The sequence below is a fragment of the Pinus tabuliformis genome, chromosome X (assembly GCF_031772625.1).
Source record: "Pinus tabuliformis cultivar Carrire ecotype Pingquan chromosome X, CPIR1, whole genome shotgun sequence".
NCBI classification, from domain to species: domain Eukaryota; kingdom Viridiplantae; phylum Streptophyta; class Pinopsida; order Pinales; family Pinaceae; genus Pinus; species Pinus tabuliformis.
In genome coordinates this window covers 1,670,481,582-1,670,553,670 of record NC_142308.1, presented here as the reverse complement: position 1 = coordinate 1,670,553,670, position 72,089 = coordinate 1,670,481,582, and positions in this window count along the sequence as shown.

The following is a 72,089-nucleotide window of genomic DNA, read 5'->3' as shown; positions in this document are numbered from 1 at the left end:
CAAATGGTGGTATAATACTAACTATCATGCCACCACCAAGATGACTCCATATGAAGCAGTTTATGGTCAACTCCCCCCTTCACCTACTTCTTATATCCCGGGATGCTCTAAGGTACAAGCAGTGGATCAACTCCTACAAAACTGTGCAACCATGCTTGCCCACCTCAAGGATAATCTCCATAAAGCTCAAAATCACATGAAGCAACAAGTAGACCAACATCGTTTAGAGCACACATTTCATGAAGGGGATCAGGTATTCTTGAGGCTACAACCATATAAGCAAATGTCACTCAAAGACAAGGGTTGTTAGAAATTATCTCCAAAATTCTATGGGCCGTATCAAATACTTCAGCGCATTGGAGAAGTAGCCTACAAGCTAGCCTTGCCACCCACTGCAAAAATCCATCCCGTCTTCCATGTCTCATGCCTCAAGAAAGTGTTTGGGAACAATTGCAGAATTCAAACCAGTCTACCAAAATTGGATGAAGAAGGTTCAATCTGGCTCCAACCTGAATAGGTTCTTGACATGTGAGAACGACACCTACACGGCCGCACGATCAAGGAAGTCCTCATTAAGTGGAAATACACCTCTCCAAAAGATGCGACCTGGGAACCAACCACTGTTCTTCAGCAGTTTCCACAGCTTCAGCCTTGAGGAGAAGGATATTTTTATGGGGGAGGGCATGTTAGGGTCCAACCCTAACACCCTTATTTATGTGGGTCAAGTCATAGTTATAGTTAGTTAAGGAGTCAATAAAGCCCATATTAATAATTGTAAGTGGTTGACCTGCATTTAAAGAAGGGACCACAATTAGTTGCAAATGGGCCATGGTATTAGATAGATGGTATTAATAAGAACCATGGTATTGACCCATGGTATTGCATGTATGAATCCTATATAAAGGATAGATACTCCCCATTGAGGAGCATCGTATCTTATTTTGTAATCGAGCCCTGCTCTATTGGAGGTTGCCCCCTCAATGAGGCAAGTGAACATTGCTTTCATTTCTAAATAATAAAATACATGTTGTTATTTCTCATTATTCTGTGTTCTGGGTTATATTTCTTCGCATATTTGGTATTCTAGTATCTTCTCGCAGGTCAAGAGCATAACAATAATCTTGGGTACTATCCAAACAGGTTTGCAAGAGCTACAGACCCGCGCATCACAGGCTGGTACAATGTCTACCAGCCTTGCTATCGACACTTCAGAAGCTGGTGAAATGCTGCGAGTGAAGGCCTCCAACACGATAGTGCTGCCTGATGGAGCACTGACCACTGAGAACGAAGCTGATAGGCCCATTGTCAAAACCCTAAAGGGAGCAGGGTTGAATCTGGCAATGCTCCCTGGTGAAGCATTCTGCCTCTTGTAGGATGGAGTGATTGCAAAGCTGAGGGCCCGTGAGCACTGTGTCCTCCAGGTGATTAGTGAGCAGTAGATTAACAATGAGCAGATGGCACTTTAGCGAGACTTTGCCATCGCCGCTGTGACTAAGGCAACTAATCAGAACAAGCATATAATATAGGTCATCGAGGAGGCATGCCGAATGATCCCAGAGTTGGCCATTCCTGAGACATAACAATTCGAGGTGCATGTCTGCAAGCTAGCCACGAGGGTGCACAACGCTCATACGAAAATGGTGAGGGTTCAGTTGGATTTGAACCTGCAGATCACAGAGTTATAGTTGAAGGCCCAACCTTCAACTCTACTAGAAGTAAAGGAGTCGTGGGTGACTGCTGTAATAGAAGCTATAGCAGTGGTTGGCAGTGCAATAGCAGACTGCACGCAACCCTTTGAGCAGTCGTTCGAGGTCCTGACAAGATTGCAGGAGGACCCTAATGTGAAAAAACTGGAGATAGAAGCGTGCAAGCTACAACAACACTATGATGAAGTCAAAGACACAATGAGAACAATCGCGCTCACACAGAGACTGGCAAAGCTGCAGGAGGCCAAGCAGCTGAAGGAGCAGGTGGATGTAGTTCTACACAAGGAAGCTGTGCTGAAGGAATGAAAGAAGCCCTGACTCGATGAGGCTTACATGGTGATAGGTGCTATTGAAGGAAATCTTTCGAATCTGCAAGCAACTCAGCAAAAGCTTCAGGTTGACAGTTCAAGAGTAGTGATCGAGTAGATGGTTGAAGACATGAAGCAGGCAACCACACAGTGCACTGCTGAGGTTACGATCATACGATTCGAGCTAGAAGGTCTTCACGCTAAGATCTCCGCACCTGCCAAATGAATCAAGGGCGAGTCATGATGTTTTTTTTGGGGGCCTGTTGGGAACGGGATCTCCCAAGGACAATTTTGGGCTAGAAGCCCATGTTTTTGGTTGAATTTTGTAATAAAATTGTAAAGTCTCTGCATTTTGTGGTTGTCGAGCGTGAGGGTGTCATGAGTCATAAAGGGTTGTCCACCCTTATTTTGTAAAGTAAAGTATGCTGTAAAAGATCTACCCATGGTCCGCGGACCATGGGATTGTATAAAAAAGAGCTAAGTAAGTAAGCCCTAAGTAGTTCTGGAGTCATGAGTTGTAGTAGTAGTCTTGAGCGATAAGTAAAAAAGTCTAAGTTTCAGTTTGTAGCGTAGGTAGAGGATCTATAGCTGAGTGTGCAGAGGAATACGGTAGAAGTCCATAGCTGAGTGCAAGGACCCCTACAGTTGTGTGCGTAGGCTGAATAGATTTTGTAAGCATCTGAAGATATCAATAAATAGAAGTGTTATACAAATTCTGTATCATTATTTCCTATTAAGGCATGTTGTCATATTATGTATGAATTTCATTTATAATGCTTATGTGATGCGCGAATGTATGTAATTACATTGGACGATTGAACACAATTAAGAATCTCTATGTACGTGGCCCTAATTGCGATTTTTTAGTAAGATAAGTAAACACTTAATATAACTTTGAAACCTACTCTATATGCTGCTTTAGTAGCATGAAAGTACCTAAACCGTGGGTTAGGGCTGCGCGAAGGTCAATCGTACCTTTTCATGGAGGTACTAAAGGGCAGAATAAAGGGCTAGTCTGGCAAAACCCTAGAACTAAGTCACTTGCGCGAAGCAGGAATAGAAGGAATAAACCGACATCACAAATACCTCAGGGTGCGAAAACTTGGTTCCAGCATCCCCCCATACTGCTTCGGGTGAGACTTTGGTCTGCACTCCATGGGCTAATGCCAAAATGGCTAGTATTGTAGGGATTTGATTGGCTAATTAACGCTGAACTTGGGTTAGGCCCCACCAAGCCAAAAGTGACAATTAATCTCAAGGTACTCTAGCACATTCTATTGAGTTTGAATAAATGATTTGAAGTCGAATACCCATAAAACCGTTTGATCAAATGTCAATTATGTAAATGTATCATCAAAAGCAAGGAGACTTGCAATTGAGGCATGCAAGTTCCCAGGTACTAAAATTTTTCTAAATTAAATTCCTAGATAATGTGTTGAAGTTGATAGGAAGTGATCTGTCAGAAGAGGGCCTTGATGTATCCCCCATCAATGACATGAAACATGTGTCAATATTTGAAGTATAACAAAATAGGAGTGATTCAGGACTAAAATCGGGGATGGTTGCCATGATAGAAGGCTTAAAGGACTAAAAAAAATTTAGTGTAAGTTGAACTTATCTTAAACATATTGATGACACATAAATTGAATTGAAAACACTTGATTCAAAATGGGACTGGAGACCAATATGAATAATTTCAATGGGGCATGATCAATCAAGAGACAAGTGGATTTCAAACCTTGATACTAATACAAATAGTGAAGGAGTGTCATGTTCAAGAGTGACTTGTTTTCTTTTCAAATACATAATTTATATATCTCTTTCTCAATTTCCCCACCATTTCTAGCAAGTACCCTTTCATTTTTGCAAAATCTTGAACAGGATAACGTATTCTTGAAATATAAGCCATCCTTCGGATGAGTTCTTCAAATTATTTTTAATCAACCTTAGGTAGTGGTTCAGTCTCATCATGATGGATGAGTCCTACATTGTTTACATTTTACGAGTCCAATGAAGGAATAACTCGATGTATTTTCATGTTTAGAGAGTCTGAAAAGAACTAAAAAGGAAACTCCAAAGTGACCTTTTTCATTTAATTTTAATAAGTTTGAAAAACATGATAGAAGATAACTCATTCAATTCTTTCAATGTAAAACTTTAATGATCCTTGAGAAAGTAAAGGTCATTGATATTTCATATTTATAGAGTCTAAAAAGAACATAAAGAAAACTCCAAGGGTATTCTTTTCATAAATTTAGTCTCTTATGGTTGAAAAAGGATAAAAGAATACAAATGAGAACTGATCTAGCCATGATTGACTAGAGTATAATTTTTTCATGATTAGTCTATCTGGTCCAAAAAAAGGGGTAAAATTACACCAAATAGATGCCCTTTCTAATCATTTTAACGAGCATGAAAGGAAACTAGTTCACTCAGAATTTTTTTTCATGTTTAGGGAGTTTGAAAAGAGCTTAAAGGAAACTCCACAAATTTTTTTGTATAGTTTTTACGAGCTTGAAAAAGTGATAAAAAGTATACCCAATAACTTATTCTCATGTATTTATGAACACGAGAAGGAACAAATACTAAGCTCAAGATAGGTTTTATTTTTACACAAGCTTGAACAGAGAGAAACTTGAGCTTGAGATAGTTATTATTTTTACACAAGCTTCAAACAGAGAAAAACCTATGCTTCAAGGTTGGTACCCTGCCCCTAGCATAAAAATAGAAGCTAGCAGCTTAATTCCAGCATGGTGACTAGAGGAACATGCCCTCCAAACTTTATGGAAGGAGATTTGTTTATTTTTTTAATAACCTTGACATAGGAAATGAAGTATGCTCATCCTACCTCTTTCATGTTTAACGAGCTGGACATAGAAAATAAACTATTCTCATGGGACTTGTTTCATTTTTAACGATCTTGACACAAAAAATGAACTATGATCATCCTACCTCTTTCATTTTTAATGAGCTAGACATAGAAAAGAAACTATGCTCATGGTATGTGTTTGATTTTTTAATGAGCTTGACACAAAAAATGAACTATGCTCATCCTCCCTATTTCATTTTTTAGTAGAATGACATAGAAAATGAACTAAGCTCATGGGACCTGTTTCATTTTTTAATGATATTGTCACAAAAAATGAACTATTCCCATCCTACCTATTACATTTTTTAATGAGTTTTACACAGAAAAGGAAATATGCTTGTAGCACCTTGTTTCATTTTTTAATGAGCTTAACATAGGAAAATAATTGTGCTCATGATGACCTTGATCATGGCTTCCAAGAGGACAAATCTTTGGAAGGAATACATGCCAAGGGACACACCTTGATCGTGGTTTCCAAGAAGGATTCATTGGAGGGAAGAGAAATTCTCTGGTAGGAATACATGTTAAGGGACATAATAAGGGTAGGAAGATTAGGCTCCAATGTCCACATTGAATGGTTCACCATGTTAGTTACCAGATCTAAGTAAAAAAAAAGACGAGCATACAATGAGAGGATCATTTTCATCGGTAAGTGAAGGCATGGGACACGTTTTCACATAATTAATTAGTGGTGGGAGATATGCCACTTGCATATAGGGAACATTTAGGGAGGTTGGATGTTTGGTAGTTAGATCAAGGCCAACAAATGAAAGATGGTCAACATTCACAATGTTTCCATCATGAGGGAAATACATAATGCGAAAGAGTTTGGGCACAATAAATTTTATGGCATAGACATACTCTTTCCCAAGGAGAAAAATGAAATCCAAGGGGCCCTAGACTACAATAACATAAATACAAACATTTTTTCCATTCAAGGTAATGGGAAGCTAAGGAACGATCCCTAAAGGTTCACTAGCTCTTTTGTTAAAATCCAATAGATTCTAAGTAATAGACACAAGATGATGGAAACCCAAAGCTTGCTAAGAGGTTGATGAATCATTCTAACAAGAGAACCTTCATCAACAATAGTGTGATGCACATTATTATCATAATAATTCACAATGATTTGGAAAGGGATGCAAGAAGGGATACAAGGCTTTTTTAGTCTATTCCAATCAAAGGAAATGACCTCAGTACTTGGAGGGGGTTCCATGGGAACGAGAGAAACACCCCCTTGTAGGGAAAGATCTAAATTGACAGCAAGAACATGAGTGGTATTAACTTCCCTCTCTAAATGGAGAGTGTGATCAAATAATAAGCAAATCAGTTTGACCACTTCATCTTCACTATTCAATGGAAGGGTGGGATCGACTGATGGTGAACTCGGATTGATAACTTCATCAACTAATGGTGGATTGGGAGAGATTACGATAACTAGTTGGAAGTTGTTACTAAAAAATAGTAAGGTTTTCCAACAATTTCAAGACTTCATCCATATGAGGGAAAATTTGATTTTGATGACTCCCTTCACATAACTTACATGGAAACCTAATTTTATCCTTTTCCCCCGGAACCTTATAATCATTGGTTGATGGAACAACAACAATTTTATTAGGATCATTAGACCATGCTTCTAAGACTTATGGAATACCAGGGAAATCCTTAAGAAGGTGGTAACCCTTACAAATCTTGTAAGAGTATTTGGGCTTGTGATGCATGTTGGAGGGTTCCTAAATAATATCAACACTTAGAACAATGGTTGGTTTTTTGTCCCCTTGCTTATTTTTCTTCTTCTTCTTCTTCCTTTTCCTCTTCTTCTTCTTCATTTTCCTCTTCTTCTTATCCTCCTAGTTACAAGATTTAAGACTTTCACTAGGTGAAGAAGAAGAAAGGGAAGAAGACATGATGGGTGAATAAGGTAAAGGATCAACATGAGGTTGGTGTTTTTAAGGAAGAGAACATGGTTTAGATGGAGTAGCTTGGGTATTTGGGAACAATGAATTTGAAAAAAACCATATCAATAAATCAATCGTGAATCTAGGAAGGGACAACGTATCAATATAAGGAGGACCAATATTTCCAAAGCAAGGAAAAGGAATAGGATCCCTGTTAAAAGGGGTTCCTTGATTATCAAACACTAGAACTATTTCTATCATATTCAACCTAAGGTCTACTAAAAATATTAACAAACAACACACGTTAATAAATCGAAGAAAGCTCCCCGGATGCGGGTGACACGATGGGCGGTAATGAGGAGCCACATGCTAGTCATGTGTTGCCTCAGGTTTAGAGCTGGCAATCAATGCAAGGATCGCCGCCAGGGAATAAAGGGCAGGGTGAACAGGGGAAAACATTCAATGCTCCGTCCAGGTTGTTGGATCAACTGCAGCGAGCAATTATGGCGATCGAAGCTCGAGGTAACGATGAAGTGGTTAAGAAAGGTGGCGGGATGGCTCGGCATGAGCTGGTTCATGCTCAGTATTTGGTATTTGGTGCTCAGGCTCTTGCCTGGTCTTTGGCTCTCCGGGAAACAGCTCTTGCCGTCCCTCTGTCTGTTGGGTGCCGTTTCAAGCCTGAAAGGCGGGGTGGATGCAATCTCAAGTTTGTTGGGTGCCGTTCGCTCGCCTCTGTTTCTATTCCGCCTCCCTATCACGCACTGTTCCTTTCCCTCGGTGCTCCTGCAAAAATGGTTAGGCCTCGACAGTGCCTGCTCAGCCGTCGAGGCTCTGCCTAGGGAGGGTCCTCTCGTCCTCCAGTTGAAGAACCCCACTCCCACTGTTGTCGTTGCCGATGCCATCATATTGCTGAAGCCAACCCCATCCAAGCTAGCCAATTCATGGACTCCGGCAGCCCAGATTCTGACCCAGCACCTACGCCTGCCTTTGGTTCTGCCATTTTTACCTTCAGTAGCTCTCTGGATAGACCCCATATCAATGCCCACGTTTCGGTACTTTTCCTTGAGGAATCTCAGGTTGATAGCGATGGACAACGCAGCAAGGGGAAGCACCCAAGCGAGAGTTCAGAAATCATCAAGGCGATGCCAGCGGAGGATGCAAAGCACATTCCCAACCTTCCTCAACCTCAGGAAGTGTCGACATCTAAGGGGGACAATGTCAACTTGGATCCCTACCCTTTCTCAGAGGAAATGGAAAAATATGGTTGGTGCAAGGTGGTTGAGGAGGAGCCGGACGAATAGCTGTCCATCCGCTCAATATCACATCCTCCAGCGATACTCAGGTTTTGTTTTGGCTTTCGGTTTTTGTCATGTTGTCTTAATGCCTGTTCTTGCTATGTCTTTTGTTGCCCCTGCGTGGGTAAATGCTGAAGGTTGTTTGCTGCCCCTGCGTGGGATGAACACTTATGGTCCAGAGCCCCTGCGCGGGATATCTAGTTTGAAATGGTCGCATTTTTGGAAGTCTAAGACCCCTGCGTGGGATGTTTTGTTCAGTCATGGAGCCCCTGCGAGGGCTGCCCTTTTGATTCCTCCCAATCCAGAGTGCCACAGGTTGGCCTCTGGTAAAAAGACTCTATGATTGTAAATGTCTTTTTGTTCCTGTAAATAATAGATTAGTCTTAACGAGAAAAAATAAATCGAAGAAAGCAAACCACACAAACAACCTTTTCATAGTGACCACACTAGTTGGTGATGGAATCCAACATTGTAGAGATCAATATGAAAAGTGGCTAGAGAGAGAAGTAAAACTAGATACGCTAATAAATTTCTTAACATTCACGTCCTAGTGCAAGTATATCCACATATAGTGAAGTACCTCTTGGGTAATTTAATTGTTGTTTAAATTACTTGCATTAAATTATCAATCCAGGGTTCGTATTCTTGTGAAGCATACTTTCACTATATATGTTAGGAAATTAAATTTCAATTAAAAATAAAACTATCCTATGGAAATGATTGCAAGATGCAAATGAAACATTTCATGAAAATATCTAAATGAGAACACACACATGTTATTTCTCAAATACTATATCTAATAAAGCATCAAATTCAAAACTTGAAAAGTAAAGTAATTCATAACAAGACTATTCTAATTCTGTACTATGAAAGATTTGAAATTATATTCTATTGAACATAAAATAAAATCCTATTCTATTGGCCTTGAAACTAAATCTATTCTTTTGAGTTTTAGAAATAAATTTGATCTATTGAACTTGGAAACAATTTTAATCTATTAGACTTGAAAACAAATTTAATCTATGAATCTCAAAAGAAGATCTAATCTATTAGACTTTTGAAAGTAAATCTATTCTATAAGAAATCCAATTAATCTAGAAAGCAATGAAACTTTACTCTAAAGTGAGAAGAAAATAACTGAAATTAAATTACATAAATCAAATTGAGATTATTGATGTATTTATACTAAATTAGAGCCAATCATAACTATTAACTATCTATAAATTTGAGACTAAGAAATTTAAAGAGCAATAAAATAAATGATTTTGGTTATTTTCATTTTTTCTCAAGCGCTTGACCTATGGAAGATAAAGGAAAACAAATGAGTAAAAATTAAGATAAGATCTAAACTAGTAAAATATAGCATTTAAATTTAAGTGAGGCAGAGAATTAATATAAGTGCATGAAAATAGAGCATAAACAAATCTAATGGAAAACTATACTATTGGTATCACACTTCTATAGGGGGGGCCTCCTAAGATGTACGAGGTACTGGAAACTCAAATCACAAAATTAAAACCACTAGTAAACATTATAAAAATGCCATAACAAAGATTTATATCATATGTAGTGCGTAAAACTAAGTTCTCTCCACAACAATAAGTCTAAAAATATATATCAACTTCTAAAATATCCTTTGCTTACAGATGAAGTGTTTATATAGAGTTTCAAATAAACAACTTTGAGAGTTTGCTCCGTAATAACTAGAATATGGATTAACATCTCAATTTCTCAATTGAAATAGGAATCTTTCTTCTTATGATTTGCTACTAGAGGAGTGAATTGTGAGAAGACACATCATCAGCTTCAATTTTATCTTTGAATCTCACTTGTTTGATTATAGAACTCTTTGAATTGATATTTTGCATGTTACAAGTGTGCCATAACTGCTTGACCATGGGTTTGACTTAAGATATATGTTGAACCTATGAACTTCCAGCTATGTCTAATAGGTGGATCTCCATATTGGGAACATTTGGAAGCCTCACATATACCTCAGCTGATTTCTAACACATGTGAACCTATACAATCTTCGATTCAGTTGTTGAATGTTAGAGTAGTTGTAGAATATGCATAATGCAGTGGCTTATGTCTAATCAAAGCAATTTCAGAAAGTCAAACATATAGACTTGAGATGATAATGGAAATTTACCTTATTAATATATTTTCATGGCATAGATGACTCTTAGCTCATGGTGGAGGTGTAATGATATAAGAATGGATGACAAAATGAGTGAAAATGAGAGAAAACTTTGTCAAAAAGAAGGCAATTTTGAAGGCTCAAAATTCCCGCACGCCTAGGGTTTTGCATGTCCTCATGTGCCTGTGGTTAGAAAAAATCCAAAATTGTAGTTATGTTCCTCAGAGAACTACCTCCGAAGCCCAAACAAAACATCCAAATTTTATTAACTCCTTTGAACAATGTAAACTTTGAAAAGAGAACTATACCGAGTACACTTGTTTTTGAGGTAGGAAAATATCACCCAATTTTGAAAAGTGTTGATTCATAATACACCATTTTTTTGGAGCATATTTTTGACACTTTAAAATTTCTTATGTATCAAGTATGAACATTTTTTTTTAAATGTTAGTGATTTTCATGTTGATTTTAAAAAGTGTTGATGCAACATCAACCACTTCTTTTATAGGGTTTACTTTTTACACTTTAATTTTTCTAATGTATTAAATGGATAAAAAAAAATTTAATGTTGGCAATTTTCATGCAAACTTTGAAAAATATCAACAATTGTGTTTTTAGGGCATATTTTTGACACTTCAAATTTTCTTATGTCCCAAGTATGCACAATTTTTTTTTAAATGTTGATTATTTAACCTTTTTTTAAATTGTCTCATTCCTCTTCTTGTTTTTCATTCTAACATGTTTGTTTTTTAGGGGTTTTCCAGACATGTGATTTTTGTTTTTCTTTGTAATGTTTTTTTATAATTAAATTTGTATTTTTTTTTTGCAAAATAATAACATTAATATTTTAAGGTTAGGATTTTTTGTAGATTTATATATCATTAATTAATACTTCAATACACAAAAAAATAATACTTTTAAACACTCAAACAGAAAATATACATTTTGCATATAGATATAATTAAAAAAATGCTCACTAAACCTGGCATGTTAAATATCTTTTTTATGAAAAACTGAATAAAAAATTTACAAAAATAAGAAATTCTATGAAATTTTTATGAATTTTATATCAGAAAATGATAGCATTTGAAGTTCTTTTTTCAAAAAAAAAATGTTTCAGATAAAATTTTAAGTAAAAAAAAAAAAAAAAAGGCTAAACGAAAACAAAACACACAATATAAAAAACAATAACAATAATAATAATAATAATAATAAAACACATGAACAAACAAACAAACATTAAAAATTAAAAATAATAAAAGCATTAAAAAAACATTAAAGCTGATTTTCTTTTTTAAATTAAAAAAAAAAAGGAAAAAGAAACATCAAAATAAAAATAAAAAACATATAAAATCAATAAAAAAATTAATTAAACAAATTAAATAAAGTAAAAAAACATTTAAAAAAAATAAAATAAAAATAAAAATTAAACAAAAAAACATTAAAATAAATATAAAATAATAAAAAAAACATTAGAAAAAAAATTAAAAACAATAAATAAACAGTTTAATTAAAAAATAAATAAAAACTATGGCCCCACGAGCAAGGGAGGTACAATTCTAGGCATCAGATCACCCCTGCTCAGGGCCGATTGATTCGTGGGCGTGGGCGGGGGAGGCCCATCTTGGTCCTGTTGGGCTGAGGAGGTGGGTGAGGGTGGTGGAGTTGCGATTTTTATTTTATTTTATATGGTTTTTATATGTATTTATTTATTTATTGTAATGTTGCTTATATGTTTTTTTTTTTTCTTAATACTTTTTAATTATTATTATTATTTCTTTTAATTTTTTGTTTTTCTTAATGTTTTTTTCCCGTTTTATTTTTATTTTAATTTTTTATTATTTTTTATATTTTTAATTTTATTTCAATGTATTATTGGTTTATTTTAATGTTTTTCTATTTTGTTTGCTTTTTTATTTTTTAAATTATCATATATGGTTTTTTATTTATTATTTGTTAATATTTTAATTTTTTTAAATTAAGTTTATATATATATAGATAGATATATGATTTTTTAATTTTTAATTTTTTATAATTATTATCTTTTATATAAGTTAATTTCTATTTTTTTTACATTTTTTTATATTTTTTACTTTCTATTATTATTATCTTTTTTATAAGTTAATTTCTTCTTCTTATTTTTTACATTTTTTATGTTTGATTTTTTTATATGCTTTTGTTTTTCCATATTTTGTAAAAAAAAAATTATGTTTTAATATATATTTTTATTTAGTTTTTATTATTTAAAAAAGAAAATTATGCATTTTTTGTTTTATTTTTTCAATGTTTTATTTTTTTTTGTCTTGTTTTTTAATTTTTTTATGTTTTAATATATTTTTTTATTTACTTATTATTATTTTTTAAACTTTTTGTGTTTTTGTTTTTTTTTTTCAAAATTTTAATTTTTGTTTTCTTTTGTTTTTTCTATTTTTTTTTGTAGGGTCTGTGTCGATCCTCGACTAGCAACCCATTCCTATTATGTGTCAATTGGATGGTTGATTTTTAACTTTTTGTTGCAATGTGTCAAGTTGCCTTAAACTAATATTTTAAATTCGTTATACTTTTATCATTTAAAACAGAAATTACTCTTGGTATAATGACTATTTGATTCAGGGGTTCATTTTTAAAGGTTTTTTAGTGATAAAATTTTTTCATAATGCCATGGTTGAAATATGTTGAAAACTTGAGGTTTTCTATAGTCATAATTTTTTGTTTTAATTCCATGGTTGAAAAATTGTCAAAATTTTAAAGTTTTTTTGAATCATGATATTTTATCTTTAATAGTATGGTTGAAAACAGTGATAACTATTTTATCTTTAACACCATGGGTGGAAATTGTTGGAATTTTAAGGCTTTTTAGAGATGTGATATTTTATCTCTAATCCATGTCTGAAAATCAATGGAATTTTAAGGTTCTTCAGAGTCATGATATTTTATCATTAACATCATTGCTAAAAAATGTTGAAAATTTACCTCAAAAAGAAAACAAGATTATTCTAGCATCAACACTTTTTGTTTTTAGGGTGTTTTTTGCACACAAAAAATTAGTTTTTATTGCTTTTTACTTCTATTTTTAAAAATTGTTGAAATTTTATCTCGAATATATATATATATATATATATATATATATATATATATATATTCCAACATTAACACTTTTCCTTTTGGGTTGTTTTTCAAGTTTTTTTTGGTTTTTTTTTCTAGAGTTCTCGTTTTGAGTTTATAGTTCCCATTTCAAAGTTTACATTGTTTTTTTTTTTCACATTCAATAACCACTTTGGATTTCTTATCAACAAATTTGCTTGTAATCCCTTGATCTTTTGTTGGACCATATTGTTTTTTTTGTTAACCGTATGATTCTTCTTATACCAATAGCACATTTCAAATAAGCATAGTTTCATTTTGTGCTTTGACCAACTCATTCTCATCCTTTATATGGTTATTCAATAACTCAAGTTAAAATATGTCCCACTTTGGTTTTTTTATATCTTCTTGTTCCTTAGGAGAAGGAATACTTATTTCTAGCTTAGGTTGATCAAAGACTAGAATATCATCATGTAATTCTAGTTCAAGAGGAATTTTTACTTTTTTCCTGTTGTGCTCCTTTCTCCATTGACTCAAATTAATCATATGAACAAAATCTACTTCTGAATTTTTTCATGTATAAGATTATGGTGGAACCTCTGCTTCTATCTCATCAATTTGTATGGTCTTGGGTGGATCATGACTTATTCGTCTAGTCATGCTTCTTGTCAACCTTCTACTCTTCCATCCTTGTTTCTCATGATCCATTGTTCTTTGATCACTTTTCCTTTTATTACTTTGTCTCTGAGGTTTTTCCATGCCTTATTTTGGTATTTTTGCTTGCTTTGCTTCGCTGGCTCTATTTCTTCTAAGATTCTTTGGTTTATTTTCCTTTTGTTCTTCTTGATTTTCTTGTTTTTTCTTGGGTTTACCCTCGAAGGGTTTCGCTTGTTTTTTTTTTTCTCTTTGAAAGTGATATCTTCGTCCATGTCTTCAATGTTATGAACCACTATATCTACTACATTTTCCACGACCAAATTTTGTTTTCTTTATAACATCATGCCTAGGGTTAGGGTTCGAGGAAACCCTCCTTCAAATTCTCCTAGTTTTATTGACTTTTTCTTCCTCTGAACTTTAAAAAAATGATTTCTCATGAGGAATTCTCTCCAATTATCATTATTGGCCTTTAATTCCACCTCAGCAAGAATCTTGACTAACCATGATGGTGTAAAACTCTATCTATGTTTTTAGAATCTCATTGGATGTTAAACACCATATTCTTTAGACTCCATATCAAATAACATGGTAAATTCAACTTTTTACCCTTGATGAGATGCATTAAAAACCTATCTTGTTAAAAGATAAGAGTTCCATACCTTCCTTTATAGGTAAGGAATATTTGTAGTACAAACAATAGATTTTGCCATTTGATTTTAGTGTAGAAACAAGAATACCCTTATTGAATGATAAAATATCCATACTTGGGTCATGTAGAAATGATTTCCAATTCTCATATTTTAAACTTTGATTCTCTTCCATTTCTAGGAAGTTTTGTAGCTTTGACGATAAATTATTCTGTCAATTTCAATTTGATATCCCCAATTTATGCTTCAACCCCATCGAATTCTCGTGCAAATGCTATGGTCTCTTCTACTTCATAGCCAACGAAATTCTCAAAGAACTTTTAACAACCCACTTTCTGCAACTGCTCTCTAACTATAGGGTAAGCACTTAGGAATGCTCACGGGTTCATGGTGGATGATGACTCCCATTTATGCAGAAGACATATCTCTTGCAAATCACCTTATCAATAGTGTATCAGTGTAAGAAAATGGATGATAATATGGTTGAAATTCAATGAGGAGTTTTGGGTTAAATGGAAGTGAATGGATTTTGGTGGTAGTATTATAGTAGGAATCTCTCTTTCAAAATCATAATTTCCCATCAATCGATTGGATGTGATCCATTGATATCAACATAAGCTTCATAATTTGAATTATTAAAATAGGATAAGGAGATTTTCAAATATGATGGAATCGAATGATAGGGAGTGAGTTATGAGTTCTGATGAGTTTCATGATTGAAACATATGTGAGCCTTTTAAACTTTATAGCTAGTCCATGAACTCAAATATCCATAGTTTCTACTTTAATAAAAATGATTGCCTAACCATATAGTTACCTTATGCATATCTCACTTTTGTGCCTTGATCTTCTTTGTTTGAAGATGCACAATATTTTTATCACGAATCAACTATGGAATGTTGAACTAGCTGCAGAATGTTGACAATATTCAAAAAAAATATTCAATTCTTCAGAATACTTGCTCCTTTCTCAAGGTTGATAATGTTGATCATCATTGATTCTAAACAATGATGATGAGTTCTCTTAAAAGAGAAACAAAATCCTCAAACCAATTAGTTTGAACTGAAAATTTTATTTTGCAAAGAAGAAAGGGAAAAAAGAAATGGGAAAAAGGAAAGGAAAGGGAAAATCTAAGCTGCCAAAGGATTTTTGGTTTTCAACTAATATTTTCGGCATAGTGTATGCCAACAATGTTGGTTTTCATAACTATGCTTTTATTATTTTATTATTTATTATTATTATTATTTATTTTGGAGAAAAGAAATCAAACTTCTTTTGGTAGTAGAGGATATCAAAGATATCATTTTCCTAGCAACTATAAATCATAACTTTCTTGCAGATTCTGAACAACTTTTCTCTTGTCAAGGACTTGTGATAAAGCTTTAATATCTGGCCATTAACAAGAAAAGTAATTATTTCTTCATCAATAGTCTTAATATGTACTGCTTCATTGTTGAAAATCATTTGTATTTCCTAAGGACCCAACCAATGTGTTTGAAATTTACCTTGAAAATATTTAAACTTGGAATCAAAAAGAAAGGCCCAATCACATGGCTATAACTTTTTGAATTTGATGAATTTATCATGCCACCTTGTCCTCTCTTACTGGATTATGTTTGTCCTTTGCATGCAATATTATCAAATCTATTCTAATTCATTCAATTATTCAATCTTTTCTTTTGGAACTCAAAGAGATCTAGCCCCAATTTTTTTGTTGTCTTGTAGGTCTCCACTTGGAATTAAATTGGAAGAAAAACTTGCTTCCCACAGAAAAGTTCATGAGGAGTATGTCTGGTAGTATTTCTCCATGTGGTCCAGTATGCCCAAAGTTCTTTTGGAAGTTTATTTTCCTAATATTTTCTATGTAGATGTATTTTCTTGGCCTATATAGCTTCAAGAACTTTGTTTGTGGATTCCACTTGTCCATTTCCTTGTGGATGATATGAAGTGGATTTGTGATGTCTGACCTTGTACTCCTCCATGATATTTTTCACTAGATTAGATGTAAATTACACACCCTGATCTATTACAATTTCTCTTGGTACACCAAGATGAGTGAAAATATCCTCAAAAAGAAATATAGAAATACCATTTTCAGTATAAAAATTTAGTGGCTTAGCTTCTACCCATTTTGTAACATAATTAGTGCAAACAACTATGTACCTCTTTAAATTTGCTTGGATGGAGGATTAAGAGCTCCAAAAAAATATAGAGCCCAATTTTAAAGAGGCTCTATTAGTACCTGTGGTTGTAGATGCATATCATATGATTGAATAGGTCTCTGCATTCTTTGACATCTATCACATCTTTTGACATATCCCTTGGCATCCTTAAAATGAAAGGCCAATAATATCCCCAAAAAAGTACTTTATATGTGGTTCTTCTATTAGAAAAATGTCCTCCACATGGTTCATCATGGCATGCTTTTAGTATCTCATGTACTTCATGTTTTCAAACACATCTTCTAATGATAAAATCATGTCCTATTCGATACAATTACCCGTCTATCCAAGAATAAGGGGCACTTGCTTTGATGACTTTTTGTCTTTCTCTGGATGATAACTGTGCAAGATGTTCCCTTTAGCCAAATAAATAACAATATATTAGAACCAAGGATTTTTAGTAGATACTACAAAAATATATTCATTAGGAACATGATCTATTATAGGAGTATAGTTATTATCATTTTGCATCATGGAAAGGAAATCAACAATCGTGTTTTCTTTTCCTAGCCCATCTAAAATGGTAATATTGAATTCTTATAACAGAAAAGGCCATCTATTAATTCTGCCATTAGTAATGGGTTTGTTCATAAGGTATCTAATAGTAGAATTATCTAAATGAATAAAAATCTCATAGCTAGTGATATAACATCTAAACCTATTAATGGCATGAACAACTACTAAATACTTTTTTCTGTGAGTATATAATTTAACTCTATAGGAGTCAAATTTTTACTTGTATAATATTTAGCATAAGGAATTAAGTCTTTTTGTCCCAATACAACTCTTAAAGATATATTTGAAGTATTAGTAGAAATATGAAATGGGAGGGAGCAATTTGGTACTCTTAAAATTGGTGCTTCAGAAATTAATTGTTTCAACAATTCAGAATATTTTTGACAGTCGAAATTCCAATGAAATTCATAATCCTTTTTGAGTAATTTTGAAAGTGGTGAATCAATCTTAATGAAGTTTTCATAAACCTTCTATAATAACTTGTGAATCCAAGAAAATTTTGAACATCTCTTTGACATGTAGGCACTGAAATTTTGGAAATAACTTCAACCTTTGATAAATCCACTTTGATTCCAACACCTGAAATATGATGAACCACAACAATTCCTTTGTTAAACATCATAAATCATTTCTCATTACTCAATGAATTATTAGCTTCTTTACATCTAACAAGGAATTTTTTTAGTTTTTCCATAGCTTCTTCAAAAGTATCCCCATAAATAGTAAATTCATTCATTTAATCTTCTACATGGTCATGGATCAAGTTAGAAATTATACCTAATATTGCTCTATGGAATATAGAAAGTTAATTACATAAACCAAAAGGAAGTACCTTATATGCATACGTATCTCATGGACAAGTAAAATTTGTCTTATCTTGATCTTCATGTCAAGTTGGATATGATTGTATCCATTGAAACCATCAAGAAAAGAAAAAATATTTCTTCCCTGCTAGTGTATCTAATACTTGGTCAATAAAAAGTAATTCGAAATGATCATTTAGAGTTTCTTTGACTAATTCTCGATAATCTATGCATACTCTCCACTTTCCATTCTCCTTAGCCACAATAACCAAGGGTGAAACCCATTGACTATCTGAAATTGGGAAAATAAAATTCATATTGAGCATTTTTTGTACTCTTCTTTGACAATCTCCCTCAAAATAGGATTCATCCTTCTCAAAGGTTCTCTTACAAGTTTGACATTTTCTTCTATATAAATATGATTCATACATGTGTTTGGATTGATTCCTTACATGTTAGTATATTCCCATGCAAATGCAGAGGAATGTTTTTGCAACATCTTTATTAATTGTTTCTTTTGAAATTCCTCCAAATTAGTATTAATGTTTAATGTTTTACTTGGATAAATTTTGTAACAGCCCAACCCCTGAATGGACTGATTTTTCCATGTCATTACATCTTGTAATTGAATTTCAAAAATTAAATGGGTTGAGTGTGGGATATAGATTCCAGGAGGTCTGGGGAGGTCAATTGCTTGGGAAATTCAACTTACTTGTTGAAGGGATAAGTTGGACAACCTAGGACAGCCATTGAAGGTTGGTTGTTGAGTTTTAAATGCACAGGAATGGTGTGTTTGAAGGGGATTGTTGTTGGAAATTTATTAACTACAAAACAAGGGACAAAATCCCATGATTCTTGGGAAATATAACAAGGCAGAAAGGGCAAGAAAATTAATGACTAGGCAAATAACAAAGGGACAAAAAATTTTATGTGCAACAAATTGCTAGCAGGGAATGACACAACATCAAAAAAGAAAAAAAGAGAGTTGAGGGCATGGAGCTCGACTTAGCAAAAACAACCACAATGAGAGTGAAAGTATGACCTCACTTTTCATAGCAAAGAGGAGGAAAGTTGTTTTTCATTTGAGGGGACGATTGACTTCATTTAGGAAGACAACCATAGAAAGGAGCAGATGGTATGATTTTGTGGATAGTAGGCAAAGAGAGGGATCGATAGAGAAGAAAATTATAGGAAGGAAGAGCCATAGGAAAAGAGCGACACGGAGAGGTCGATTTTTTATTTACAGTAGATAGAGAAATCTAGAATACATGAAATGACAGACATAAAGAAAAGAAGAGGCATTGCGCAGAGCAGATATGCGCACAACAAGGAGAAGGATAATTTTCAAATTGGGGAAAAATATTTCAATATCCTTCACTATTTAGCACAAAATAATTCTGCAGCTATGAATAATATCATGAGACAAAAATCCTTTGGTTTTTCCTATGTATCATTTTGATATTATTGGATAGCTCGAGGGTGGAGGTTGTTGGCCTCAATATTTCCTGTACATTGGTGAACTATTGTGTTGTTGGTGAGTGGAGGTAGAAGAACCTTTGGAACCCTTATTTCAGCTGGTAGAATGGTTTTTATTCACTTTAGCAAGACCACTTCAAACCCTTGGAATCTGGATCGGGGGTGACAACTGCAAGTACCTTAGCTGCAACTTGTCTATGCTTGGTTGGAGAGTCGAAGTCTTGAACTCAGCTACTCATATTCATTGAAATGTAAGATAAGTTTCCTTATATATACTCTTGTGTAGATATCAAGTTGCAATGTAAAATAATGGCATGCTATTGCTTGCATGATCGATCTGGCTTTCTTGTGTTGTTTATTAAATGGTTGGTTCTCACCCATGTAAGGATGTGTGGATGAATATGAGTGTTTCATGTTCTTAATGCCCAGTGATAATTATTCATATTCTAGTGTGAGATGATGTTATTCCTATTTGAAACTCGGGTTAAGTTTCATTTCTTATATAGGCTAATTGGTATATTACTTGGCTCTACTGAAGAGTTGTTGTAATCCAACAATGGATTTATGATTCATGAGATGACACTATTTATGATGCTCAACTAAAGTTTCTTGCAAATAATATGTGTGTGTTGATCATGTTTTTTGACATTAAGCAACATGAAGATCCATTCAGGTTACAGTGGCATAATTCCTGTTGTTGTAGGCTCTTATAACCACTAACATTGTCCAATGGATTGATTCATAATATTGAATGACTTGGTTTATGTTTTCGGATTTAACCTAAATTTTCATCTAGTATTGTGTGCATGGAGAGCTCATATTTATCATATATAAATGATGTCTTCCATGTGTTTTTCTTGGTGTTGTAATAGTGATGAAGTCTGGGTTGAGAACCTTGATAGATGTATATGTTGGAAAGTGGGTTTGGAATGCATTGCATTATCAGTCTGAAGTGTTATTGGTATGGCATGTAAAGCATATTGACTGTTACAACAATGTTGGCATGAATATCTTTATTGATTTCTCATGTTGATGATGTGCACATGCTCATTATATGAGTTATATGTCTATGTTGTTGATAAGGAATGTGATTTCCTGATTGTAGAAGGGGAAGTTGGATTCCCTGTAATAACTCTTGTTGAAAGGTTGATTTCTGTGTATACTAAGAAGTTAGAATCTCTGTGATCTCCAGTTTGAGAAATAGATGGTCTCTGTGTGTATTTCATTGGTAGCAGTGTAAAGCTGGAAGGTTGATCTTTATGTTATTTATTGAAGGGAAGGAGACTAGCTTCCATCCCTTGTAGTTATATGTGTGATGTAAATATCTATTTAAATATGTTCTTATATCTATATATATCTATATCTCTATATATATATATATATATATATATATATATATATATATATATCTATATATATATATATATATATATATATATATATATATATATATATATATATATATATATATCTATATATATATATATAGCGGCAAGGCTTGGGATGACGTGTCCCATAGATCCCATCCCGGAGGTGCAAAGGGAACAGAAGCTCGAAGGCACTATAGTGAAGGCACAGGGGTGACATATCTGGAGGGACCCATTTGGTATGGGCATGCGATAGATATAGATATATATTTAAATATTAGAAAGTGGGGCCATGTCCATATACACACACACACACTTACAAGTACACATGGACATACAAAAATATATATGTGCATATGCAAATTTAAGAGCCTCTAGTTATGAGGCTCCGAGGAAGAGTTGAGGATCATATAGGGATCATCCAAACCCTAGAATGAGAATTGATAATTAAAATTAACAAAGGACAAAAAATATAATAATAATCCCATTCTTCTCACAGTCCAAGAAGAGTTGGATTAGGGAGAAACCGTCGATCCACCAAGGCAAGTGGGGTAAGGTTGTTATAGAATGGTATCAGAGCATCAAGGTTCAACGCTTGGATTGGAGGAGCTTTATCATGGGTAGGTGATAGAATAAGTCCGAAAAAATGGGTTTCGTAATAAATTTTGAGTAAATTATCTAGGCTAATGTTTAAGTGTTAAAAGTTGCTCAAAAATAGATTTACATTTGCATGGAAATAATGCATGAGCCCCAAGTTTTTGTATAAGGTTGGAATGCTAGTAGCATGGTATCCTTCTTATGGTGTTGATTGCATGGATGCTCAATATGTTATCGTGACTAATGCCTTGGCAATGCATGTGATTGTTGGCTAGCATTAGGAGGGTATTTTTCATGTGTTGATTGCTATTTTTTTCCTTGTAATCCCTTGTTCTTCATTGTTAATGCCTTGCTTGTTTAAAGAATGAAGTTGATAATAGTTAGGGATAAGTTTTAATTCATGTAATACATTATGGTGCATGATATAATGTTTTTGTGATTATTGGTTTCTAATTAATTTCTTTAAAGACTACAGATGCATGATAACAAGCCTGGGTACAAAGGATTAAATTAAATTGTTGGTTTGTCTCATTATAAGAGCTTGAATGATATAAATAATGTTGATTTTGGAACAATAAATGCTTTTAATATTGGTTGCGCATAAAAAAGAAAGCATAACTATAAATAAGTTGATATGTGCATGTACATGTAGCAATTCTGGTTTTATGAAAAACTTGTGTGGAGGGAAGCTTGTTGGGTATAACAAGGTATTTGTCAATATATATGTGGCAACATATAGCTAAATGAATGTGGTAGAATATAGCAAGAATCAATGGCAGTGAAAGGAAACATGTGTAGTGGAATGATCAAGTATAAAATGGATCAAGTCCATCAATAACAAGGAAGAGGGACATCCCTCCAAAGGAACATAACCTTCAGGAATCTAGAGGTGGAGCTCAAAGACTTGGAAGATGAGTTTAATATCTACTAGGTAGAACTTAGAAAACGCACTAGGAAACAACAAGAACTAGTTGAGTGGGAGGTTGTTCTACAAAAGTAGCTGCGAGAGATGACATGCCAAGTTGAATCCTAAAAAAGGAAGAATGGTAATAGCTAGAAGAGGCCTCGTGACATTGGAAGGGGGAATAATATTCTCTCATGTCGAAACAATGGAGAAGAACATCATAAACGAGACTGTCCCCACAAGAAGAAGAAGAAAGAAAACAATAACTCCTATGAGCCACAGGGACACAAATTAGGACACCGAGAAGTAGGAGTGGGCATTCCCTCAAGCTCCTTGACACACACATCTATGTGTTGGAAATATCCCCTATGAAACTGCTGGGAATACAAGACTTTAAGCTTTCTACTAACCTTGTAAACGAGTATTGAAATAATGTGGTGTATGAATATACTCGTATATGTATACATATGCATGCATGTATGATGGTTGAGAGTGCCAGGAATGATGAATTCAAGGAGTGTTTCCAGGAAAACTAGTGTCTTTTTGATCTGCTAGCCCCACTAGGATTGGCAGCTATCCTAGAAACAAACAATCAAAGAAATTTGTGATTTCCTCTATGTATGATAGATAAGAGAGAAGCAAAGGGACCAACCTGGATCTTCCACTTGACTCCTTGCTTGATTTCTCTCCCCCTTGATAGAGCTTGCAACTCCTCTCCTACTTGTCCCGCTTAGAGAATACCTGTAGAAATAAAGTAAAAAAATGCCATCAAAGCATCTCGATCTATTATATCATAAACAATACAAAATCAGAATCAGAAATACATTGAACATACAATGGCATTCACAAATAACAAGATTCACAAGTACACGATTGTATGGAGGAAAACTCAAAGAACTTTATTAAAATAGAAGGGAGAATTACAACCCAGCTATCTGATCCAGCATCATCCTCCCAGCATCAAAGCCCTCTTCACCTCATGAAAAGAAAAATCACCCAACAATACAATGCTCTTTCTCAAAGACAAACTATCAGCACTTCCTTACAAATTACAAAATTCCCCTCTTTAGATCTCTCAGATGAGGGATCCATCTATAGATGTCTACAAGGGTGTGAGTCATCTCCAGGTATTTGATTAGTGCCATTCCACTTGTTGTTTTTGGTTCCACTTGGAGATTTCTTGGATCTCTTACTCATCCTTGGGCGAATTCAGAGAGGCAAGTGTCATAGGAGAAGTTTCTAGAAGATTCCATGAGCATCCACTTAGCAAATTTTCTTGAACATTTGTCCATTCTTGCTCATCGCACCCCACAGAAGGCATCTTTAGTATGCATCGCACATGGTTAGTGTAGAAGTCAATATGCATCACACCCTAACAGTGGAGCAGTTAGTATGGTCCAGTTTTGGCTAGTTATGAGTGGGTTTTCAAGTGGAACTTCTGGGGAATGATGTAATCAGTTGACCATGATCCTTTAGGGTATGAAACAAATCTTTTAGGGGTTAAAAATACCTTGGTTTACTGACATATAATATTGGGTTTGCAATGCCCAAATATGTCTATAACAGTTGCCCCCTAAAGCATGGAGTCGTAAATCTTTTCATGTCGGGTGAAATGCTTTATCATGAGGATCCGAGGTATTCGAACTGGAAAGTGACCTGTATAAGATACAACACAATAAATCATCATCATATTATTTTCATGATCTAGCTAAGGCGTGCATTCCCATGCTCAGCTTTATAAATTCATTTTCATGTACATAGAACAGATAATCGTCTGCAGTTGCCGACTGGTGATTCTTTATATGTAGAGTCATCATCCCTATCTTGGATGATCATCTGTGCAGCTTCTGTGTACATTTGATGTCTTTATATTCTTGAATATATTACAGCTCGGATGGATGAAACCAGATCCAGGGTCTTCAAACTCGTTCAATCTTCACTCGATGTACAAGTTGATCCATGTGAAAAGATGTCCTAAAGTCGAACATGGAAAGATGTCGCTTGATTACCAGCCAATAATGTAAGCTGTTAACAAGCGCGAGAGGAATCACCGATAATGATAATGACCCTCAAGGTACTACAACACAATTCACATGGTGTGAATATATGATCCGATGTCGAACACCATGCAAAATTTTTCGATCGAAGGCCATTGATGTAAACCTGTCGTTGGAAGTGAGAAACTTGACATTGAGGCATGCAAGCTTCAAAGTACTGAAAGGGTTGTTTCTAAGTCAACTTCTTGGATAATGAGCTGATGTCCACAAGAAGTGACCTGTCGTAGGAGGGCCTTAATGTATCCCACGTCTACGACACGAAATGAAGCAAATGATTTTCTGGAGGTGAAAATGATCTAATGATATAAGATTCAGGAATGGTGGTCATGAAAAATGGAGGGTGAAGATACTGCAGTGGATGAGGAATTTACTGGATGATGAATTCTTTGAAGGACTTATTTTGAACATATCGGCGACACTAAGATGGATTGGTAGCGTTAACCCCAAAAGATGCATGGTATGGAGGACCAATGGTGATATGACCAGTGAACAGAATAACCCAACCTGACTCAATCATGATGATGGAGTGAAAGTGTCATGTTCAAGAGTGACCTGCTACCAATAAAATTCTTCAAGTTTTCTTCCCTTTTTCCCCAGTCATTGCTAACCAGTACCTCTTTATTTTTGTCAAGCTTGAGGAGGGTAACATATGCTTGTTCTATAATTTTCCCTTTGGGCAAACCTGTCCAGGGAAAATTTTAAGAACCCCCCCTAAATTTATAAATATAATAAATGGGCGAATCTCCATGGTATATAGGAAAAATGGAAGGCGATTTTATCAATAATATAATATGTATATATAATTTTTTGGCGAATCTCTCACCAGGCATGGCGAATATTTTACTCAATTATAAAATCTTGTAAGATCTTGGCGAGTCTTTCACTAAATAATAAAACTTTGTAAAGTCATAGTGAATCTTAGCATAGGCTACATGCTGGTTTAATTCCCCCATTTAAATAGGCTACATTCCAGGTGAATACCATGGGTCAATACCATGTGCCATTTTTATTTTTATTAATTCTAATATTAGGGTTAATAATGGTTTTTTGCATGGTATTAATAACAATCTAGTCCATGGTATTTGTCCCATAGTATTTTGGCCATAGGTTTCACCTAAATATAACCCATCTTTTGAGTGTTCGTAAATATAAGGTGACTTATGGAGTAAATATAAAAAAATGTTTTATTTGTTTACCATACCTCTCGTTTATTTATATTTTTATTAATTTACCATACCTCTTTTACAAATATGGTATTTGGCCCATAGGATTCACTTAAATAAAACCTCTTTCTTGAGCCTTCATAAATACAACGAGGGTTATGGACTAAATATAAAAAGAGGTTTTATCTATTTACGATACGTCTAGTTTATTTATATTTTTATTTATTTACCATACCTTTTTCGTAAGTATAAAAAGACGTTTTATTTATTTACCATACCTCCACTTTACTTATATTTTTATTTGTTTACACCCTTACATGTATATAAGGTGACTTATGGAGTAAATATAAAAAATGTTATATTTATTTACCATACCTCTCATTTATTTATATTTTTATTAATTTACCATACCTCTTTTATAAATATGGTATTTGGCCCATAGGATTCACTTAAATAAAACCTATTCTTGAAAATGGGCGAATGGATTCACTTAAATAAAACCTATTCTTGAAAATGGGCGAATGGAAGGTTGTAAGTCCTAATTTCAAGGGCTAAATTTACCTTTTTTACCCTCTCCCTTAAAATAAGGTGGGCTATTTGAGGTGATTTGTAAAAATGTACTATGATACAAAATATTTGCCCACTAAAATTTAAAACCCCTTAATTTCGCCAAAGGGCGAACATTCGCCCCTAAAATTATCCTTGAACCTGTCGCTATTTTTTAGCAAGCCTAGCGATAGTGAAACTCGTTCTTGTCTGGGTGGACAAGTTTGTCGATATTGTTTTAACAAGTTTAATGACAAGGATAACTCGGTCCTTTTCATTTTTAGAGAGTTTGAAAAGGGATGAAAAGTAAACTCCAGTAGTTCTTTTTCGTAGCATAATCCCCTAAGTCCGTAAAAGGATAAAATAATACGAAAGGGATGACTTTTCTGATCACTTTAGCGAGTCGAAAAAGACAAGCGCTCGAACTTTTTCATGAGATAATCCCTCAGGTCTAAAAAAGATTAAAATATACAGGAGGGATGGCACTTCCAATCACTTTAAGAAGCTGGAAAGGCCAATAGCTCAACAATCTTTTCATATTTAACGGGTCTGAAAAGAGTTTGAAGGAGACTCGTTTTTGAGGAACAAGTGGTGTTTTAGGGTAGCAACGGGTTTCGAGTAAGCTTGGAACTTCTCAAAACATGGTGATGTGAAGAGGGTGGCTAACAGGACCACTCATTATAGTTGTTCCTCAAAATGGTAAACAATCAAGTGGAAGTGTATGATCGATCAAAAGAATGGAGGTGATGGAAGGAACACAGCCAAGGTTTAAAAGGTTGATATAATTGCGATCACAAGGGTTATTTACCGAAGGTGGGTTAATTTTTTAACGAGATTGAACTCTGGGGGAACATATGCTCAGTTGTAGGTTTATTTTTTAACGAGATTGAACCATGCGATAACATTTCTCATAGCCTGGTTCATTTTTAATGATCTTGAACCATGCGACAACATATGCTCAGCTTTCTTTTTATGTAAGCTAGAAATGCCAAAGCTAAAAAGCTAAAAAGCTAGAAAAACTAGAAGGCTAAGGAACTACTGAGGTTAGGTAGGATGGTTCCATCAGTAGCTGGATAAAACACTTCCTTCGCTTCATCTTCGGTGCAGACAGAAGTGAATGGTGGATCAATCCAATCACCTAACCTAAGAAGTTGAAATACTAAAAAACTAAAAAGCTAAAAAGCTAAAAAAATGCTAAAAATCTAAAAAATGAAATTGGTCGTTTTTAGCTTGCATAAAAAGGTTTGCATGCCCCCAAGCATCGAGAAAAGGAGAGTTTCCAGTAACCATATGGAAATCACTGTGGTTAAGCAGGATGGTTTTAGTCAGTGGTTAGACAAAACACTTCCTTGGCTTTGTCCACCAAATAGACAAAGGTGAGTGGTGTGTCAGACCAATCACTTAACTTACAGGGAAATTCATATCTTTTCAGTTGGGTTCATCCATCAAATGGACAAGGGTGCATGCCCCCTAAGCTTCGTTACATTCATCGGACTACTCGTGGTAATTAGGTGGATGGAATGAAGGTTGAAGAGACATTCTTGACACAAAAGGACCATTTAGGGATGATGTTTGACTTGAAGCTATGTTTGAACTAGGAAATGAAAGCTGGTCAATAGTGACAATTTTTCATTTATGCGGGAAACACATCACTCGAAAGAGTGTTGAAACAATAGCTTCCATGTTGTAAACATAGTCACATCCGAGGAGTAGATTGTAATCTAATGGTCCTTGGACTACCATCACATTCAAGTGAACGATTTTCCTTCTCAAATTTATTGGCAACTTAGGAAGGATCCCTAACAGTCAAGTGGTTATTTTGTTAAATCCTGACAAATTCTGTGTAACAGGCATAAGCGATGGTGAACCAAGCGCTTTCCAAGCAGTTGAGGGAAGGATACTCACTGATGCCCCTTCATCTATGATAGTGCCAAACATGATCGTTTTGTAAACTTGTACTAGGATCCGGAAGGGTACATTAGAAGGAAGGCGGGATCTCGCTAGTCGATTCCAATCGAGGAAATGACTAGACTGCTTGGAGGGGGTACCAAATAAATGGTTGAATGAACCCCTTGAGTAGCGAGAACTGGGGGATTCTCTTCCTGTTGTGAAGGAATAGGCGGATTGCCCCCAAGTTCATCAGAGTCTAAAGTAATAAAAAGAATTTGAACAGTATCGTTCTCACTCTCTTTGGGAATGGTATCATCTAAAGGTGGACCTTTTGAAGGAAAAACTAGGTCAACTGCCATCTCGACCTTCTGAATTTGGTCCGGTGTGTACTTAGAAGATTCACTCTCAACGATAGGTGTTTCGACCGACGATTGAGTTATGTCAGTCGGGATTTCAGCTAGTAAAGGACTTGGGGAGAGTTTCTTGTAGTCGCTGCCATGAAGCAGGATGGTTATGCAAGACTCTCTTGGCCTCATCCAAAAAGGGAAAACGGTGAAAGGTATGGTCCCCTTCACAAAGTCTACATGGAGTTTTGGCCTTTCCTTTCTATCCGTGAACTTCACTACTACTAGTTGATGGTGTGCTGTCAACATGATCACCAGAGGTTGATGACACCGGATGGTGTGAACGAGGCGACCATTCTCTCAAGATCCGAGAGATGCATGGACATTCTCGATGAAAATGGTTTTCCCTACAAATTATGCAAGGAAATCTGGGAGATTTAGTGTGCAGATTCTCACCAAATGATTCATGGTTGCTCCCTTTCTTAACTGACTTCTTATTCTTCTTCTCCTTCCCTTTTTTCTTCTTCTCTTGGTTACTAGTATCACTATTTTCACCAAGCAAAGAGGAAGAAGGGGAGGGAGAAACAAGTGAAGGAGAAGGCAAAGGATCAATTTCAGTATCAACTGGTTGCTAATTCGATTGTTGAGGAATCACGGTATTTTGAACGACATAGGTTGAGAATAGCCATACCAGTAGACCAATTGTGATTCCTGGAAGGGACAATGTGGCCATACACGGAGCACCAATATTTCCCCAAGAAGAAAATTGACTAGGATTCCCCTCAAGAGGCATTCCATGATTGGTGGACTCCATTATCTCAACCTAAGATCAACGAAGGAACAGGGATGTTAATTCTGAATTAAATAAATTTTAATGATGCTTTGACACAACTTTGCTTTTTCAATTTTTATGATTCGAGAAAAAGCTAAATATGACTCTAGTCCCCTTCGATTTTTAATGAGCCTGAAGTGACAAATTCTCAAATGGACCTTTTCTTTTAAGGAGTTGAAAAGGAACGAAAGTGACTACTCTAGAAATCTAGATAAACGGTTTACCAAACCAATCGCAAAACTGCAATATACACCTTGGTGGTTAATTAAAGAGAAATTACCAAGGACTTATGTATGGTAGTCAATCTTCCTGAATGTTGTGTTCAGTGCATTTTGATCGATAGGGCAGCAGACACGACTTCCTATGGATAAAGGATATAAGCCTATTTTGGTCTCCCAATATATACTCGACGGTATGGGGAGCACAAGTCTATGCTAGCACTTGTTGTATCCTCACCTAACCTTCAATGAAAATGATAGTTACTAGATTTTACGACGCCGGAACACGTCTCTAGCCTCGACCTCTAGATGTGTTGCGTTAGGTTCCAAAGTGTTGTTAAGTTCATTGAAATTTATTTTAGAATTGATCTTGTTTATAAGTTTTCCTTTCAATGGTTCACCACATGATGTATATGTAAAATTCCTAAAAATGCAATCTACAATGATAAACAATCGTTGTTTATTTTTAGCAATGAAAATCCTAGCTACTAAGGAAAGAAGATTATGATTCTTTCAAACAAAGAGCAAAGAGCACACACTAAATGCACTTTTCCTAAATCATTTTTCGCACACAGTCTAAATGAAAATGCAAATTCATGTATTTGTTTTTCGTTCTCCTTAATGTGAAAAATGCCAAAAAGGAAAACTAAGTATAGATCTGAAATATTTTCTTCAAAGTGAAATTTCAACAATTTCTTTTTCAAAATGAAAGGAAGACTTAAACGACACTTTTCAATTGCAAATAGAAGATGCTTTCGACACTTCAAATATCAAAAAATCAAATCAAATACATGGTAAAAAAAATTCAATCAACTATCATAAAAGGAAGACTTTACAACACTCCTGTTTTTGACACAAAATGACAGTTACGACACTTTTTGCACCAAAACGACAGATCGATTTAAGCAAATTTTTGACAAAGGATCGTAAATGATGGAAAAATACACAAAAACATTTACTAATCCTAATCAATGGAGGCTGAACTATGTAATGCAGGTAGGCTTCAGCAATGAGATACTGTTCACAAGCAGCAAAACAACTAAATAGAGCTGAAAACAAGGACAAAAAACCCAAATTTCAAAGAGGGAAATAAGCTCAGACATTCATTGCACCTAGGCTTCATAGAAACAGGGATGCATCACACTTTTTAGGCTTGGGAGGTGCAATTCATACTGGTAGACAGTGACAGATAGTGCGATGGGCTAGGTAGCGCAACTGAGGTGGGTTTTGGCTCAAATTTGCAGCTGATTTCAGTGAGTTAAGCTGAGCTATTATGGATGGTAAAGACAAAAGTATAGAGGTATGACATTGAGAGGTTATTGAGCTACCAAAATGGCATCTAGAATGCTTGTAAGTCAAATGTTCAAATCATAAACTAAACCAGAGATTGACTGAAGCAGCATTCATCTACTTCGCAATTGTAGAGCAAGAGCAATTCGAAGGCTATCTGGCTAACTTCAGGCTCCATCTATAGTTTATAAAAAAAGCAATAAACAACAAAAAAAGTGTTGAAAATGCAACAATATGATGGAGCTTAGTGAAAAGAAGTCGCCTTCACTAAGTGGGCCCGCAGACTATTTTTGGCGCAAAGTCTATTTTTAGACATATGGATCATGGTCTATGAGTTGCATGATGTTATTTATGGATGATTGGTCATGTTGGTAAAAATAGATGGACTTCTATTTTTAGACTGCCAGTCTAAAAATAGAACTATTAACTCTTAATAATATTTGGACTATAAACATTATCTTATCCTCTTGCAGCACTTCATTTCGAGCTACGGATGTGGCACATGCAATTGCCAGAAGGAAATATGATTTTCTTATGGGTTAGTTGAGCTATTGCATGCTGGACTTTAGTTAGAACTCAAGTGATTGAGATTGGTGGAGTTGATTGAGGAGTTGATGGAGTTGTGTTTAGTTTGACTTAGTTGAACTAGATGTATTTAGTCTAACTATCAAATACACTAGTGATGAGTGATGTGAATTAATTATTAATTAATTCACTAATTATTAACTCATAAATCAACTAAAGAATACATCAGTTAACTCAGTGCATGGACAGTTCAGTGGAGACAAGTGTTAGAGGTGGGTGAAAGAGTGAGACTGCTATCAGTTGTGACTATAGCTGTGCATTAGATTTGCACAATCATTGATTGAGATTGCCAATGAGGATTGCGCAGTACAAGCGAAGGAAAAATGAGCTTGGATCATTACTATTCTCACATTGGATTCGCAGTAGAGGCAGGCAAACAGTGGAGGAGATTTGAACCTATGACGTGATTCAGATATGAGCTAGTTTGTGTGTAGCGGGTGGAGATATTACTAAGTACTTGTGAGGAGTATTGTACTATGTATTGTTATATGTTCTCTATCATTATAATATATAGATAGTTCGGGGTTTTTAGCTGTATGCTTTCCCCATTACATACTGTGTTGATATGTGTGATTGATGTTTCAATGTGCGCATGTGATTGTTTTTAATTCCGCAAATTGATGATCAACGTAGAGGAGGTTATGTATTATGCATGCATTCCGCAAATAGTGTATAATCGGGATAATCTCTGTGAATAATTGTTATATTATTCAAAATTTCTACATGGTATCAAAGCGAAGTTGATCATTGGATCTATTATCCAGAAAGTGGTTACATTTTATTTCTTCAGGCAGAGTCTGTAATCGGGCCAGGTAGCCTCTGGATTCATCCTTCTTTTGGAAGGTGAGATATCCAGTAAATGCCCATACAGTCAATCTCTGTACGAGAAATACTTTTTTCTCACAAATTTTAGATCAGAAGCGGTTGAGTTTTGAGCTGGTGGAATTCGAATTTGCAGCAGTGTTTTCTTGGTGTCGAAGTTGAAATGCCTTTCAACAGATTGTGATTGGAGTATGCCCTTGAAGGCAGCTCGAATTATATTGCATGGAAAGACAGGATGGAGGCGGTGTTAGATGACAATGGGTTGAAGGAGTTCATAGACGCTGAGGTCCCAAAGCCTACTGATGTTGCTCAGGTTGAGGCTTGGAAGAAGAAGACAGCAAAGTGTCAAAGGATTCTGTTGGAGGGCGTGAAGGATCACATTGTATCAAGCTTGCATGGAAAGGCTTCTCCATACTTGATGTGGAAAGTGTTGACAGATTTATTCCAAAGCAAGAGCGACCAGAGGAAGTTGGCGCACAAGGATAAACTTTGAAACATTAAGTCTGAGAATGGAGATAGTATGCCCAAGTATCTCACGAAGTTCATCCAATGCTGGGATGAGCTGGGAAGTGTGGGGGTGATTGTTGATGATGAGGACTTGGTGAGCTCGGCTCTCCTTGGTCTTCCGAAGAGTTGGCATTCCTATCAAGACTCTGTCAATGGTCGGGAGAAATTGCCAGGATGGGAGAGACTTTGGTCGGATCTTTTGCAAGAAGAGATCAGGTGAAATACCAGGGACGGATCTTCATCAAAGGCATCTGATGAAGAAAACTGTGCTTTGGCTGCCAAAGCAAATAAGGGGAAGGAGAAGGTTTCTCTTTTTGAATCCAGTTCTTCCAATGATGGGAAGAAGGTTGACAAATCGAAAGTGCAATGCTTTCGTTGTCTTGAGGTGGGCCATTATGCTACAAATTGTCCATGGAGGAAATCCAAGAAGGGATCCGGGGAAGGATCTGAAGGTGAGGCACTTGCTTCACAGTTTGAGTTGTATTTCACACTCTTTTCATGCATGTTTTAATCCATGGTGGGAAGTGGTTGGTTTCATGACAGTGGAGCTTCTTTCCACATGACCGATGACAAGAGTTTGTTCAGTACTTTGGAGGAGAAAGATCTCCAGATACTCATAGAGATGGGTAATGATGAGAAGTATAGTGTCTCAGGTGTAGGCATGGTTATTTTTTAGAGGGAGAATGGAGCTCGTCTTACCTTGACCAATGCCAAGTATGTACCAGGACTAAAGAGAAACTTGGTGTCGATCGCGATGCTGGAAGACAGAGGGTATGATGTAGTCTTCAGTAAGGGAAAGGTTTTCCTTGGACACATCATCACTAGACAGGTGAAGCAGATTGGTTCACAGGTCAAGAACCTGTATGCTCTTGAGGTTCAAGATGCATGCAAAGCCTTGAGCAGCGAGGCAACTGATGGAGACTTGGTGATTGAGAGGGAGTGTATATTACCTCTCAACATGCAGAGCCAGAAGAAGTCTCAGACGATTGTGGAGGAGCCACGATTGGTGTAGCAGCTTCAGGAGGTTGTGGAGAAGCCATAACAAGGGAAGCTGAGAGGAGATCAAGTAGAGACATCTACTCATGCAGAGACCTCTAGTAGGGGGAAACTTCAAGCCAGGTGGGCTGAGGGATCACATGCAGCCATACCTCTAGGTAGGAGGTGGGCGATATAGAGTGATCGTCCCAAGGAGGAGGGGAAGGATCCTTGAGGTATCCAACCTCTTGGATGAGACCTTGCTACGGGAGCCTCGATGTGGAGTAGTAGGAACTGACTGATTGGGTAGAGATAGATGCGAATGGAGTGGCAGAGAGAGCGACAATGTAGGTAATCCCAGGACAGCGCATAGCTAGCAGGCTGCAGTAATGCGAGAGGCACAAGTGTTTTGCATAGTGCTAAGTGGCACAAAGAAGTGTTCCATGGTGCGAGATGCATGGAGATGTTGCAGTAGCATAGATGTCAGAGATGGAGCACTTGTTAGCAGCAGGTAGAGCTTCAGCATCAAAGTATGTTCCTAGTCCAACAGAGTGGTCAGTTGGGAGTGTTTTTGTTCCAAGTGTTGTTGGAGCAAGTAGACCGGGTAGATGTGTTGCATGCAGAACATTTCAGAGTTGCAGGATAGGGGTTGCAGATAATCCATATCTTGTTGAGAGGGAGTGTTGAAAATGCAACAAGATGATGGAGCTTAGTGAAAAGAAGTCGCCTTCACTAAGTGGGCCCGCAGGCTATTTTTGGCGCAAAGTCTATCTTTAGACTATGTCTATTTTTAGACATATGGATCATGGTCTATGAGTTGCAGGATGTTATTTGTGGATGATTGGTCATGTTGGTAAAAATAGATGGACTTCTATTTTTAGACATACGGGTGGAGTCTATTTTTAGACTACCAGTCTAAAAATAGAACAGTTGAATATTATTAGCTCTTAATAATATTTGGACTATAAACATTATCTTATCCTCTTGCAGCACTTCAGTTCAAGCTATGGATGTGGCACATGCAACTTCCAGAAGGAAATACGCTTTTCTTATGGGTTAGTTGAGCTATTTCATGATGGACTTCAGTTAGAACTCAAGTGATTGAGTTTGGTAGAGTTGATTGAGGAGTTGATGGATTTGTGTTTAGTTTGACTTAGTTGAACTAGTTGTATTTAGTCTAACTGTCAAATACACTAGTGATGAGTGATGTGAATTAATTATTAATTAATTCACTAATTATTAACTCATAAATCAACTAAATAATACATCAGTTAACTCAGTGCATGGACAGTTCAGTGGAGACAAGTGTTAGAGGTGGGTGAAAGAGTGAGACTGCTATCAGTTGTGACTATAGCTGTGGATGAGATTTGCACAATCATTGATTGAGATTGCCAATGAGGATTTTGCAGTACAAGCCAAGGAAAAACGAGCTTGGATCATTCCTATTCTCACATTGGATTCCGCAGTAGAGGCAGGCAAACAGTGGAGGAGATTTGAACCTTTGACTTGATTCAGATATGAGCTAGTTTGTGTGTAGTAGGTGGAGATAGTACTAAGTACTTGTGAGGAGTATTGTACTATGTATTGTTACATGTTATCTATCATTATAATATACAGATAGTTCGGGGTTTTTAGCTGTATGCTTTCCCCATTACATACTGTGTTGATATGTGTGATTGATGTTTCAATGTGCGCATGCGATTGTTTTTAATTCCGCAAATTGATGATCAACGTAGAGGAGTTATGTATTATGCATGCACTCCGCAAATAGTGTATAATCAGGATAATCTCTATGAATAAGTGTTATATTATTCAAAATTTATACACAAAGAAACTATTCGTTCCCCAACGGAGTCGCCATTTTTGTTTCCTTGGAAACTAGTGTCTTTTCGATCTGCTAACCCCACTAGGATTGGCAGCTATCCTAGAAACAAACAATCAAAGTAATTTTTGATTTCCTCTATGTATGACAGATAAGAGAGAAGCAAAGGGACCAACCTGGATCTTCCGCTTGACTCCTTGCTTGATTTATCTCCCCCTTGATAGAGCTTGCAACTCCTCTCCTACTTGTCCCACTTAGAGAATACTTGTAGAAACAAAGTAACAAAACACCATCAAAGCATCTCGATCTATTATATCATAAACAATGCAGAATCAAAGATACATTGAACATACAATGGCATTCACAAATAACAAGATTCACAAGTACACGATTGTATGGAGGAAAACTCAAATTTTTTTATTAAAATAGAAGGGAGAATTACAACCCAGCTGTCTGATCCATCATCATCATCATCCCAGCATCAAAGCCCTCTTCACCTCATGAAAAGAAAAATCGCCCAACAATACAATGCTCTTTCTTAAAGACAAACTATCAACACTTCTTTACAAATTACAAAATTACCCTCTTTAGATCTCTCAGATGAGGGATCGATTTATAGATGTCTGCAAGGGTGTGAGTCATCTCTGGGTTTTTGAATAGTGTCATTCCACATGTTGTTCTTGGTTCCACTTGAAGATTTTTTAGATCTCTTACTCATCCCTGGGCGAATTTAGAGAGGCAAGTGTCAGAGGAGAAGTTTCTAGAAGATTCCATGAGCATCCACTTAGCAAATTGTCTCGGACATTTTTCCATTCTCACTGATTGCACCCCACAGAAGGCCTCTTCAGTATGCATCGCACCTGGCTAGTGTAGAAGTTAGTATGCATCACACCCTGACAGTGGAGCAGTCAGTATGGTCCAGTTTTGGCCAATTCTGACTGGTTTTTCAGGTGGAACTTCTAGGGAATGATGTAATCAGTTGACCATGATCCTTTAGGGTATGAAACAACACTTTTAGGGGTTAAAAAGCCCTTGGTTTACTAACATATAAGATTGGGTTTGTAGTGCCCAAATATGTCTATAACAAGGAGATTGAGTTGATTTTTAGGTACTTATATATTTAACTTCGTGGATTGGTATCATTCTAGTTTTAGACTTGTGTATGGCCATGCTAGCTTTTGGTCTTGTTATCATGTTGATTTTGGTCTTAGCTACCATGCTATTTTGTTCTTTTTTATGATGTTTTTTTTCTTGTGGTTTTATGTATCACTGTTGTTGTGAATTTCATGTCCTTTCTCAATAATTTCCTTTTTTCTTCCTCTTGTGTGAGCTTTTGATTTTCAAATTTCGAATTTCATTGTTGGGCATCTTGGAATAAGGAGGTTGGAGTGGAAAGAATGCCACTGAATCCTGAAAAGGGGAAGTGATTGATATACATGAAGGGGAACATGTTGAATAAATTTCCAAGAAAAATTGAATGCTATTGGGCAATGGGCATGAGCAGAACAAGAAGTAAAAAAATGAAACAATAACAATGTGAAAAGGTTGTACAATACATGATTGGCCTCAATCAAGGAGTCATTTAAACCTTGGATTTACTTAGCACAAGTTAATGGATATTGTGGCCATGATTAAGTGCTGGAAAATCCTAATGAGTTGGCTAAGTCCATGAGAATAATGGACAAAGATATGTGTAGCCTGGAAAGTGGCAAGAACAAATTTCTCTTAACCCTTGACTATACTTGCATTTGTATTGATCCAGATTTATGAAGGAAAGAAATGAAATATAGATATGAACAAAAATATATATACAACGAAAATAGAACTTCAATTCATTAATAAAAAGGTACTGAAAATTGTTACATTCATAATGGAAATAAACTAGCTCACATGATGGTAGCTTATCTCTGAGAAGAGATGTAGAAGCTACATGCATTTTGAATTGTGTTACAATAAGTCTCATAGGAATTTTTATCATTAAGAAACAATGGGAAACCCTAAACATCCAAAAACCTAACCCTCGAAGATAAAGCACCAAAATCTTGTGGGCCTCATTGGGGTTAGTTGGAACGTCAACTTCCTGACGTCGTAACTTTAGCATATGATCTTTGTTTTCCTATCATAATACATTGTTTCAAAGATCCTTAAAAGGAGTCCACATAAACATAGGTAAATCACTTTTACACTTTTCTAGTCTCTCTAGTTTCCCAAGAAAAATGTCATTTAGGTTGTCAAAATGACTATGGAAGTTTAGGATGCAAAAATTGCCAAAAATAGTAAGTTATGCTACAATTAACGAAACTGAAAGAAACAATGGTGGGGGTTTAGGTGGAATATGAGGGTGGCCATGAATATCCACTTGGATCAGTTTTACCCCCTTAGGAAGAAATCATCCCCATTGCATTGAGTGCCACCATGAGATGGGGAAACTTCTGTTGAACTTGGTCCCTAGTGAGCCACTTGCCTTGGTACAGGAGTTGGTCATATTTGACAACCCGATACAATTGGATCTTATTTTGGCAAGTGGTCTTGATTCGTGTGTCCATAATACACTCAATTGTGCCTTGCTCCATGCAATCTGGGTTGAGCTTTGTTTGGTGTTAGTTGTTTTACAATGTTTGATGTGTCCAAAAATTGTGGAAAGTATGGCCGACGACGGTCTACATTGACATTGGGTGTAGGCCAAGGAGTGGGGGAATTTTGAGCTCAAAGGCATTGTCACCCACAACTTTGGTGATGGTTTAAGGCCCATATTAGAGTGGTCGAATCTTCCGATGGGCTTTGGCAATGTGTTCTTTATGCAAATGCAACGAAAATTTGTTGCCTTTCTAAAACTTATGTGGCACCCGATGTTGATCATGTCGCTACTTGTACTTAACATTGGACTTCTCCAAGATATCATGAACCTGCTAGCGAATGTGTTGGGTGCGTTCAATAAACCTAATTTATTTATCATCCCAAAACTATACATGTGTGGATTATGTCGGTGTAGTCATAAGAGGGCCATAAACATCAATCAGACACAATGGTTGAAATCCTAGACCCACTTGAAAGGGAGTGCGACCAGTCAAGTTATGGATAGATATGTTATAGTTATGTTACACATAGGGAAGGCTCTCGTCTGAGGTTTGTGGATGCTTAGATTTGTAAATGAAGAGTATGTGCACTATCATCTTGTTGATGAAATTTGTTTGGCCATCAGTGTGGGGATGGAATGCATTCAACATGGTGAGCTTTGTGTCCAATAGTGTCTAAAGGCTCGACCAGAATGTGCTTAGGAAATTGTTGTCTTGATCTACTATAATGGTCTATGGGTTCCAACAATGTACCCATACTCATTCAAAAAAGAGTTTGGCAGTGTCCTTTGCTGTGTTACTCTTCTTATAGACTATTAATATAGCCATATTAGAAAATATGTCCAGGACCACAAATAAACAGTCATTACCATGCTTGGTAGAAGGGAGTCCAGATAGATAGTCAATGGATATGGATTCCCAGGGCTGGATAGGAGTAGGCAGAGGAGTGTACAAGCCTTGCTTCTTGATGGTTGGCTTGGCGATTACACAAGAAGTGCAGGATCTGATATATATTCACACATCATGTCAAAGTTTTGGCCAATAAAAATGCTTATGTAGTACTACCACAATTTTCTCCACACCAAAGTGTCTTGTGACCCGACTAAAGTGCACCTACCAAATTAGCTTCGCATGTTTGCTTGAAGGAACACAAAGGTGGCCCAGGTAGCATAATAATGTGTCCTAGAGGTGAAAATCTCAAACTTTCTTGCCATCCACTAGCATATAGTATGTGTTGGTGAACTTTGGATAATTTTTGTATGGTTTCAGCCATCTAGAGGTCTCATGGCCACAAGAGTTGAGAACAGTAGTCAGTGCTGAAACTGGGCACTAATTGAGGCAATCTGCAACATGATTGGTGCTACCCTTTTTGTATTTAATGTTCAAGTGGAATTGTTATAGATAGTAGAACATTTTTGATGGAGATCATTCTGCAACTTCCCTTGTGTCTATATAAACTGAGGAGGTCATTGATATGTTTGGATGACTATATCCTTACCCAGAATGTAATTCATCAATTGTCAGCAAGCCCGCATGATAGAATACCTCTTTATCATAGGTGGGGTACTTCCAAATTATATCTGAAAGTGTCTCACTATAATAGACCATCAGATGCCCATGTTGGGTGAGGACTACACCAAGTTGGAGGTAGCCTTCTCAATTTAAAAGGAGTGTTGCATGTCTGGAAATGTGAGTACAGGTGCAAAGCAAAGGTAGTGCTTTAGATCAACAAATTCCTTCTTTTTTGACTTAGACCAGGATTTTTTTTTTTCTCTCTGCCCTTGGTAATCTGACTCAAAGGAAAAGTGATATAGGAGAATCCTAACATGAACCTTAAATAAAAATTGGCAATGCCCAAAAAGTTGTGAAGCTCTGTTAGAGTGTTTAGGGCTAGCCAATCTCTAATGACTTGGATCATACCCGAACCCACATGCATTCCATTATCATCTATGATGTAACCCATATATTAGACTTGGCTCTTGCCAAATGTGCATTTCTCTAAGTTGGCACGCAGTTTGTACTTCCGTGGGGTTTGAAGGACCTATCGAATGTGTTGAAAGTGTTATTCCTAACTCTTACTGAAGATGAGGATGTTGTTCAAATAACAAACAATGAATGAATTGGTGAAGGGTTGCAATATGTCATCAATCAACCTCATAAATGTAGCAGGGGCATTTGTTTAACCTAAAAGGCACAAAGAACCATTCAAAAAGGCCTTCCTTGGAATTGAAAACAGTCTTCCATACATCTGTGGGCTCTAGTAGAACCTGTTTATATACAGAGTTAAAATCGATCTTGCTAAAATAATTGGCCCCATTGACCTGGTCTAGAATGTCATCAATCCATGGAATTGGATATTTGTTCCAAACAATTATTTTTTTGAGTGCTCAATAATCAATGCAGAGCCTTCAGGTCCCATCCTTCTTCTGTACAAGTACGATCAACTCCCATAAGCTGAGTAACTTGGTTGGATGTTCCCTTCTTGTAGCACCTCCTAGATCTACCAATTGATCTCTTCATTTTCTAGAATGTTACAGTGGCATACTAGTACATTGGGTAGAGGTGCTCCGGGAGTCAAATCGATCGAATGATTGACCTAAAAGTGCAGGGGAACTTGTATGTGTGAGGAGAATATGTCCATGTATTCTTCCATGAACTTATCCATATGCTTCTATTGTGCGATGGAACCTTTTGCAGGGGCCATGGATGTGGCAAAAATCTTCCCCTCACTTTGAGAACAAATAAAAAAGAAAAACAAATTCTCGGTCTAGGAGATGATCTTACTGCATTTCTTAGAGTAATAATAATAGTGCAAGGCCTTGACTCATGCACAACATGACACTTCCACAAGTATTGTTGGCTTAATAATACATCACAAACTTCAAGAGGAGAAACATCACATAGTACCTCATCCACAAAGGGCTTGATGTTGTAGGGAAGGTGGCACTATTGGTTCATGTGGAGATATCATCCTTGGCGAATCCACCAGATAGTGTACAACTGAAGCTAGGTGTCATCAGTAGGCCCAACTACTTCACAACCTCTAATGAAATTAACTTTTTTTGGCTCCCATTGTCGACAATGTACTAAAATGGATACCCATTCACCCACATATGCAAGTGGAAGAGACACTCCCATTCCTCTTGTTACACTAAAAAATGTCACCATGACTATTTACAGTTAGTATGGCTCAATCAACAGTCATGCTACCCTCTTAGGCAAGTCTTATGCCTCTGCTCTCCATGTCAAACTCCAAAAAGAGAGAAAGTCTTGTATAAATGTATTTATCTCTGGGGACGCAGGTTCTCTCAACCTTACCTGCGGGGACGCTCCCAATGTTCACAAAAGCTGCGTCCAAAGACGCTCTGTATGTAAAGGGACAGGTGCGTCCCCCTGTAAAGGTTAGAATGCGCAAGTTTCATCTTTGAAAAGTTACTTGTGGTCATTTCTAGAGCATTCTAGAAGGTTGTTCGACGTGTATTGGGTGCCTCCAGATGGTTCATGCACTCCTATCAAAGAGGAACTTATCCCATCAATAAGGGAGTGATCCCATCCAAAGAGGGGACTATCCCATTGATGGTGGACCTGATTAACCTCCTCTTGAGTACTATAAATACAGGCATTGGGCCAGAAGGAGGGGAGGTTGAAGCTATACATTTTCTTTGGGTAAATGCTGCAGGAATTAGGACTCCCATTTAGAACCTTGTGAGGAGAGATTGTCTTTGCTTGATTCTACTTGGAAGTGGGTGAGCTTTGTCAAAGTAGAGGAAAACCCTTGATGGACCCTGGGAGGAACTTGCACAACACCAAGGCCAGGTTGTAAGAGTTTCTTTGTTTCGTTATTAATACAAACTGGTTCATTTTTCTCAATAGCTTGTGTTAATGAGTTATTTCATGTGTTCCTTGGTCTGCATGTTGAATATATGTTTTATTATATGAGATGCAAGTGCTTGGTAATTGTTTGATTGTTTGTGGTTGCAGGAATTGATGTGAAGGAGGAGCTCATCCGGATCGGCAAGGACAGACTACAACAACAGCGTTTTGGAATAAGGTAAGCCTAAACACTTGTAGTTTTCATGTTTTAAAAGGTGTATTTAGAGAAAGATCGCTCCATTTTGTCTTGTTTGTCGCTAGAGAGTTTAGACTCCTAGGGAGGTCAGTTGTGTCCGCACAAACGACTTTTTCCGCCACGACACCTCTTAATCTTCGGGCTCAATATTTTGGATCTTGGTGGTAGAAACGGTGGTGTTAGGCTCCACATCAATGATATGCTTCCATTTTTCATTCCCCTTATCATGTTTTGACTCAAAGTCAGAACATGGATCTAAATTTGACGCTTTCAGCTCAAGCAATAGTGACTGCTTGGCTCGACACTCACTTGTGTTGTGAGTGGGTCTCTAATGGAACTCAAACCACTTTCCCATTTCCTTCTTTGTCTTAATGGTGTTTTTCTTTTATTGCGGCTTTGGAGGGTTGTCTTGGGTCATCCTACCCTGGCTTTTTCCTTTTTTCTGCAATTTGGGGGTGCTCTTTCCCTACTTTTGATTCGTAGATCCAAGGTAATGCTTCTTTTGTTTAAATTTTTGTTCAATATTGACAACATATCGGTATGCTGTACCAAGCGAGGAGATTTCAAGGAACCCCGTTTCTTCTTGAATATATTTGTGTAAATAACCATGGTGCTTGAGCACCAGATATCATTCAGAGTCTTTGATATCCATATTTCTGCATAGAGTATGAAAAATATTTGCGATCTTATGCACATCTTCCTCCCTTTGTTGTCATAGTGTGGTCCACCATATGTACTTGTCCTCTTAGCTCCCCACGAGGTAATACCTTTCCTTAACAATGTCTTGGAAATATTTCTAAGAGGGGGAAGTTGTAAAAATAGAGGGATCCTCGGCCCTTTTCTAATATTAAGTTTCTCACCAATCCTTGACATGGGGAGAAGCCTTAAGCAATGAAAAAATAATCTTCTCCTATCAAAGAAAAAATGGACTGAAAAGTAAGGTTCCAATAGATTCAACCATTTATCAACAACATTTGCATCTATTCGACCTTTGAATATAGTGGTATCGAAATTTACCTGTACCTTGAATGCGGTGAAGCCTCCTAAGTGAATGTTGGATGAAGATGCATTGTCGGTGGACATCTATCGAAGGATCTGGGCAAAGTTCTCCATCATTGTGTGCCTTTGTCACTCGATGGATTCTTCGAGCAATATTTTGAAAGGATATTTTTCTCCCTCATCTTTCTTTTCTTCCACCTTGGGAATCCTTTGGGGTCGGCGAGGCCGGTATTGCAAAGGTTCAACAAGTTCGATCCCTAACTCCTTATGCTCTGACATCGTTGCAGACATGCAAAAAAAAAATAGAGAAAGACAAGACCACTCTGATACCACTTATCCAGATTTATGGAGGACAAAAAGAAATACATATATGAACAGAAACATAGAGATACAGTGAAAACATAACTTCAATTCGTTAATAACAAAGTAGTGACTACATGCCTTCTGAATGAGGCTCAAAGGCCTTTTTATCATTAAGAAACAATGGGAAACCCTAAATATCTAAAAACCTAACCCTAGGAGATAAAGCACTAAAATCTTATGGGGCCCGTTGGGGTTATTTGGAACATCAACTCCTAGGGTCGTAACTTTGGCATACAATTTTTGTTTGGCTATCATAATACATTGTTTTGAATATATTCGAGAGGAGACCAAAAAAATACTAATAAAATAATCATTCACTTCTTTGGTCTCTCTGGTTTCCAAAAAAAATCTCATTTAGACCCTCAAAATGGATTTGGAAGTTTAGGACTCAAAAAAGACCAAAAATAGTAAGTTGTGCTACACTTAAGGAAATTGAAAGAAACGATGGTGGGGGTCTGGGTGGAATAGGTGGGTGTCGTCCAACATCCACCTGGATCATGTTCTTATGTATTGGATATATGATTATTTTGATGGATACTTGTATATTATGTACATGATCATGTTGATCGATATATATGTATAAATCTATGAAAATTCCATTGTGTCTGACAGGGCTATTAGAGGTCATTTGAATGAAAAGATGACTGCTCAAAATATTTTATTATTATTTGATGACACGGATGACATAAAAAGGTTCCCACTGTGATGATGAATTTATTGGACAGAAAGGAAAATTATGTGAATTTATAATTATGTGAACATAACTCTTACGTTGTTCCCATTTCAAGGTTAAGAACACGGGAAAAGAACAAATGAGGAAGTATGGCCTAGTTCACCTACATGGAGTCAAGGTGGTCTCTAGATATAAGGCAACATGGTGAATTGTCATGGGAGACAAGTTGGTCTCTAGAATTATTTTGATATTGTATAATGTGACATGTTATGTGTGTATGTCTTTCTATTGTACATGTGCATGTGTTATGCATTGGAATATGGTAAAGTTGTATTACGTGTGTTGTGTCATAACATGTGTGTAAGTATGTGTTGTGAAATATGCGTAGGACAGGTAGGCATGGGACTGCCTAGACTTGTGTGTTGTGTATATGAAAAGTGTTTAGTATAGGTAGGTATGGGATTGTTTGGGCCTATGTGTTGTGTATGTGTAAAGTGTTATGTGTGGGATGGTGTGGGCCTGGGATTTAGGCTAGGTAGACATGGGAGGCCTTCAGGGTTGGCGAGGCCGATATTGCAAAGGTTCAACCAGTTCGAGCCCTAACTCCTTATACCCCGACCTCATTAGGGACATGCACAAAAAATAGAGAAAGAGACGACCACTTTGATACCACAGATATATATTTATGAAGGAACAAAATGAAATACAGATATGAAAAAAAACATAGAGATACAATGAAAACATAACTTCAATTCATTAATAACAAAGTATTGAAAATTGTTACATGCAGAATGGAAATAAACTAGCGCAGGTGATGGTAGCTTATCTCTGAGAAGATATGTGATGACTACATGCCTTATGAACTATGTTACAATGAGGCTCGAAGGGCTTTTTATCATTAAGAAACAATGGGAAACCCTAAACATCCAAAAACCTAACCCTAGGAGATGAAGCGCTAAAATCCTATGGGGCCCGCTGGGGTTAGTTGGAATGTCAAATTCCTGGGGTCGTAACTTTGGAATATGATTTATGTTTTGGTATCATAATACCTCATTTTGAATATCTTCAAGAGGAGGATGAAAAAAGACTAGTAAATTAATAGTGCACTTCTCCTATCTCTTTATTTTCCCAAAAAAAATGTCATTTAGGCCCTCAAAATGGCTTTGGAAAATTAGGACCCAAAAAATATACAAAAATAGTAAGTTGTGCTACAAGGAAATTGAAAGAAACAACAGTTGGAATCCAGGTGGAATAGGTGGGTGGCCACCAATATCTACCTAGATCATGTGCTTATATATTGGATATATGATTATGTTGATGGATACTTGTATATTTCATACATAATCATGTTGATCTATATATATATATATATATATATATATATATATATATATATATATATATATATAGATATATATATATATATATATATATATATATATATATACCTATGGAAATGTCATTGTGTCTAATAGGGATGTTAGAGGTGATTCAAATGAAAATATGACTGCTCAAAATATTTTTTTATATTTGATGACATGGATGACATAAAAAGGTTCCCACTATGATGAGGAATTTATTGGGCAAAAAGGATAATTATGCTAATTTATAATTATGTGAACATAACTCTTACATTGTGCCCATTTCAAGGTTAAGAACATGGGAAAATAACAAATGAGAAAGTATGGCCTAGATCACCTACATGGAGACAAAGTGGTCTCCAGATTAATGGAAACATGGTGATATGTCATGAGAGACAAGGTGGTCTCTGGAATTATTGTGATATTATATAACGTGACAGGTTATTCGTGTACATGCTTTTGTTGTACATGTTCATGTGTTATGAATGGGAACAGGGTAAAGTTGTATTCCGTGTGTTGTGTCATAACACATGTATAAGTGTGTGTTGTGCAATGTGTTCAGGACAAGTAGGTATGGGACAGTATGGACCTCTGTGTTGTGTATGTGCAAAGTGTTCAGGATAGGCAGGTATGGGATTATTTGGGTATGTGTGTTGTGTATGTATGGGCTGGTGTGGGCCTTTTTTTTGGCTAGATAGATATGGGATTCTTTGTGCTTGTTTAGGTGGAATGGAACCTATGATTGGTAATGAATACACCTCCTATCGACAGGATAAGACCTAAGTGGTACTGCTTGTATTCACACACACACACACACACACTATATATATATATATATATATATATATATATATATATCCACCTTGGAGTGGAAGTCAAAGTGAAGAGAAGAGAAGAGAAGGCATTGGGTACTTCCCAGGCTAGCAACCAATTTGGTGTGTGTATGTGATCAAGGGAAAGGGTTGTTGGATGCTTTTCAGGATAAGAAACTAATATAATGGATGTAAATTAAGTAGTAATGGGAAAATACAGATAAGTGTCACTAATGCACAGGGTTAGAAAATACGATGGTAGAATCCGACGAAAAGGATAAAATCAGAAGAAAAAAAATGTCACAAGTTAAATGTATTTTTTTGGTTTTTTTTTAAATCTCGAAGGTCATCAGATATCCAATGGGATTTCTTAACCTTTGGATATCCGACAGGAGTTCTTTACCATCTAATATCCGACGGTTAATGAATTCCTGTGGATATTCGATGACTGTTGGGATTTTAAATCAAAATGTAATAATATAATAATTATATGAGTAATTTGGTATTAGAGGATGATTCAAAAAACCAACAAACATTATAAACCCTGCATCAAACATAAACCCATTGCAAAGCATAGCATTAATTGATTAGGGGCATTCAAGCAGGGCACGAGGGCATTCAACAATGTGAGGGCAGGTGGTCGTGGAAAGTGTGGGAAGGTGGTGGCACAGAGGCACAAAGGCACCGAAAAATATGGCGGTAAGGTCTTATATTTTTGTTAATGAAGGCTCCCTCTTGCTATTGTATAGATCTGGACATCATTTAGGGATTTCTTCCACTCATTGACTGTATATGCTAGCTTGGTCCCATATAAATCTTTAACCTCTATGATTCCCTAGATTCTTCTCTCAACATGGGAAATTTATTGGAAAAAAACACAACTATTCATTCTTCTAACCATTCCTAGTTTCACACAACACAACATAGATCGATATTGTAGCATTCCATTTCGATCTATTTTTTGTCTGAGGTATAATAAAATGCAACAAGGTACAGGCTTAGATCTGAAGATTTTAAGTTGCGGGCTTTGATTTGATGTTAAAATCTTCAAGAATACAGAGGTGAGGGGAAAGAGGTTTTTTTCATCCATGAAAATTGTCATTCTCCTCCCACAAAGTCTCGTCATCCATGAAAATTGCAAAGTCCTCCTCCCACAATTTTCATCCAATGAACCAATAGTCAATCTAGTAGTGCAATTCAACCCTTCTCTTAGGGAATGTTTGGGTCAATGGTAATTGTATGACCAAAAGGATTTCCTAGAAGCTCAGATCTAGTGGAGGCACTCTTTACTGGAACTATCCATGTGTTGGTTACCTTCCCAGGTCTGTATCTTCTACTCACTATTTCTCTCTCCTCTCGAGATGAAACTTTGGATCTTGAGAGGGCTATTTGAATTCTTGTAAGCTTTGTTCGAGAAACATGGAATTTGCAGCGGTTGACAACTACTCTAGTTAGAATTTAACACAAAAATGGTTAAGAATGATAAATTTGTATGTTCAGAAGGTCGAGTCTAGTCCAACAAGCTCCAAACTAGTTGAACGTCTCTATAAAAGGTAAAAAGATGTTGCATTTGTGAGATCTAGTGCATTTATTTACTGTGATTTGTTGTTTACAAAAAAAAAACATTCTTGGTTTCACTAACCTTGGTTGGAATTATAAAGAACCTTTCATACCCCTCACCCCTTTTGACACATTTGCCTTCCTACATCCATATTGTAGGAACTGTTCATGTCTTATACCCACTCCATCATTATATTAGATCTCAACTTTCGACAACTGTAGGTATCTTCACTTGAAGAAATAGAGGCAATAAGGTTGCTTTATACCAAATATAGATAGAATTATTTTTACCTAGAATAAGTAATATCTCTCTAAATAGAAAAGAAAACCAATGAATTATCTTGGTGGGCCTATGGTCAGTACTCACATCACTATCCTAAGCTCCCTTATTTTAGAGTTCCCCTTGTTTCTAATCACGCAAACCCAACTACACCACCTGTCACAACTGCATCAAGACCTAGACCTTCCCTCTCCCTATAACACTTAATCAACGATGGTGGCAAGGAAAAATGGAAAATCCCATTTCATCATCAGTCAAATGTTACATTGTCTGCACTGAACATTTTCATAAGTGGATGAAAAAAGTACATACATTTTTTTAACAAATCTATCCATGAGGCACCAAGCTTGTTTATACATGTACACATTGCTACCAGTTTGAAGAAGTACATAACTTAGTTTGTATTGATTCTTTGAAAAACCATTCCCTTTCGATATGATATCTCAAATGTAAATTTTATTCATCTGGCAGATATACCATGTTTGGATGAGAATAAAAAGAAGGTTTATGACTTGAATGCAAAGCTTCTAATGCATACTTATGACACTATATTTATATCTAAATATTTGGCTTCATAATGCCCAAAAATATGTATTTAAAGGAAAACATTTAAGTAATCATATTTCAGAGGTCTGACCCTTTCTCATTCAATGTTATATTTTCTATGATGCCTATACAGTGAAAGGAACATTTTCTTGTTAACAGAAGATTGCCATGTAAAATGATCCATTTTTTAGAGTCAATGATCAAAGTTGAAAGAGATGAAAATTATGTTTGTTACCCAAGTATCCACTCCTTAGAAACCTATCATACCAGCTATATGCCAAGCACAACATCCCTTTCAAGATGTTTGATTGCATTACTTACTTATGGAGGGGTTCCAAAATATTTCTTCATTGAACTTGTAATTAATGTTATAGAAAAAAATCATAATGAACTTAAAGATGAAACAAAATCTTGGAAAGTTGTAAAGGAATATAGAGATTTAGATGAAGACCATCTATTTCTTAGAATGATATCATGTGGGATTCCTTTGCACGAATGAATGCTTATTGGATTCACTAGAACCACCCTAGGGTATTCTTGTCGCTGCTACAACACCCTCCATAATTTTGGCCTACACCCAAATTCTGGAGCCTAATGTGACCTTGCATACTATCTTTGTAAGCATTAAGACTTATTGCATGTGTTTTCTCTAAGTGTTTTGGTCCCATTTGTAAGAAAACCAAAGCAATGAATTTTTGCATGTCAAGTGTCACACGTTGTACAAAAGCTAGTTTTCATAGTTTCGAGGGGTAATATTTGCATAAATGAGTTGGTATTACCATGTAAACATGTTTTGCACTCATTTCCAGAATTTCAAGCATTGTCACACAAGTGTCATCACAGTCGTCAAAAATTGTATCTTTGGCGTCGCACTTGGCGTAAGTCACCGTGAAGTTGTTGCATTGAGGGAAGTATGTTTTTCATGTGTTTTGGGTCATCTATGTTTTGTCGTCAAGTGTTTTAAGTGTGCGATCATATTCATGTCTTGTTACTGTTCACATCAACTGCATAAATCCCACACTTAGTCAAATCTAGAAAAATTCCTGACTAGGAAACCTAGCCTCACCTGGCCTTCCTAGACTACGCATTCCATAGTCTCAAACCTCAAGCAATAACCCTACCTTGCGGCACTACAAAATGTGCAATTCCTTCCTCCCAAAGCTACGCACTGCATAGTCTCAATTCTCAAGCCTGACCCTTGAGCTCTAAAATTGTGTAATCCTTCCCTCTAGTTGTTAGGATTCAGAATTGACCATTTTTGACCTTATATTTTGGCCATAATATTATCCTTTTTCAGTTCAATAGTTGAAAGCTTTGATTACTGTTGTGGGGAAAAATGCCTATGCAGGACGATCCTATCCACCTAAGGTGTGACAGTGCCTTAGCAACAAACAGAAACATCTATTCTAGTATTCTTCCTTTATGAATTAAGAATGAAGAGAGATGGATGGACTAACCGGTGTCTTCCGTTTGTCCCTCGATCCAGTTTCTCTCCTCTTTGAGAGTTCCCAGCTACTTGTCTTCTCGCTCAGCGCACCTTGGTAGTGCTTCTACCTGCGTTGCAGTGCACCTAGCCAGTGTAATCTCTGCATTTCAGCGTAGACAGTTAGTGGAGCCTCTGAATTGATCCTGAATTGACTTGTTTTTGAGCAGTTTCTAGTGGAGAACTTCTGTGAATTGCTGTGGTTTGTTAGCCTTATTCCTCTAGGGGTAGGAACAACATGTTTAGGGACTTTGGATCCCTTGGATTATGGACATTTCATGCTTATAGCTGTAAGGCACAAAAATGTCTATAACAGTTGCCCCCTAAAGTATGAGGCCGTTTATCGGGTGAAATGCTTTATTAGGAGGATCCGAAGTTCTTTCAATACTGGGAGGATACCTGTAATAAGATACAATACAATACATTATTTTTCATACTGCTTTCATGATCTAGCTGAGGTGGGCATTCCCATGCTTAGCTTTATAAATTCATTTTTCTGTACATAGAACAGACAATCGTCTGATGGTAGACTGATAATTTTGATGAAATTATCATCCTTTGGGTAGGATGATTATCTGCTGCAATGATGTACATGTCAATGTCTTTATTTTTCCTGAATATATATCGCAGCCCGGATGGATGAAACTAGATCCGGGGTCTTCAATCTTGTCCGATCTTCACTCTGAGTACAAGTCGATCCATGTGAGAATTGTTCTGAAGTCGAACATGGAAAGACATCGCTTGATTACCGGTCAATGAGGTAAACCGTTAACAAGCGCGAGAGGAATCACCGATAATGATAATGACCCTCAAGGTACTACAGTACAATTCACGTGGTGTGAATAAAGGACTTGGCGTCGAACACCACGCAAAATCTTTCTGTCGAAGGTCATTGATGTATACCTGTCGCCGGAAGTGAGAAACTTGCCATTGAGGCATGCAAGCTTCAAAGTACTGAATGGGTTGTTCCTATATCAACTTCTTGGATAATGAGCTAATGTCGACAAGAAGCGACCCGTCAAAGGAGGGCCTTAATGTATCCCACATCAGTGACACGGAACGGAGCAAATGATTTTGATGGAGGTGAAAATAATCTGATGATATATGTTCAGGATGGCGATCATGAAAAGAATGAAGGATAATGTATGGTAGTGGATGGGACACGGTTGACTTCTCTGGATGACTTCTCTTGAACATATCGGCGACACTTGTGTGATGGATTGGTAGCATTTACCCCAAAGGTGGATGGTATGGTGAGACCATGGTGATGTGACCGGTGAATGAAACAACCCAACCCGACTCAGGCACGGAGTGGAAGTGTCATGTTCAAGAGCGACTTGCTACCATCAAAGTTTTCTTGAGTTTTTCCCAATTTTTCCCCAGTAATTGCTGACCAGTACCTCTTTATTTTTTTCAAGCTTGAGGAGGATAACATATGCTTGTTCTATAACTTGCCCTTCGGGCAAGCCCATCGCTATGTTTTAACGAGCCTAGCGATAGTGAAACTTGTTCTCATCTAAAGACAAGTTTGTCGCTATTTCATGCATTTAACGAGTCTAACGACAAAGATAACTCGGTCCTTTTCATTTTTAGAGAGTCTGAAAAGGTACGTAAAGTCAACTCCGAAATTACTTTTTCGTCATCTAATCCCTTAAGTCCGAAAAAGTATAAAACAATATAGAAGGGATGAGTTTTCGATAGTTTTAACGAGCCGAACAAAACAAGCGCTCGATCTTTTTGTGCAATAATCCCTCAGGTCCAAAAAGATTAAAATCTAGAGGAGGGATAGCACTTCCGGTCGCTTTAACAAGCTGGAAGGCCAAAACTCGGCAATCTTTTCATATTTTACGAGTCAGATGAAAAGAGCTTAAAGAAGACTCGTCTTTTGAGGAACGAGTGATAAAACGGGTTAGCAGCTGATTCCAGGTACGGGTTGGAATTTTCCAATCACGGCAGTGTCACAAGGATGGCTAGTGAAATCACTCTTCGCAGCTGTTCCTCAAAATGGGTAAACAATCATATGGAGGTGAACGATCGGCCAATGGAAAAGTGTAGGTGACGGTGCAAACACGACCAAGGCTTTAATGGCTGATGATACTACATTCACGGTGGTTATTTACCGGAATAGTTCATTTTTTAACGAGCTTAAACGCGGGTGGAAAACATTTTCTCGATCTTATGTTTATTTTTTAACGAGCATGAACTATGTGCTAAAACTGCTTGGATCTTGCGTTTATTTTTTAACGAGCATGAACTGTGTGCTAAAACTGCTCGATAATCCAGTCATATGATAAGAATGTCTCATGTAAGATGGCATTTTTTATGGAGCTTGCACCTTACCAAAGCTATGCCCCGCATCCTTTCGTTATGCAAGTTCGGAAACGACTAATCCTACGAGTTTAAAGGGTTAGACCTACAGGTTTAAAGGGAGGACCTAAAAATTTTAAAAATAAATAGTCGCCCCTTGCTTGCACTACAAAAGGTTTGCATGCCCCCAAGAATAAAGTACGATTTCAAGGTTACCTCTCAATTTGCAGATAAAACATTTGTTCTACCAGGAAAGGCCTACCTCTTTCAGGTTACCCAAAGATTGTTCTATTAATCTTTCAAACAAAACACTTCTTCGGCAATGTCTACCGAAATAGACAAAGGTGAGAGACTCCGTCTGTCAACTCACATAACTTTGACAAAAGAATCTTATTCTAGAATAACCCTCTTCCAGCATGGGTGGGGTACAGACTAGTCATATTCTCCCGCGGAAACCTACCCTATACCCAGAGTTTTCCTGCCGAAGCAGGACAGGACGCATGCACCCTGGGTTCCAGTCATATCCCTCCGAATTACTCGCGCTCATCGGGAGGATGGACCGTGGGTTGAGACATTTATTGCATGAAGAGACCATTTAGGGATGGTATATGACTATCTGCGATGCGTGATCCGGGAAATGAAAGTTGGTCCACGAGCTTGACCACTCTTCCTTCGTGCGGAAAACACATTACTCTAAAGAGTGAGGAGACGACGGCTCCCATGCAATATATATAGTCTCATCCAAGGAGTAGGTTATAATCCAAGGGTCCTTGAACGACCATCACATTCATTTGAACAGTCTTCCCTTTCAATGTGACAGGCACATTTGGGAGGATCCCTAAGGTCGACTGGTTCCTTTATCAAAGCCTGTCAGATTTCTCATTTCAGGCAAAAGCGTTGGCGAACCAAGCGCTTTCCAAGCAGTGGAGGAAAGGATACTCATAGATGCCCCTTCATCAATGATGGCGCCAGCCATGAACATTCTGTATATTTGGACGATAATTCTGAATGGTATGCTTGCTGGCAAACGGGGTCTGCCTAGTTGGTTCCAGTCGAAGGAGACAACTAGGTTGCTTGGTGGTGGGACCGAGTAAACGGCCGGGTATCGCTCTGACGAACTTCCTTCCTGCGATAAAGGAATGGGGGGAGTGCCCCCGTGTTCGTCGGAGTCTGTGTTGATGAAGAGAATTTGGACGGTGTCGTCTTTATTCTCTTCTGTGATGGTATCATTCGAAGATAGAACCTCTGAAGGCAAGACCGGGTCAACTGTCACCTCGACCTTTTGACTTTCGTCGGGTATGGATTCAGCTGGTTCATCTTCAATGACCGGCGCTTCAGCTGACCCCTTGAGCGGGCCAGCTGGATTTTCAACCAACGAAGGACTCGGCAAGAGTTTTTTATATCCAGGAGGAAGTCGTAACGGTGAAACCGAACGATCATCCAAAACTCTTTTCGCTTCGTCTAAGAAGGGACAACAGTGGATGGCGTGGTTGCCTTCGCACAGTCTACAGGGAGATCTAGCTCTCCCTTTTTGTCCAAGGACTTCACTCTCGCTAGTTGACGGTATGCATTCAACATGGATATCAGAGGTTGACGCCACCGGATTGTGCAAACGGGGAGACCAGTCCCTTAGTATCCGAGGGATGCAGGGACAATCTTTGTGGAAGTGGTCTCCCTTGCATATGACACATGGCGATTTAGGCCTAGTCAGTGTTGTGTGTGGATTTTTGTCAGACGACACTTGTTTGCCCCCAGTCGCTTTTGGCTCCTTCTTCTTCTTCTCTTTCTTCTTCTTTTCCTTCTTCTCCTTAGGAACTTGGTTTTTTGTTTTACCAGTTCCTTCAAGCGAAGAGGAAGGAGGAGAGGAAGAATTAGATGAAGTAGAAGGCTGATGGGTAACTCTGATCTGGTCTAACTGTTGATTCGACTGTTCAGGAATAGTGGTGTTCTGAACGACATTGGTTGAGAAGAGCCAGACCGGCAAGCCAATTGTCAGTCCTGGAAGCGACAATGTGGCCATATGGGGTGCACCAACATCTCCCCAAGAGGAGAAGGGACTAGGATCTCCACCAAGGGGAATTCCTTGGTTGGTGTGCTCCATTTTCTCAACCTAACGGTCAACGCAGGAAAAAGGGGTGATTGTTCCGTTTAAAATAAATTTTAACGACGCTTTAGACACAACTTGCTTTTTCAATTTTAAAGAGTCGAGAAAAAGCTAAAGATGACTCTAGTCTCCTTCGATGTTTTAACGAGCCCGAAGTGACAAATTCTCGGATGGACTTTTTCCGTTATAGAGTCTGAAAAAGGCCAAAAGGAACTGCTTTGGAGTTATAGGTAGAGGGTGTGCCAAACTTTTCGCAAAACTGCAGAATACTTTTTAAGGTACGGGCGGTCAATCTTCCTGAATGCTGTGTTCAGTGCATTGCGATCAGTAGGGCGGCCGACACGGCTTCCTAAGGATAAAGGTTTTATGCCTATAGGGGTCTCCCAATATATACTCGACGGTACGTGGGAGCACAATCCATATTGGCGCTATCATCCCTCAGGAGGAATCACCCACCATTAGCGAGATCGACAGTCACCAGGCTTTACGACGCCGGAACACGTCTCTAGCCTAGACCTCTATGTTGTGCGTTAAGTTACAAAGCGTTGTTAAGTTCATTCAATTTATTTTAGGTTGATCTTTCTTAGAAGTTTGCCTTTTTGGATCACCACGATATGTATGATACAATTCCAATGCAGTCTAAAGATGATAAGCAAGCTTTTATATCTTTTCAACAATGAAAATCCTAGCTACAAAGGGAAAAGAAAGACACCATCTTTTCCCAAAGAGCAATCAACACACTCTAAATGCACTTTTCCTAGATCAAGCATGCAAACTATCAAGATGAAAATGCACAATGCAGGTGTTTGTTTTCCGCTCTCTTAATATTGATGCCTAAAAAGAAAGCTTTTTGTACAACTTTGAATTTTCTTTTAAATGACAAATACAAACAAGTTTACTTTTTTGAAACCAGAAAGGGTAGAAGAGAATACAACACTTTACGACTTTCGAAATGAACACTTGTTTCGACACTTAAAAGAGACAAACTCAAACCAAAAGCAAAAGTAAATGTATAATCAACTGTAAACAGCCAATGAACTCTCTCCTAAGATCACGATCAACAGATCTGAATCAAGGGCTACAGGATGACTATTTCACTCTTGCAAAGGAAAACTGTAAATGACGCCAAAAACACATAAAAACACTCACAGTCTTTTTGTACAAAAGGAGGCGGAATTTAAGCAGAGAAAAGGAGTTATCAGACAGGTACCTATGCTGGTTACAGGCTGTAGAAATCAGAGATCAAAACAAGGCAAAACAGAGCAGAGAACCCCAGCTGCACAAGGCCTAAGCTGGATCAGCGCACCCTCAGCACAGAGGTTTTGACATTCAGCGCAGGTAGCCTTCACGGGACCTGCGTTGAAATGCAGAACCTCTTCACAGAGTCTGCGCTGAAGCAGAAACGAGAGTTGTTTCTGGGTTCTGGGTTACAGTTTGCTGATTAATCTACGGTTTCAGGCCAAATAAAAGCAACAAGCAAGGTACAATCAAAGGGATGATTTGAGGGAGGGCTAAGATCTATCACAAAGGATCATCAAATCATTTGTGAGTCCATTGTTCAGATCATAGACAAATCCAGTGATTGGATCAAAGCAGCAGCTGTCTACTTTGCATTTGAAAATAGCAGATGCAGTTCGATTGCTGCTCTTGAGTCTATGAAACAAACAATGATAGAGACACAAATAAAATGACTAAACATTTGTCCCCAGTGGAGTCGCCAATTTGTTGTGGGGAAAAATGCCTATGCAGGACGATCCTATCCACCTAAGGTGTGACAGTGCCTTAGCAACAAACAGAAACAGCTATTCTAGTATTCTTCCTTTATGAATTAAGAATGAAGAGAGATGGATGGACTAACCGGTGTCTTCCGTTTGTCCCTCGATCCGGTTTCTCTTCTCTTTGAGAGTTCCCAGCTACTTGTCTTCTCGCTCAGCGCACCCTGGTAGTGCTTCTACCTGCGTTGCAGTGCACCTAGCCAGTTTAATCTCTGCATTTCAGCGCAGACAGCTAGTGGAGCCTCTGAATTGATCCTGAATTGACTTGTTTTTGAGCAGTTTCTGGTAGAGAACTTCTGTGAATTGCTGTGGTTTGTTAGCCTTGTTCCTCTAGGGGTAGGAACAACATGTTTAGTGACTTTGGATCCCTTGGATTATGGACATTTCATGCTTATAGCTGTAAGGCACAAAAATGTCTATAACAATTACATAATGACTTAATCACCCCAAGGTATGAAGTAATTCTCCGCATATCTATATGTTTAATTGTTCATTACATATTCATGATTATCTTTATATTTATCTTTGGAAAAGCTAACTAAGTTTCCAAGTAACCGTTGAACTGTCTAAAGTCTGCAGGAATTATAATTCATAGTTGCTGTAACACCAGAAACAACAACTACGCAGTTGCTGCAACACCAGAAGCAGCAACTACGCAGTTGCTACAGCCAGCAACGGCAACTATCTAAAGCAGGGGAATGCTATTTTGCAACAACTGGAAATAACAAACGACAACTATCTGAAGATCGCCAGAATTCCACGTTGACGCAGCATGATCAGCAACTGTCCAAAAAGGGTAAAACACAGTTACAGTTGCTAAAATATCAGGAACAGCACGGGTTTACTAAATCAGCAACCATGGGGAAACGGCAAAGGATAGTGCGAGGATCCCAAGAAGACGGTCGAAGTTCGGTTACCAGCTATGTAACAGCAAGAAACCCAAGAAAGAATACACTGTCACACTGTTGTAACAGCATCCTGTAACTCTTATTTTTGACAGAAAGGTTTAACTGAATGAAATGTGATAGTCTATTGTAATAGATGTCTCCTCTATAAAGAGGAGACATCTACATTAGAGAAGGGGGGAGAAAAATAGTTTTGTAAGGGAAATTTTGAAAGACAACAACAAAGTCTGAACTTTCATTGTAACTGGATATTTTGGCAGATGAATAGAAGATTGTTCTGAGCATCTAATCTAGCATTTGTGTTCTGGGGAATCTTGTGAGAGGGACCGGGCCCACCTTCCTCACAAGATTCACCCATTTACTTTTCTGTCAAGTGTGTAAGTGTGTTTGGTAATTTCTTTTTGCTGGTACTCTGTTTTGGATTATGTAGCATTACCTCTGATGATTTCCTTTTTGCTAGTACTCTGTTTTGTTAATTACTTGAGGCTGTAAGAGAATATTTCACCGGTGAATTAGAATTCCAGTGTGTATTAGCAATCTGGTTACAGGGGCAGGTGTTGAACGTCCTTGCTTGGAGGATAGGGTGCTGATCCTCTGCTAATAGAGCATCCATCACTTTTCTTTTCAGATTTATAATCTTAATTAACTGCTTTCATTTTATCTTTGCAATGCACTGTTATAACATAGCGTGAGAATTATGTATACTACAACTTTTTGATGCTTTTAGAGTTAAGTACATACAATACACGATAGCCTTTGAAATAAAAGACTTTCCCAGGTTGACAATTTAATGTGGTACTTGATTGTTAATCAATAAACAATTCAACTAGCCTACATTTTGGCGCCGTTGCCGGGGAAGGCGACTAGAGATTTCTAAAAGCATTAATGATTTCTTTTTGAGAATAACAGGTGCATGAGAGGACGTAGGAAACCTAATTTCACAGGCGGCAAAGGTGGAGGAGGAAGAAAAACCTTTATTGACGAAATCATCTCAAAGGCCGAAACATCACAGAGGACAAGTTCCCGAAGACCTCAGATCCAGTATTCCTCACAAACAGATCGACAGACGGAGGAAGTACTGGGACCTGAAAGGAAGCTGGAAGTACCAGAATACACTAAGGAACCGGTAGAAGAACCTGAAGAAACAAAAGATACAGAAGATAAAGCAAGTGATTCAGGAAAAAGACCAATGGAGGATAACAGAACAGAAGGAAGAGGGGAAAATTCGCTCTCTACCCTGGAGTTCCCTATTGGGGAGCTCCCGAGAGGAGAAACCCCCATGAAAAACATTCCACTCTCAGCATTACCCAACTTTCATGGGTTATCCTCTGAAGACCCAGATGAATTCCTTTTTGAATTCGATATACTATGTAGAAGTTATGATTATGTGAGCCCTAATCAGAAACTAAAACTGTTCCCAGCAACACTGTAAGGGAATGCGTTAAGGTGGTTTATGAGCTTAGGAGCTCAGGCAATCACTACCTGGGATCAGATGAAAGAAATATTTCTGGCCAAATATCAGGATTACTGTCGGACAAGAGAAAGGAAAGAGGAATTGTTTAAAATGGTTCAGAAGGAGGACGAGAATCTGGAAGACTTTGTGGAAAGACTGCAGTATAATCTACAGCGGTCTGACCACCCTAACATGAGTAAGGATATTCTGAAGACAATATTGTTGAAAGGGGTACGAGATGACTGCTTGGACATGTTGAATATGTTAGGAAAAGGAGACATTTCTAAAGAGCCATTTGATGAAATTATCAATCTCTGCATGATATCTTCAAGAGGAGCAGTGAGCAGATCAAAAAGCAGGGACAATGTATATTCAAGAGTTCAGAAGGCAGCAAGTGGAGGAGCAACAAGGCCTGAAATAGGTAATTTATTAGAAGAATTTAAAACTGAAATGTTAAGCTCTTTTGCTTCACAAATTGATGCTCTGCAGGTAAAGAAGAAACAGGCAGAAGCAGAAGCTGCCCTAGCCATTTTTTGTTCCAAATGCAGAGAAAAACACCCACTTAGGGAATGCCCATTAGATAAGGTACCAATCTGCACAATCTACGAAAAGGACCATGAGACCCAGCAATGCCCCTCTCTGCTTGGAATTAAAGCAGCATTATAGACAACTGAAGAAGAAGTTGAAGCAGTGTACCTGATGACACAGAGGAGGCAGTGGCCACAAAGACAAGGTATGAATTCTAACACAACATTTAGGCGTTGGAATAATCACTCTCCTTTTCAAACAAATTACCCACCCATGAACCAAATGCAGTACCCACCCTTTAACACAATGAATTTTCCACCTATGCAGCAACCAAATCTTCCTTTTCCTGATCCTACTATATGGAATCCTTGGGCTCCCCAGCAACCATATTTTAATCAATGGAATCCAAACTGGGCAGGCCAACAGATGCCATTTCCTCAACATCAACAGTCTCTTTCCTTACCATCCAATACTCCTCCAAATAACCAGGCAATTAGACTGCAGCTGCCTGTGCAACCCAACCCCAAACCAAATAATAATAAAGCCTTGCAAGTAATTGATATTCAAAATCAGTCTGTCTCCCCCATGCAATGTAACGATATCCACCTTCGCTCACGAAGAATTGTTGAACCAATCATTGATGACATTACTGACTTTGATAAAGAGGAAGTTACAAAAGAAAAACCAGCTAACAATAATTCTGAAACAGTGGAAGCAGCATCTAACAACAATGATCAAACAACAAATCCACCATTTCCTGAACAACTAGCTCTCACTAAAACACTTGAGCAACCTGCTTTTAACCTTTTAGGCGAGCTACAGAATTTATATGTTAAAATCCCATTATTGCAAGCATTAAGAGATGTTCCCATTTATGCTAGGACTGTTAGAGATATTTGCATAAAAAAACCTAGAAGAAAAGCTAAGGACCCCCTCACAGTTCATGTGATGGGAGAACTGACTGCTTTAATGACAGAAAAAGATCACCCTGTGAAATATGGTGACCCTGGTCACCCTACAGTAACAGTCCAGGTTGGAAAAACTTTTGTCTCTAAAGTTCTAGTAGATTTAGGTGCTGCAATAAATATTATGACACTTGAAACATCACAATTGCTTCAGTTAAAAAACTTTATTAGGGAAACTCCAACCATCCTAGAATTGGCTGATCGCTCTACAATTAAACCTGAAGGGGTCATTGAAGATTTAATAATTTCTGTAGAATCCTGGAATTACCCAGCTGACTTTGTGGTGTTACAAACTAAAACAAAGTTGGGGGGTCATCCGTTGATTCTAGGAAGACCTTGGCTGGCTACAGCAGATGCTTTCATTAGCTGTAGATCAGGATCAATGACCATCTCTAATGGACAGGAAACAAAACAGCTTACCCTTTATCCTCATGCTACACCCATGATTAATAATGACAACTCTGTATGGGTAGATTATGAGGATGAAGAAACCCAACCTATATTGACTATCGGACAAGCCTTAACTTTCAAAGACTCTACCAAAGATGAATTAATCAGCAGCTTCATTTCTGAACCTTCTTCGGTCAACCCAGAAATATACAATCACTTCACTGCAATCTTGGAATCTGAATCTCAACAGAACTTGGAAGATAAAAATTTATTTCAGACAACAGTAGGCAGCCCCTCCAAAAGTACAACAATAGAAATTGAGCCTGGAAAAACATTAAATATAAATCCTAATTTAACTGATAATGAAAAATAGCAATTAATAAAGTTACTCCAGGAAAATAAAGAAGCCTTTGCATGGGACTATACAGACATGAAAGGGATCTCCCCTGAGCTATGCACTCACCGTATTTATATTAAAGAGGGATCCCGGCCAGTCTGTCAACCCCAGCGGTGAATGAATCCCAACCTAAGGGAAATTGTGAAGGAGGAACTTCAAAAACTCTTGAATGCAGGATTTATATATCCTATATCTGATAGTGAGTGGGTTCCCCCACTTGTAATTGTACCCAAGAAAAATGGCAAATGGAGAGTATGTGTGGATTACAAAGCACTGAATAAAGCCACCCAGAAAGACCATTTCCCTTTACCATTCATTGATCAGGTATTGGATAATTTGGCAGGTAAGAAATTCTTTTCATTCTTGGACGGGTTTAGTGGATATAATCAGATTAAGATTGCACCCCAAGACCAGGACAAGACCACATTTACTAGCCCATGGGGGACCTTTGCTTACAAGGTACTCCCATTTGGGCTATGTAATGCTCCAGCAACATTGCAAAGAGCAGCGATAGGGATTTTTTCTGATATGCTAAATGATTCATTAGAAATATTTATGGATGACTTTACTCCTTATGGAGTGACTTTTGAGGATGCACTGCAGAATCTTGAAAAAGTACTTAAGCGATGTATAGAAGCACACCTTGCCTTAAGTACTGAAAAGTGTCATATGATGATGAATCAAGGTATTGTATTGGGTCACTTCATCTCATTCCTAGGAATTCAAGTCGATCCAGCTAAAATATAGGTAATTCAGACTCTCCCTATCCCCAAAACACAAACTGATGTAAGAAGCTTTTTAGGACATGCTGGATACTATAGAAGATTTATTAAGAATTTTTCCAAAATAGCTTCTCCTCTATTTGTGTTATTAACAAAGAATGTTGAATTGAAGTGGACTGATGATTGTGAAAAAGCATTTAATGAGCTTAAACATCAGTTATCTGCAGCTCCCATTTTGAGAGGACCTGATTGGGCACTACCCTTTCATATATCCTCTGATGCCTCAGACACTGCAATTGGAGCTGTCTTGGGTCAGGAAGAAAATAGTCTTCCCTATGCCATTTATTTTATCAGTAAGAATATGACACCAGCTAAATTGAATTATACAGTCACTGAGAAGGAATTCCTAGCAGTAATTTATGCTATCAATAAATTTCGACATTATATTACTGGCTACACTACTTTTGTGCATATTGATCACTCGGCCATTAAATATTTGATGAATAAATCAGTTACAAATGCCCGAGTCACCAGATGGTTGTTATTATTACAATAATTTGACATCACAATTGTAGATAGGCCAGGAAAAGAAAATGTAGTTGCTGATTTCCTTGCTCGATTAAAAACTAATGAAAATGCTCCAATAGATGATTCTTTTCCTGATGAATATTTATTTGCAGTATCTGCTCACTCACCTTGGTATGCAGACATTGCCAATTATCTAGTTGCAGGAAAATTACCATCACACCTATCACACAGGGAAAGAAGAAAGATCATTCAGCAAAGTGCTAGGTACAGCTGGATAAGCGGGTGTCTTTTCCATACAGGAATCGATCAGGAAATCCGAAGGTGCATTGGTGAAGATGAAATTTATGATGTACTAAAAGCTTGTCATGATGGCCCTTGTGGAGGGCATTTTGCAGATAAGAGAACAACACACAAGGTACTTAGAATGGGTTATTATTGGCCATCACTCTTCAAAGATGCCAGAAAATATGTCAAGGCCTGTGATAGCTGTCAAAGAATGGGCCAGCCTAATCACAGGGATGAAATGCCACTCAATCCCCAGGTAATTCTTGAACCTTTTGAGAAATGGGCATTAGATTTTATAGGTCCCATTAATCCTCCATCCAATCAAAGAGTGTACATATTAGTATGCACAGATTGCATGACTAAATGGGTAGAAGCTAAGGCACTCCTTAAATCTAATGAAGAAACAGTACTAACATTTTTATTTGAAGAAATCTTTGTTAGATTTGGATTGCCTAGAGAATTAGTCACAGATGGAGGACCTCCTTTCAACTCTCATGGCTTCAAAAATACACTCCAGAAATATCATATTAAGCACAAAATGACTACACCTTATCACCCCCAAGCAAATGGGCAGGTAGAAAGCACCAATAAAGTCATAGAAGCCATCCTAACAAAAACAATAAAGGAGAATAGAAGGGACTGGTTTCAAAGGTTGCCCGAGGCATTATGGGCCTATAGAACTACTTGGAGGAATACTACAGGCTTTTCACCCTATGAATTAGTTTTTGGAAAGAACGTTATTTTCCCTGTAGAGTTTGAGATCAAAACTTTAAGAACTGCTTTAGCTGTTAACCTTGATTTGACTGATGCACAGATAGCCAGGTTGCAGCAACTTCAAGAATTGGACGAGAAAAGACTGGATGCCATCCATCAAACAACCATGATACAGCAACAAAGAAGCAGGTGGCATGAAAGAACCATCAAGCAAAAGCAGTTCTAGAAAGGTAACTGGGCTCTACTTTATGATTCCCATTTCGAGAATTTTCAAGGTAAGTTAAGAACAAGGTGGTTAGGGCCTTATGAAGTGGATGTTGTTTTTCCAAATGGGACAGTTAGACTTTTAACAATTGATGGAAGCAGAACACCACTACTAGTGAATGGCTATCGACTCCGTTTATATCAGAGGCCTATTTCTAAAGAAGATTTTAAAGCCACTTGCATGGCAATTAAACAGTATTCTTTTCCAGGGGAACTTGCTGTCCCTCAAAGCACTTAAATTTCTATTTATTTATGCATTTTTTTTAGATTAGATATTCTTTTTTTTTAATTACTAATAATCCCTGCCAAGGGTTACCATATTATATTTCAGTATTTTGCATATTTGAGCTGTGGAAAATAGCTGAGAATGAAAGCTTTAAAGGAATCACTTTGCGGACTTGGAATTCCCGTTGCTGCAACACCAATTCCCGTTGCTGCAACACCAATTCCCGTTGCTGCAACACCAATTCCCTCTTCTGCAACACCAATTCCCATTGCTGCAACACCAATTCTCGTTGCTGCAACACCAATTCCTGTTGCTGCAACACCTTTTCACGTTACTACAACATCTTTTCCCGATGATGTAACATCACCTCCAGTGGCTGCAACACCAAGCCCCGTTGCCACAACACCACTTCCCGATCCCGTAATACCTTCTTAGCAATTCTCTCATTTATAAAAACACCAGTCTCTCCACTTCAGCCCCCAAGAAACGAATTTTTATAAAATACACCACTTCTTGTGATGATTACGATACTCCATTATCACTTCCCGTCATTATTATTAAAAATCGCCGGTATTCTCATGCTTTTAGACCCGCTGTAATCATTATGATCCAGCAAAAGATAAGACAAGACTTTTCGATGCAGCAACCAGAAAGGTAAAATATAAAGGTACGCATGATTATGTATGGACATTAAATAATAGTTAATGCGGAGAAGCTGATAGGACTACTAAATAATTGTACTTCCAATCATATCACTTACGCATGGGGGGGGATTACCAAAGCGCTCTCATAATTGCATACTACGCCAACTGCCGCTGCCCTTAACTCTCCCGGTAATATGTAAAAGTCACCTTATCACGGCATGTTACCATTTGCAACGGTTTACTCTGAACTGAACTCGGAAGCTCGGCTCTGAACTGAGAATTTCACTGAAACAACAGCTATGGGAGGAAATCCCATCACATACGAACCTGGCACAACAGCACTTCTTGAGCTCTATCCTGAGGTTTATCAAATCTTCCTGCAAGCGGGATGGCTAGATTACTTCAGGAGACTTCCAGACTTCGACGCGCAGCAAGTCCTCGAGTTTGCATGCAATTTAACAGAAGGATTTTCTGTCGTTCAAGGAGTCCAAATCCCAGTCACAGAGGAAGTCATAGCCCAAGTTACCGGGCTACCAGCTAATGGCATACGGTGGTTCAGTAGGAAGCACTTGATCCTTAATGCGCAGCAGGATTTTCTTCAACCGGGCGAACAGGTGGAACCCAACGGCAGAGGCATAGCACTTCAGCCATTGCCTCAACCGTGGCTGAAAGTTGCTGAATTTGTGAAGCAATACCTGACGTGCGAAGGCCGGTACCAGGTAATTTACCAGCACGATTTCGTCTTGTTGAATCATTTGAGGAATGGTCAGTTGATAAATATGCCATATTATTTATTGGGATGTCTTAAAAATATGTCACGTTACACTGTCAACGCAAAGCGTCCGCTTCTTTCCTTGAAACACCACCGTTTAGCTCAATTGCTGATAAATAGAGGCCTCGCCTTAAATAACCCTCCACCCCCCATTAATCCCCATCAAGAGGCAAAAATTCCACAGCCGGAACAGGAAATTCCCCATCAGGAAGAGGAAATTCTTCACCAAGCGGAAGACATACCTCAGCCAGATGTAGAGATCCCTCAACAAACAGAGGACATTCCTGAGCAAATACCCAAAGAAATCCCTCAGCAAGCAGATGACATTCCAAAACAAATGCCCAAATAAGCCCTCCAGCAAACACCCCCACTAGTTACTGAAAGTGAGCAATCAGCAGTAGAAATACCCACGGAAACAACTCCATCCCCCAATAGAACCAATCCATCCATTCCCATACTCGGTATTTCTACCGATGACTCTGATGATAACATCCCTATTACCCTGCTCAAACGAAAAATGCAGAGGAAAATTGAAACCCCACCAAAAAGAAGAACTAGGGCTTCGACTAAAGTAGCTGCTATTTCTGCCGCTGTCCCTATCTTAAAGAAAGCCAGCCTGAAAAGAAAAATGTTTGAATTCCCTGCTTCTCTACCCAAGCAAAGGACTCGGTCATCTGCAATAGCTGAATCTCCTAGCCACACCCCTCCCAGCTCACCACCCATCACCTTAAAAACCTGCATTCCCACCAGCCCTGGAAACTCCTCTCCCTCACCCTCGGAGGCTGAGATGCAGAGTGTTCACAGTTTCGTGACATCATATTTTAAGGCAGCTGACACACAAGAACCAGCTGCCGACACCCAAAGGTAATATTGGCCAAGAAGCTACAACACAAGAAACAACCACTACCCCAGGTGATACACAAGAACCACCTGTCGAGGGTATAAGGGATCAAATCAATGTTGAAGCACAACCCCTGCCTCCACTAGAACCTGCTGCTCCACAAGCTCAGCCTACCATATCTGCTCTGCAGGAAGAAATTGAATTTCTGAAATCCCAAATCCAGGATTACCAGGAGGAAATAATAAGGATCAAGGAAGCCTACCAGAATGAATTTAGCCTGCACATTTTAGCACGAGTAGCATTTGCGGCAGAAAAGAATAAGGAGAATGAATATATGTGTGCCAATTGTGGCGAGATATATACTCAAGCTGGATAAAAAGTAGTGGCAGAACCAATGTCTAAAGTCCCTGCTGTTGTGGTTGGAACAAAAGAACCTATTGTTATACAGACGAAAACACCACAACCCTCTGCTGAGATAGAAGAACCTGCTGTCACACAAGAACCAGCAGGCTCTCAAGAAAATGTGCAGGAGTAGACAGAAGAACCTATTGTTACACAAGAACCAGCAGGCTCTCCAGAAAAGGTGCAGGAGCAGACAGAAGAACCTGTTGTCACACAAGAACCAACAGGCTCTCCAGAAAAGGTGCAGGAGCAGATAGAAGAACCTACTGTTACACAAGAACCAGCAGGCTCTCCAGAAAAGGTGCAGGAGCAGACAGAAGAACCTGTTGTCACACAAGAACCAACAGGCTCTCCAGAAACGGTGCAGGAGCATACAGAAGAACTTGTTGACACACAAGAACCAGTAAGTTCTCCAGAAACTGCACAAGAGCAAACAAAAGAACTTGCTGACACACAAGAACCAGTAAGTTCTCCAGAAACTGCACAAGAGCAAACAGAAGAACTTGCTGACACACAAGAACCAGTAAGTTCTCCAGAAACTGCACAAGAGCAAACAGAAGAACTTGCTGACACACAAGAACCAGTAAGTTATCCAGAAACGACACAAGAGCAAATAGAAGAACTTGCTGAAACACAAGAACCAGCAAGTTCTCCAGAAACTATGCAGGAAGTAACAGGGAATAAAGAAGAGGAAAAGTCACCACGGCGTACCCAAACTACTGTATTGGTCGTAACACAGGAATCGGGAGGAAATAAAGAGGAAAATATAGACTCACCCCGGCCTACCCAAATTGCCATGGAACGAGAGGAAGAAATAGTTACAGGAGGAAATGAAGAAAACATAAACTCATCCAGGCCTACTCAAATTGCCATGGAACAAGAAGAGAAAGCAGTTACACAGGAAACAAGAGGAAATGAGGAAAAAGGCATAGACTCACCCCAGCCTACCCAAATCGCCATGGAGCAAGAGGAGGAAGCAGTTACATAAGAATCAGAAAATGAAGAAGAAAACATAGACTCACCCCGGCCTACCCAAATTGCCATGGAACGAGAGGAAGAAATAGTTACAGAAGGAAATGAAGAAAACATAAACTCACCCAGGCCTACTCAAATTGCCATGGAACGAGAGGAAGAAATAGTTACAGGAGGAAATGAAGAAAACATAGACTCACCCAGGCCTATTCAAATTGCCATGGAACGAGAAGAAAAAGAAGGAAATGAAGAAGAAGACATAGACTCACCCAGGCCTACTCAAATTGCCATGGAACGAGAAGAGGAAGCAGTTACACAGGAAACAGGAGGAAATGAGGAAAAAGGCATAGACTCACCCCGGCCTACCCAAATCACCATGGAACAAGAAAAGGAAGTAGATACACAGGAATCAGTACAGAATATAGAACATGAAGAAGAAACAGTAGCTGGAAATGGAAAGGAAGACATTGGATCATCCCGACCTACTCCAATTATCACAGAGCAGATTATCCTTGTTGATGCCTTTACACAAACAGAACTTCCCTCTGTTAGTGATGCATGCACAGAAACAGATAGTTTTCAAGAATTAAAAGGAAAATGGTGGAGAGAATATGAGTTGTCACAAGGCAACGCATTCCAACAGCAAAAGGGGATCTGGTTCAATTATGCATATAAGAATTGGGAAGCACTTGAGCAGTGTAGAGCTCAGTACAAAGAAATTAAGGAACTAAAAGCCAGATTATCCCAGATGTTTGAGTTATTCCAAAGAACACTTGCCACAAGGAAACCCTCTTTCAATTATGCAACATTTTTTAGGCAAAGACTGACATTCTTACAGATAAAGGCAGTCAGAGAAGGTAGACCTCATTAGGTGGTTACATCAGAGCAATTTATGCAAACCATTGCAGAGGCACCTAAAAATTATCAAAATTTGTTATGCGAGCTTTATCTCCATAATGAAGCCATGTCCGAAGAAAGAAACATGAATATGCTACCTGTTGTTGGCGACATACAGCTGAGAGCTTTCATCTCCTTTTTAGCCAACCAACTTACATGGCAAAACGCTTTTACCTCAGCTCAACATAATGAACAGAATTGCCTTCTGTGGATTAGGGCTGAACCTCAGAACACAACCACCTTCATTGCACAGCATCAAAGAATGATAAGTGATCCTGAAATGAAGGACCACGTCAAGCAACTACAAGCAGTGGTCCTGAGAGACTGTCAACACTATGTGAGAACCAAGGCACCCTTGGCTGTCAAGGCAAATAACTTGTTCAGGGAAAACTGCCCCAAGGAGAGGTAGGAATATCACCCTTATAATCCACCTAATTTACAGGCAACACTCTCAAGGGTACCTTACTATGTTAGATGCATGCAACACTGTGCTGAAAATTGGAAATGCTACAGATTTAAATTTCCACTTCTATGGTTATCTGGTGAACAATACAAGGGCCAATTTGGATTATCCAAAAAGGAAGAAGCAGCAGCATGGAGGCAAATAGAGATTGTCTGTGGGTTCAGAGATAAGTTTGATGCCACTTCCTATAACTATTGTCTCAGTAATCTACATTGTTCATCCCAGTACTCCGACTCAGACTCAGAGTAAGCATTGCATGAGGACATGCAATCTCTTCAGTTGGGGGGGATGTTAGGATTCAGAATTGACCATTTTTGACCTTATATTTTGGCCATAATATTATCCTTTTTCAGTTCAATAGTTGAAAGCTTTGATTACATAATGACTTAATCACCCCAAGGTATGAAGTAATTCTCCGCATATCTATATGTTTAATTGTTCATTACATATTCATGATTATCTTTATATTTATCTTTGGAAAAGCTAACTAAGTTGCCAAGTAACCGTTGAACTGTCTAAAGTCTGCAGGAATTATAATTCATAGTTGCTGTAACACCAGAAACAGCAACTACGCAGTTGCTGCAACACCAGAAGCAGCAACTACGCAGTTGCTACAACCAGCAACGGCAACTATCTAAAGCAGGGGAATGCTATTTTGCAACAACTGGAAATAACAAACAACAACTATCTGAAGATCGCCAGAATTCCACGCTGACGCAGCATGATCAACAACTGTCCAAAAAGGGTAAAACACAGTTACAGTTGCTAAAATATCAGGAACAGCATGGATTTACTAAATCAGCAACCATGGGGAAACGACAAAGGATAGTGCGAGGATCCCAAGAAGATGGTCGAAGTTCGGTTACCAGCTGTGTAACAACAAGAAACCCAAGAAAGAATACACTGTCACACTGTTGTAACAGCATCCTGTAACTCTTATTTTTGACAGAAAGGTTTAACTGAATGAACTGTGATAGTCTATTGTAATAGATGTCTCCTCTATAAAGAGGAGACATCTACATTAGAGAAGGGGGGGAGAAAAATAGTTTTGTAAGGGAAATTTTGAAAGACAACAGCAAAGTCTGAACTTTCATTGTAACTGGATCTTTTGGAAGATGAATAGAAGATTGTTCTGAGCATCTAATCTAGCATTTGTGTTCTGGGGAATCTTGTGAGAGGGACCGGGCCCACCTTCCTCACAAGATTCACCCATTTACTTTTATGTCAAGTGTGTAAGTGTTTTTGGTAATTTCTTTTTGCTGGTACTCTGTTTTGGATTCTGTAGCATTACCTCTGATGATTTCCTTTTTGCTAGTACTCTGTTTTGTTAATTACTTGAGGCTGTAAGAGAATATTTCACCGGTGAATTAGAATTCTAGTGTGTATTAGCAATCTGGTTACAAGGGCAGGTGCTGAACGTCCTTGCTTGGAGGATAGGGTCCTGATCCTATGCTAAAAGAGCATCCATCACTTTTCTTTTCAGATTTATAATCTTAATTAACTGCTTTCATTTTATCTTTGTAATGCACTGTTATAACATAGCGTGAGAATTATGTATACTACAGATTTTTTATGCTTTTAGAGTTAAGTACATACAGTACGCGGTAGCCTTTGAAATAAAAGACTTTCCCAGGTTGACAATTTAATGTGGTACTTGATTGTTAATCAATAAACAATTCAACTAGCCAACACTATTCAAGATTGAACTACGCTTTGTGTAGTATCAATCCTAAAGCCCATCCCTTGAGCTCCTGAACTACACAATTACACAATCACCTAGCCCCACTATCCTTCTAGTACTATGCAGTGGGAAACTTCAGTCATCAAGCCCTCAGTCTGCTTCCTTCAGCTCCCCAACTACATAATCTTCAATCCTAGTTTAGCTTAAACCATGCATTGCACAGTCTCAAGGCTCATACCTGACCCTTGACACCTTGAGTTTCACAATTGAGTATTCATTGAGCCTCTCCCTTAACTTACAACCCGATTCTAACTCATTCAGTGAATCATCAAGCAACATATTAGACTAGGGGTTTATTGAACTTATGTCATCTTGTCATGAGTGAATTGCAGATGTAGGTAATCTATCATACTATGATAGGATGATGAAGAAGGAGATGTATAAGCATAATATTCTAGAATACACCTTTGTAGCTGAATATGCAAGCCGATCAATCAGGAGAAAGCAAAGGGACATTAGTTTACAACCACAACTCAAGACCTGGTAAGATTGAAGACTCCTCATTTCTAAGCCATATGGAAGTGGAAAAGAGATCATTCTAAAGAAGACATATAAAGGGAAGAAACAAGAATGGCTTGACATTGCCATGTCATCAGTGTCATGTCATGAGTCATCATATGCAACATCATTTTGTGGATTATGTAAATTCTTATTTGAAAATGTATTGTAAAGTGGAAGTCCAAAGGACATACATAGAATTTTAAGAGTCATGTAAACGTCAAAAAGTCATGCAAAAGTCAAACAGTCATGAGGGTATTCAAAGATTCACAAGGGAGGTGAAGCATCACCGCATTGGTTATATATACACCCTCACTGTACAAGTAAAGGACTTTTCACCTTGGATCCTCCCACAAGGCATCAGAGAGACAAGCTAGTTCTTTTGGCGAGAAAGTAGTGGCTCTAACACCCCACTATTGGAGCTAGTGGTGTTCATTGTATACATATGCCCTGAGTGTTTTAATTAATATATGAAGCTTGATGGAAAAGATGTTATTCATGCATGGATTATGAATACATGTAAGACTGTTATGTGAATGTTTATGATTCATGTTTGTTTTCACTTGTACTAAAGTAGTTGAACTATTTTAGTTATTTTAGTGCCTATCATATTGAGAATGTGTTGTAATGGTTGCAATGACTGTCACTTCTTTTTGGACTATTCTGTTGGATGTTATATGAATATCTCTTATTTGTGTGTGTCTCTACTAGAGTGGTACTACTACCTCTCTCTTAGAGGCTCACTTTATTTCCCCCTCCACAATAGAAGAACCTCAACACACCTACAACCGGATTCTCACTAGGCACACTCACTTGCTTTTTGAAGGCACATATGCATCCCTCTCTCTTGCTAACAGTTAGAGCCAAGGAAAAGCTTTAAGAAAATGGAAACCGGGCCATATTCCAGATGGGGATCCTATCCCAAATGATGTGAGGTATAATTAGGACCACATATTAGGGAGATCCCTTTGAATGTTGGCAGGTCCAGCTGATGTAGGAGCATCGGAACTGGCCAGCAATGTGGAAAATTGTCC